General features: G+C 36.4%; 3 protein-coding genes across 3 annotated transcripts; 2 read left to right on the top strand and 1 right to left on the bottom strand.

Annotated features, from left to right (window-relative positions):
- Positions 1–4050: 4050 nt before the first annotated feature.
- Positions 4051–13301, top strand: LOC113510465 (uncharacterized). The gene is made up of 8 exons (XM_052900815.1): positions 4051–4787; positions 5443–5574; positions 8354–8442; positions 10003–10095; positions 10675–10732; positions 10969–11067; positions 12262–12444; positions 13013–13301. Exons 1-8 carry the CDS (start codon positions 4638–4640, stop codon positions 13262–13264), a joined length of 1056 nt encoding a protein of 351 aa, XP_052756775.1. The 5' UTR covers positions 4051–4637; the 3' UTR covers positions 13265–13301.
- An 8041-nt stretch (positions 13302–21342) lies between these two features.
- Positions 21343–43647, top strand: LOC113522342 (adventurous-gliding motility protein Z-like). Its single transcript, XM_052900804.1, has 17 exons — positions 21343–22394; positions 25506–25604; positions 26571–26696; positions 29007–29078; positions 31323–31409; positions 32112–32252; positions 32974–33045; positions 33561–33659; positions 36017–36082; positions 36886–36996; positions 38255–38354; positions 38858–38976; positions 39777–39928; positions 40781–40918; positions 41800–42094; positions 42424–42555; positions 43398–43647. Exons 1-17 carry the CDS (start codon positions 22326–22328, stop codon positions 43476–43478), a joined length of 1959 nt encoding a protein of 652 aa, XP_052756764.1. The 5' UTR covers positions 21343–22325; the 3' UTR covers positions 43479–43647.
- Positions 43648–44810: 1163 nt separating this feature from the next.
- LOC113519509 (beclin 1-associated autophagy-related key regulator) lies at positions 44811–56083 on the bottom strand. Its single transcript, XM_052900814.1, has 7 exons — positions 55835–56083; positions 54315–54737; positions 53328–53455; positions 51123–51270; positions 49185–49391; positions 48023–48149; positions 44811–47302 (listed from the first exon to the last, which is right to left on the bottom strand). Exons 1-7 carry the CDS (start codon positions 56011–56013, stop codon positions 47204–47206), a joined length of 1311 nt encoding a protein of 436 aa, XP_052756774.1. The 5' UTR covers positions 56014–56083; the 3' UTR covers positions 44811–47203.
- Positions 56084–63878: the final 7795 nt, after the last annotated feature.

Genomic DNA, 63878 nt, shown 5'->3' with positions numbered 1-63878 from the left:
TGATAGATGAGAATGAAAACAGGCCAGTTAGCCCATCATGATGAATCCATCAGGAATTAACCATGATAGTTTCCAGGGAGAACTGCGAAGAGGTCGACCTGGTTGGGTATATTGCTAGCAATAGGATTCTTAGTAACCAGTAGTTATGACATGAAAATTATTGATCCAACTATAAAAGTGTTGATATTCAATAATTAGTATAAGTCAAAAATAGATTATCTGATCATTTTGTTTTTACATAATTTCGAGAGTGTTTTTGTAATAAATTTGATAAATCTCGGATACCACTTCATTAAGTTTAATTGGATAAGACTGTAGATAGATAGATAGATAATTAATTTGCATTACTTACTTACAGCACACAAATTACAACATATACTAATATACAAAAAAGGCGAGATAACATAAATTATTATATATATATATATATATATATATATATATATATATATATATATATATATATATATATATATATATATACATAAAGCCTGATGAAATTAAAATAAAGGGAAAATCTATATAGTATATTATATTTTATTTAACTTTAGATTGAGAGTAACAGTAAAAAGGTAACCTATCAACGCGTGAGCTCCATAGACTAACATAACACATAAAACCTACTTCAACACCCCCACTGGAGTCCCATGCGTTGCACACAATAACTGTGTTTAATAGCACCAAGGGATTTAGTCAGAACATCAGCAGGCATAGAGCCTGTATCGCAATATTCAACTTTAATGTCCTTACCTTCGGCTAACTCTCTAACATAATGAAACTTAATATTTATGTGTTTAGACCGTTTACCAATTACCGGGGAATATGTCAATGATCTGGCACTTTGACTGTCACTAAAAATAGTATTTACCAGAGGGAGACTTTGTACAAAAGTCGATTGCTTGGGTACCTCTGTCCCATTCGTGTTTCAACCGTGAAGCAGTTGTGTTTGCATAGCTGTGTTTCGGTTTGAAGGGTGGGATATGGCGTGAATTTACTGGGTACAGAGGAATAACACCTGAGTCCTCAGGAATGGCAACGCATGGGGGGTATCATGGGCGAAACAGTATACTTTGTTATGTCCATGGTACTGCTCATGTCTATAGGCGACGGTTACCACTTTCCATCAGGTGGGCCGTCAGCTTGTTTGCCATTCTAAGTTCTATAAAAAAAAAAAAAAAAAAAAAAAAAAAAAAAAAAAAAAAAGTTACACATCCTACATGACCAGTTAACTCTCCATATAGACCTTTAATAAACATAACGTCTTTAGCTGCTTCACAGATCGCAATGTATTCAGCCTCTGCAGTACTTAGTGCTACACACCGTTGTTTACAAGCCTGCCATGAAATTGTCCCACCTGCATAAATTAACGTGTAGCCAGTAAACGAATGTCCATCAGCATTAGCATCCCAGTCAGCATCTGCATAGCCTCGCATCTATGGTACCCTTAAGATACTTTAATAGTCTCTTTACGGCAGACATGTGTGATGATCCAGCACAAGAACAAAATTTACTTAAGTAGCTCACCAAAACTAATATCTGGTCTTGTAGCACATGACAGATACATTAAAGAACCTATAATTTCTTGATAGTTGGGAATCTCGTTGGTTTCCCCTTTTTCCAACTTACAGACACAGGGTCAGCACCGTCAGACATATAAAAGTTATAGACCATATCTGGATCTCTAATCAAACGTCTATCTCTTAATGGATACCTTCTTTCTTGAGTCACTAGCTCTTGTATACCATTTCGATCATTTATACCTCTTTCAGCTGATTCTGTAGAGTCAACCATAATTTCACCTGGTTCAGTACAAATAGAATCATGAAATACTTCATCCACGTCTGTTGTGCTTGAAACATCTTGGCGTACAGGTTCTGTGTGTAGTTGTTGTGTGACCTTCGTAATATCAATAGGCACATTTATATTTTCAAGATTTCGAAGTCTTTTATTTTCACATGGAACCGCCACTACATCTGATGTTATTGAACCAAATTTAAAAGGATTATTATTTTCTCGATCTATATAACTCTCTGTTATTATTTCATTAAAAATCGCATCACGAGCAACTATAAATCGCTTTGGGTTGGCCAAGTTTACGAATTTATAACCCATATCACTATATCCAATCATTGTCATCTCTACTGTCTTTGAATCCATCTTCTTTCTACTACCATCTTTTATAAGGACTTGTGCAGATGATCCAAATACTCTAAGATGAGAGAGATCTACTTTCTTACCTGTCCAAACTTCTTCAGGAACTTTATTTGAAAGAGCCATAGTGGGTGATCTGTTCTTTAAATATATAGCACAATTCAAAGCTTCACCCCAAAATCTCTGATCAAGATTATTATCATGTAACATGCACCTAGCCTTTTCAACTATCGTCCTATTGGTTCGTTCCGCTACACCGTTCTGTTCTGGTGTGTGAGGTACAGTTCTCTCGTGTTTAATACCGCGACGTTCTAAATAATTTTGAAATTCTTTATTCGTATATTCTGTACCATTGTCGCTACGAAGTCGCTTTATTTTCTTACCAGTCTGATTCTCGACAAAAGCAACAAACGAACAAAATTTAGAAAATACTTCAGTCTTAGATGATAATAGATACCCGAATACCTTCCTACTAAAATCATCTACTAGAACTAGACAATATTTCGCTCCTCCCCAGGATGGATCAAGAGGACCGATTAGATCAGTATGTACTAATTCTAAAATATCACGTGCACGCTTATGTTTTCTTTTATTAAACTTCTTTCTCTGTCCCTTTCCTTGACAACAAGCTACACAAAAATGCTTTGATGGTTTTCCCTTTAGAGATAAGCCTGTTACCATCTTTTGTTGCATCTTCATTTGAGGATATGACAGGTGGCCTAACCTCCTATGCCACAATACTAAATTATTATCATTTATATCAGCTTCACCAAAACTAACAAAATTGCTAGCTGCAGCCGTAAATGATGTTGAAATATCACAATCCTTACGTGTCTTTATTTGCTCAGGTCCTAGAATATATAACCCCTTCTTTAAACTCGCTTGAATTAAAGGAACTCCTGATATGGAAACACTATTATTATCATAAAACGTGCAATAATTTTTGTCAAATACTACCGTATAATTATTCTCTGTCATTTTACTTACCGACAATATATTAGTAACGAGGTTGGGTACGCATAAAACGTTTTCAAAATCTACCTTAGTGTTACGATTTTCATGATTCAATTTTACCTTGATCTTTCCTTGACTTTCGGAAATTATTTTATGATCATCAGCAGTTGTTATAACCTTCGAAATATGTTTCGGTTGGTCAAGGAGAGATTTAATTGAGGTCATGTGAGATGTAGCACCAGAATCGACAACCCACATATTACTAGATTTGTTAGCTGAAAATAATCTCTCATTATTACCCATAACAATATCAGTAACTAAACCTACTTTGTTACTATCTACGTTACATTTGTTGATAAATTTTTTACATTGCCATTTAAAATGACCTTTTTTCTTACAAAAATGACAGATAATTTGTTTTTTACGAGGTTGATTACTACTATGATTATTAGAACTTGCACTACTATTAGACACTAGTACTGAGTTCTCCAAATTATCGCCCGATGACTTCGACTGCTGCCGCTGTCCTTCTTTAAAAAGAGCAGAAATAACCGCTTTTTATAGAACTAGCAGAAAAAAATTATATGATTCTTAACTGCTAATAATTATAGCGACGAATTCATCATCAAGTTTCTGGTTTATAGATTGTAGCGCCTATGACGTATTCTATTCCCGAAAAGTCATTCATTTTTGAAAAGTGTAGTGTGAGGCGTCAATAAACCACTATCAGCGTATGCTTTTCAAAAATAGGTCTCCTTGCCGTTTTAGCATTTTTCACAAGTGGATATAGATATTCAGCTATCATTAAACAAATTTTTGATATTTTTTTTTCTGCGTTATCCGGTATAAAATCTTCAAAAAAATCACAAATATCAATCAAAAACATTTGCAGAATGCCCACGATCCATAATGATGTGATGTAACTTATAGTTGGAGCCTGCATTATTTTACTATTTTAGGTTTGCTGGGCCCATAACCTGATGAAATTAAAATAAAGGGAAAATCTATATAGTATATTATATTTTATTTAACTTTAGATTGAGAGTAACAGTAAAAAGGTAACCTATCAACGCGTGAGCTCCATAGACTAACATAACACATAAAACCTACTTCAACAAAGCCAAATACAATTTTTCGTTTGTGCGTGTGCCATAGCAATACAAAATGGTCACAACTCAGTTTATTGCTCCGTCCTCGAAAGAGCAAAGCACTGATATTCTGTTGCGGCCAAAAAGTCTATGACTAGAAGAATGGTAATATAGTTCCATTTACGAAGGTTTTTTTTATTTTTTTTTTATTTTACAAGAATATTTCACGAAATTCTGAGGATTGTGTGACCTATTGTCGAGGGAACACACAACCTCACGTGAACACACCTCGCTCACCAAAGCATTTACGAAGGTTGCATGTTAGATTGACACCGAATAATGTCAGCCACATTCAATACATCAAAATAAGCACGTTCTAATATAAAAAGTGAAATGGTTTGAATATATGTACATATATTATATTGTATATAAGTTTTATTTGCGATGGATTCGAACGTAGTGGAATGCGAGGCAGGGCGGGAGGTGTGCGGGTGCAAGGGCGGCCCTTCTTTGGCTATATTGAAGGAGGTACAGAGGGCATACGAGGAGAGGATGCAGATCATAGACAGAGTCGGCGGAGCTAATAAGTTGCAGGCGAGTAAACATTTTTTAATATATATTATGTAAAATATAAAAGCCGTGTAGGTCCCGGAATAGAATAGTATAATACTATATAATAGTATAATCACCAGAGGGAGATTTTGTACAAAAGTCGATCGCTTGGGTACCTTTGTCCCATTCGTGTTTTAACCGTAAAACAGTTGTGTTTGCATGGCTGTGTTTCGGTTTGAACGATGGGATATGGCGTGAATTTACAGGGTACAGAGGAATAACACCTGAGTCTTCAGGAATGGCAACGCATGGGGGGTATCATGGGCGAAACAGTATACTCTGTTATGTCCATGGAACTGCTCATGTCTATAGGCGACGGTTACCACTTTCCATCAGGTGGGCCGTCAGCTTGTTTGCTATTTTAAGTAAATAAAAAAATACTTAAATAAAACTTAAATTATGCAAAAAATATGACTTTATTTTATTTTGAAGTGTAGTCTGTCAAATGAGCTTTTCAAAAATATATACATGTTGCATGTTATTTATATTTTTATTTTAGTAAATTGAAAAATTCAAAATATCCCTCGACGATGTTGATGTATGTATTAAGGTATCTAGGCCATGATGCTTACAAGTTAGCAAGGAGATATCTTTCTCTAAAATTATCAAAAATTACTGTATTGCTATGGATGGGTAGATGCAAGTGGAGGTGCTGAGGTCGTGGGTGAGCGACCTCGTCGGCCAGAACACGCTGCTGGTGCGTACCGTCGAGGACTTGGAGTCGGAGGCGACCACGCAACTACTGCTTGAGCGTCGTAGACATTCTGAGGTAATTTGTCTCGAATTATATGTCTGCACGAATAATAACTCCGATATCACAGTTATATGGTATATTATGCCGTCCGGACACCACTCCTGAGTTGTTGTTATTAAAGATAGAATTAATGTGTTACATTTCTTGTGTCAGAGATTATTGCTCTTTGGTATTTTGATCCTGAGGTCCCGATTTTCGGCTAGACTATTTTAGCAAATTAATTTATTTCCAATCTTTTAAATTGGCCTCCAGGCGTCCGATTTTATTTTACCAGAGGGAGACTTTGTACAAAAGTCGATTGCTTGGGTACCTCTGTCCTATTCGTGTTTCAACCGTGAAATAGTTGTGTTTGCATGGCTGTGTTTCGGTTTGAAGGGTGGGATATGGCGTGAATTTACTGGGTACAGAGGAATAACTGAGTCCTCAGGAATGGCAACGCATGGGGGGTATCATGGGCGAAGCAGTATACTCTATTATGTCCATGGTACTGCTCATGTGTATAGGCGACGGTTACCACTTTCCATCAGGTGGGCCGTCAGCTTGTTTGCCATTCTAAATTGTATAAAAGAAAAAAAATATTAATAAATTAACGTCAAAGTACTACAATAGTATGGTGTAAATAAATACTTATATAATAGTCGAGTTAATTTTGTGTACCTATTTGTCTGATTATCTTAAATGTGTTATGACATGTCTCCTTTGAATATGTAATATAATATTTAGGATTGATTACTGAAACCTTTCCAATAATAACTTTAACTACTTCCATCTTCATTCCATCATAATTCTTAAAATAAAATATTAAGGTCGAATCACACCGAACGCGTGTGCGTTGTCCGTGCGCCTTTCAGCACCTGATGATTGGTAATAAATGCAATCCGCGGGCAATGCATTTGGTATAAAATTATTCAAGAAATATAATTCATATTAATATTTTGTTCACTTAGGTTAAAAATTAAATAAATATAACTTATATAATATAAGTATATCGTTAATCAGTTTAATAATTCGACGAAAAATATCGATACAAAATTTGTCAATTATTGTAAATGGTTTATTAGGAAAAATTGAGGGCAAAAGAGAAGAGGGAAGACCGAGAAATAACTACATGGGACAGATAAAGGAAACGCTAGGTGTCATGTCGTATAGGGAAGTCAAATATATGGCTTGGGATAGAGCTGGCTGGAAGAGAATGCATGATTTATTTGCACCGACAAGAGGAAACTGTTAAATGATTTATCTCAAATATCTGATCGCAATAATGACATGTTTGCGAAAATAAAAGAATGCATAAAGTCGCTATACTCTCTTCGACTCGCATACCAACTGCCTCACGACAAATTTCAATCACTAATGAACTAAATTCTAAATTAAATTAATACTCGTGGAATAATAACGAAATTATGAATGCCGTTCGGTCAGATGTTGTGTGAGTTGCGAGCGGAGATAGCGGCGTTGTGGCGACGAATCGCACGCAAGGACTCGGATCTCAGAGGACTCGTCGAGGTGCTACGTCGACTGCGAGAGTTCGACTACTGCACACTGGATGGAATCCACTTCTTTGAAGTCACCGAGTCTGATATATTTGGAACCGTTGATTGGTGAGTTTATTTCGTCGTATATATATTAAAAATTGGGCCTATTCAAGGCATATTCCTATTATCTGTGAGTAATAATTGATTAATCAGGTCAGTTGGCCCATCGTGATGAACTCTCCTGCAATTAATAATGATGGTTTCCAGAAAGGATCACATGGAATTTAGACTGATTGCCAGCGGTATACCGTATATTCGCTGGCAATAGGCCATTAGATGCATTACTAACAATTTCTTCTCCAAAGATTTATCTACATATAAGGAAAATTTTAGCCCCGGAAAGTAAAATTTCACAACGGAGTCTTAATAAACTTGATAAAAGATTTTTTCTTTATATTGTAGTAAAGTTTACGTTGGTATTTTCATCGAAAGTTACTAAGTGTTAAATTATTTTTTGTAGGAAATATTTTATTTCTATTGTGATTGTATGTATTTATATTATAACATTTTATTATTGTTGAATTACAGGCGACAGAAGAAATCGGAACAAGGAGACCTGAAAGAAAATTCAAACAAATTCAATACATTGAACAAAGTTAAAGCTAACCGACATTTGAAGTTTTTATAATTTTGTTTTGTTCATTTGTTTACTTTTATTTTATAATTTATTATACATTTTAATATAAAAATATAAAGTGTTTTTATTTATTTTTATTGTATCGCGTGTTAAAATTATTTAAACTACTGTAAATAATTTTGGGCAACATAATCACCTAAAAGTATTATGCAGTAGGTATTTAAATAATTTTATTTATTCATTTATTTATTGCTATTATTTATTATATTTATTATTTATTATAATTAACTGTGATTTATTAAGACAGAGAATAATTCTATCAGCTTTAATTATGTTGCATAAAAATCATTTAAGGGTCGTGTCTTAACCCATAGATGTTTCTAGTTCTAAGTCTATAAATGTAATTCTTATGTTACATAATTTATCTATCAATAAATAAATATACTTATAGGATAATAATTTATGGTTTAATACTAATTATTACTGAACATATACCATAAAACAATATTTCTATGCCAATAACATCACTCCATTATTCTACGTATTAATAAACTTTAAAAATAATAGGCTTGCAATCTAAATAAAGAATAATGTACGATACAATATTCATATATGTCTATGTTTTCTAATTACTTTTTATAGCTATTTGTTATTGTATCCTGTATATGTTATTTGATTACAGCGAGACAAGAAGAGAAAGGTGTGCGCTGACTGGAGCGAACTAAAGATATTAAACGATTCCCTTCAAAAAGAAAACATAGCAAAAGACAGGTATAATTTTTATTATACAACTTAGAACAGCAAGCAAGGTGAGAGCCCACCTGATGTAAAGCTACCTCTTTCCATCAGGTGGACCGTCAGCTACTCAACAGGTACTATTCATGTCTATAGTACCGAGTTACTCCTGATACCATTCATGCGTTGCCATTTCTGAGGAATAGAAATCAAATATCATTGTAATATTATTATTGGTAAATGAAGATAATAGATTAATTTGATTTTATTGTCTCTCGAAAGGTATTCAATTAATCATTCGATCAATCAATTGACCAATCAATCGATCAATCAATCAAACAGTCAATCGATTAAACTATCAACCGATCAAACAGTCAATCGATCAATCAATCAAACAGTCAATCGATCAAACAGTCAATCGATCAATCGATCAACCAATCAAACAGTCAATCGATCAAACAGTCAATCGATCAATCGATCAATCAATCAATCAATCAATCAATCAAACAGTCAATTGATCAAACAGTCAATCGATCAAATTATCAATCGATCAAACAGTCAATCGATCAAACAGTCAATCGATCTTTCAATCAAACAGTCAATCGATCAATCAATCAAATAGTCAATCGATCAATCGATCAATCAATCAAACAGTCAATCGATCAAACAGTCAATCGATCAAATTATCAATCGATCAAACAGTCAATCGATCAAACAGTCAATCGATCAATCAATCAAACAGTCAATCGATCAATCGATCAATCAATCAAACAGTCAATAAATCAATCAACAAATGATTGTTGTTTATCAGTTTTGACCAGTTCTCGTCAGAACCTGTTGAAGACATCAGCACGTACCAGATGGTACATGCTGATGTCTTCAACAGATCGTTAAAGGATCAATTTCATATAAACAGGCTTGAATTAATTGATTTTAATTGCGAATAGTTATAAAATACAAATTTTGACGAAAGAGCCGTTACGTTGATCCACTTGAAATTTTGAAAGGTCACTCGTTCGTAGCGTATTCGATGCGGCTGAAGGAACATGAATAAATAATGCTCGTCAGAATAGAATCAAATCGCCACTATAATACCTTTCTGCGCTATCGGTATACACTGACTGAATTATTCATGCTAATTTCTAGAAGGCATCGCGTAGAAGTTGACCTTATAGAGTATATTTAACAATTCCTAATTCCCCCCAATTGGTATTTAATGGATGATAATGAAATGGTAATCCCGTCTGTGCCAATGGTATCCACTGGCGGGGCACCAGTGAGGGGTGATAGGTGAGAATGAAAAGGCAGGTCAGTTAGCCTATCGCGATAAAGGCACCTGGAATTCAGCACGATAATTTCCAGGGAGGACCACGTGGAGGTTGATCTGGCAAGGTATATTGTTATCAGTAGGTCTGGTAGTCCGCAGAACTAACACCCGTGAGTATACATTAGTAGTTAGTATGCACGATTGTACCACGTTAAAGGCCTTAGTATATAACAAATTTGGCCTAGATTCTTCTGGTATCATAGGGTGATGCCATTAGGCATGATACTTCTATCATGTCTAATGCTTTACCAGTAAGTATTTCTTTATAGGGAGATACAGAGACTAAACAAGGACATCCAGCAGTATGAACGCACTATTATCAACCTAAGGAGCGAGATGGCGCTCCGAGATGCCAGTAGTCCGTATGTATGATGACAATTAGTTGGTGATGTTTATATAATGATGTCCACCCCTTTCTTGCACTTGGAAGCACCTCTTTAAACATCTCCAAAGCCTAACTTCCAATCTGCCTGTCAAGCGTGGCAGCTTGGGGAGCTCTTTGGGGAGGCTTATGTTCAGCAGTGGACAGTTAAAGGCTTTTTTTTTTATACAACTTAGAATGGCAAACAAGCTGACGGCCCACCTGATGGAAAGTGGTAACCGTCGCCTATAGACATGAGCAGTACCATGGACATAACAGAGTACACTGTTTCGCCCATGATACTCCCCACGCGTTGCCATTCCTGAGGACTCAGGTGTTATTTCTGTGTACCCAGTAAAATCGCGCTATATACGCCCACCCTTCAACCCGAAACACAGCCATGCAAACACAACTGCTTCACGGTAAAAACACGAATGGGACAGAGGTACCCAAGCAATCGACTTTTGTACAAAGTCTCCCTCTGGTAAAGGCTGATGTGATGAAGATGAATATGAAGTACTTTAGACAACAACCATACATACAGATAGGACTATAATTTCAAAGACCTTTCATGTTTCAGAGAGGTATTAAAAAAAGACGCCGAAGTCACGGCTGCAATGTGTTGTACCGGGAATGAGGTGAGAAAATTGTGAATATAAATATTGTGTTAGAATTTACGCATTATGCAATAGTGCAAATAAGGGAATTATTAATATGTAAATTAGTATTTTTTGATTTTTTTTTTTTCTAATTATCACGTGCATTGGTCCAAACACTATAGTTTATAATTATTACAAAATTCTTGATTACTTATACCTTTCTGTTACATGTCTAATGTGTATTGTTTTACTGGTTGCGCTGGATTTGCTTGTAGTGTGGCGATTGGGAACCTGTAAAGGATTATAGTGCTAAATTAGAAGACGATCAGGCAAGCTACCAAGACCGTATAGTTAAGATGGAGGCCAAGCTGAAGGTATATGTTTGTACACTTTCAATAAGCTTATATCAATTATAAGAGTGTCTAAAGTTCGATCATATATAAACTTACCGAAAAATATATAAAGATTTACCACTGTGAAGAAATCCCCCCCGCTCCCCCCAATTTTTGTAGACTTTACTCGACTAAGATCCTTCTGCAATCTCACTGCTGAAGGTGACGAATAAATGCCGAGATTTATATACTTTTTTTAACTCAAAATCTTTTCACGTCTAGTTTTCTGTTACAACTAAAGTTTAACTTTTATGCTATAATAGAGTTATAGAATAAAAAACCGACCCCAAATAATTGCGATAAGGGCAGACAGATGATTATAATAGAATTAAAGAAAATCGAAATTTGAATAAAAATGTTACTATGCGCTCCGTTGGATCTAAAAGTGGCTTTAGACTTATTTACTTTATAATAATACTTTCGTTATTTAAAGATCTTCGTATAACGTTCTCTGTTGGGAGTGTCAGCGAGAATTGGTTATTCACTGACAAGTAGGTAATATGGATACTGATCTGATATCTAAATATCTATTTATTGGGTTTTTATGGACATTGATGCCGATAAAAGGTCATCACCTATTTCGATATCTTTCACATCGTTCGGATATCTGTTTTCGAATATGTTAAAAGTCCGTTATCTTATATTATTTTTTGGATAACATACTTTTGACATATTCGTTATTGGAAACGTATTTTTTAGATATTGTAAATAGAATAAATAGATATTACTATATCTTATCTACCCTTAGGTCTCTGTCGGCAAATAAAAGGTAGATCGGTAACAACACGTCACTGGATGGGAATGATTTTAAATTATCACAAAATGCAGTTGTCTCAGTAATTCTCAGTGCTGTTTTTTCTCTCTGATTGCGTATTTAGTTTTTAGGGCTCCGTACCTCAAAAAGAAAAATAGAACCCTTATGGGATCACTTTGTTATCAATTTGTCCGGAATGTAACTTCATTAGGTACTTCCCATTAACTTAAACCCATGAAACTTGGTAAGAAGCAATGTCGTACAGCATAAGTAAAGGTGAAAATGTAAATAAAATGTAGTTACATTATAAAAACATTTTGTTTCAATTATAATTTATACGGATCCGTCAACGCACGAGTCCAATTCGCAATTGGCCAGTTTTTTTTTTACAATCAGTAACCGCTAGGTTACAATGTTCACAGTCTAGTTGCGAGACTGTACGTACGTTACGAAAAATGAACGTGGCATTCAAGAAGGAGATGGAGTCGATGCGTGGCGTGTGCGCCGCCCTGCACGAGCAGTGTCTCGCCGTCTCCACCGAGGTGCAGTTCAAGGACGACGTCATAAAGGAGATGCGTCGCCAACTGCGAAAGGCTAAAGCTAAGGTGAGAATAGGTTGCTACTTCTTTATACAAACTACCATGAATGTCTATTAATCATAATAAAATTATTTAAAAAAATAAAATTATTTAAAAGAGCAACACGCAAGTTTATTGCTCGTTCTTCTTGTGATGAGACAGCTTTCCGAATGAGCGGTAGATTAAAAAAATGTAATGACTATTCAAAAGTGCTTCAATGTAAGTTTATTTGAATAAATGATTTTCTATTCTATTCTATGATCCAGTTCCTTGGACACTAAGTCCAGCCATTGGTTTTCCACTAATTTAAACATGAGTATGATATATTTTTTTTAATGGGTGAAAATGGTATGGTAACCCCGCCTGCGCTAACGGGATACGCTGGCGGAGCACCAGTGAAGGGTGATAGATGAGAATGAAAACAGGCCAGTTAGTCCATCATGATGAATTCAAACGAATGGGCAGAGGTGCCCAAGCAAACGACTGTTGTATAAAGTCTCCCTCTAGTGAATGGGGATGGTCAAATCTAGATTAAGTAACATTTTTTATTTGGAAATTTCGGAGAAAATTACTCAATGATATAATTTCTTTCTAGTTAAAGGAACTCTCAGATATAAATACATCAGGACCTCTGAAAGACTACGTAAGCGGTGATCATGATTTCGGCCGCAGTTCAACCTTGTCCACATATGAATCCGTGATGATAGAGTGTGTCAGTCAACAACCGCGGAGGAATTGCTGTCCGGTTGACTCGACCCTCGAATTACCCCCGATGCTGTGCCCCAGCGATGTTCATAGCCTGAAGTTAGAAGGTTCGGACGATGATATGTCCATAAAACCTGATTGAAACCTGATTTGTGAGTTATTTTGTTTAATTTGAAATATATTATGGAAGATAAAAAGTTTTAATTCGTTTTTCTTCTACCTGGGGGAATAGAGTTGGAAAAGAAAATGGAGTAGGTACCTATTTTTTTTAATGGGTGAAAATGGCATGGTAACTCCGCCTGCGCTATCGGTATACACTGGCGGGGCACCAGTGAGAGATGATAGATGAGGATGAAAAGGCAGGTCAGTTAGTCCATCGTGACGAATTCAACGATAAATTTAATTTCATTAATAATTTAATTAAATTTGCTTGATTTACTTTAATTGATGTGTTCAAATAGCCTTAAGCTTGGTAGGAGGTCGAGATGATAATATATAATATATACTTATTTAAGCATTTTTAATTAGTTTTTTACTTTTTACTTATTATTAACAATCTCTGCTTAATTGTAGCATATTGGGTGTGTCTATTAAAAGATTAGTTCATTATAATTGTGCATGTAGGGGGAAGAAGTTTTAGTGGCGGGGGCTGGCGGCGTCATTGGCAACAATTTCAGACAGATCTCTCGGTTCTAAACATCATCGTGATTCCTGGTGATTCATCACGATGAGTCGACTGACTTGATTTCATTTACACCTGTCGCCCTTAACTGGTAACACGTTATCGTTAATCAATAAAGAAGACGGGTTTACTATTCCATATTTCTAGATTTCTTCTTCGTATATACTGTGGATTTACAGGGTACAAAGGAATAACACCTGAGTCCTCAGGAATGGCAACGCATGGAGAGGTATCATGGGCGAAACAGTATACTCTGTTATGTCCATGTTACTGCTCATGTCTATAGGCGACGGTTACCACTTTCCATCAGGTGGGCCGTCAGCTTGTTTGCCATTCTAAGTTGCATAAAAAAAAAGCTCTGTCTATTAATAGTGTTTGTTTTTATAAATTTAAAATTATTATTGACTTATACGAACTTCTATTTATTTTATGTATTATATATTTAATTTATCTATTTGCTAAAAGGGTTTCTGAGTAATTTGACAGATTAAAAATGTAAAGAAGAAAGAACCGAGTGGTGGCAATAACGGTGAAAATATTTTATGATTACAAATTAAAAGTTTTTTTCGAGTAAGTTTCAAATTTTTCATATTTGTTCATAATCTAATTATTGTTTCGTGTTTGGACCAATGTCACGTTACGTTGTTAATGTAATTACTAACACAAGTACTATATTTTATAGGAACAAGGGGGGATAATGGATTGTTAAAAATGGGGATTAGTGGCCCCATTGTTAATAATACACCCTGTCAAGTCGACCTCCACGCGGTTCTCTATGGAAACTATCGTGTTATATTCCAAGTGAATTAATCACGATAGGCCAACTGACCTGCCTTTTCATTCTTACCTATCATCCTTCACTGGTGTCCCGCCAGCGTACACTGTTAGCTCAGGCGGGGATACCACTCTATTATCATCCATTTAAAAAAAAACACTAGGTTACAAATAAGATTTTTTTTATACAAATTAGAATGGCAAACAAGCTGACGGCTCACCTGATTTCCATCAGGGATCATCAGTAATGGGGACTGGCGTCCTTTTTTTTTATACAACTTAGAATTGCAAACAAGCTGACGGCCCACCTGATGGAAAGTGGTAACCGTCGACATAACATGAGCAGTACCATGGACATAACAGGTATACTGTTTCGCCCATGATAGGCCCATGCGTTGCCATTCCTGAAGACTCAGGTGTTATTCCTCTGTACCCAGTAAATTCACGCCATATCCCACCCTTCAAACCGAAACACAGCCATGCAAACACAACTGCTTCACGGTTGAAACACGAATGGGACAGAGGTACCCAAACAATCGACTTTTGTACAAAGTCTCCCTCTGGTAAGATACAGATATTAAGCTAATATTTTTAAATCGGTAAAAAGTTTAATGAGTTTAATTTTTTTTTGTAGTCAACAAGGTGGAAAGCATATTAGTAATGCGGACTACCAGTACCCATTGCTAGCAATATACCCTGTCAGGTCGACCTCCACGTGGTCCCCCCTGGAAACCATCGTGCTGAATTCCAGGTGTATTCATCACGGTGGACTAACTGACTTGCCTTCTAATCCTCACCTATCATCCTTCACTAGGGCTCCGTCAGTGTATACTGACATCGCAGGCGGGTTACCATTCCATTATCACGCATTAAAAAAGAATGTAACAGAGGGTAGATGGTAACGTTTGAATAAACGTCCACTAGTATTCTAAATTTGAGTTCTCTATTATGTTAACATTATTTTACTATTACGACAGTCAAATGGTACAGAGCTAGCAGCCACAGCACTGAACTCACCATCGAGTGACCGCGCGACGGTGGACTGCCAGCAACACCCGGATAACAGCGACGTGGCCGTCATTGAACGTGTGTGTGATTTGTCTTTTACAATTCTATTTTATTTTACAAAAAGGTTATGATGATGATGATGATGATGATGATTACATAAATAATATATTAAAGTATAACATTATAATCCTGAGGTATGGCAAAGAATAGAAGTCTGTATTAAGTACTGTGTTCTTCAAGACGCGCTATTCCCGTTTATATTTGACCCTTAATAACATTTTCTGGGGGAAAGGGGTTGTTAGCAATGCAGTTTGACAGCCCCATTGCTAGCAACATGCCCTATTAGGTCGACCTCCACGTGGTTCCCCTTGGAATCCATCGTGAACAATTCTTGTTGAATTCGTCACGATGGGCTAACTGAATTGCTTCATCCTCACCTATCATCCTTCACTGGTGCCGATGTATACCAATAGCACAGGTGGGGTTACCATTCTATTATCACATCACAAAAATAACATTTTCTCTTATCATGTATTAAAATACAAGGTGAAATTAGATTGGCATTTTTCTTACAGTGTTCTTCTAGTGAAATTGGACATTTGTTATCAAAGAAACAAATATAAAAAAAAAAAAAATTACCAAAGAAAAATTATCAAAGCTATAATGCGGAATACAATATTTGTTTTTTGAATTTTTGAATCCATGTTTCTTTAACGAATGTGCTGATTTACTGTTGTATTTGCTATATATTTCATGTATATTTGCGTGTAGTAACACAGCCTTATAATAGAAATAGTGATAGTAGAATCCACTGTAGAGTCTGCGATTTTTCGGTTTGAGATTTTGGTCTATTCCTTAGTTGTGTAGCTCGAAATTAGAAGAAGTTTCCTAAAAAAATATTAATTTTATCCAACGCAGTCTGTGTCCGCGCCGATACTTGTCCCAGACACACTGGAATTGGACCTTTCCTCTTCGAGATATACGTCGCCAGGCTCAGTTGAGAGTACCCGCGTTTGCTGCAAGCGTGCGGTGCCCAGTCAGTCTCCAGAGACGGCGAACAGGAGCCAAGAGTTCGAACAGCTGCACCTCAGTAGAGCGGCGAAAAGCGAAGGGTTTGTTGTTGGCGATTAGTTTATAGTTTTTACTGAACTAGGATTATTTTGCAGAAGTCATATGGACTTCTGCAAAATAATCCGGGTCACGGGTTATTTGTTTAGAATTATTTTGTTTAATTCCGCTACCATTAGTATGTGACTCCCAACTCTTGAAGATTGATTACTATTATTACTAGAAGAATTAGAAGTTCAACCTTCCTTCTTTCTCTTTCCTTTCCTACTAAAATAGTTCTAATAAGACAGCCATTAGTTTATAATATCGACCAATGCTAAGAAAATTAACCGTGTAGCTCCCGGCATAGAATAGGCCACCCTTTCCTTTCCCGTAGGTGTCATAAGAGGCAGTGCGGAGCTTATGGTGAAGGGATGGGCACCAGCGTCTCTTTCAAAACATCACAAAAAGCCAAACTGCGATTGCCAATCCGCCTGCTAGGCGTGGCAATTACTGGCAAAACCCCTTTAATGGGGAAGGCCTTGTTCAGCAGTGGACAGTTAACGGTTAACAGCTAAGAAAATATTGATCAGAGTGAGACTTTGGACAAAAGTCGTTTGCTTAGGCATTTCTGTCCCATTCGTGTTTCTACCGTGAAGCAGTTGTGATTGTATGGCTGTGTTTCGGTTTGAAGGGTGGGATATGGCGTGAATTTACTGGGTACAGAGAAATAACATCTGAGTCTTTAGAAATGGCAAACTATAAAATGTATCACGGGTGACACAATATACTCTGTTATGTCCATAGTAGGCGACGGTTACCACTTTCCATCAGGTGGGCCGTCAGCTTGTATGCCATTCTAAGTTGTATAAAAAAATCTTCAAAAAAAAACACATTTCTCTGTATTATTATTATTATAGTTTTTTCTCCACTTCAGTGGTCCCCAAGGGTAAAAGCCTCCTTCATATTTTCCACTTCTCCTTACCTGTAGCAATATTTGTCCAGTTTTTTTCTGCTGTCTTTATCATCTGCCCATCTCTTTCTTTGCCTTCCAACATTTCTTTTTCCTGCTGGACCTCGTCATTTTGTTGTTTGGAGAGACCACCTTTTATCTTTGTACCTCACTGTATGACTTCTCTGTATAGTCTATGTTAAAGGGAATAAGGGAGACCTCGTGTAATTGTATACAAAAATAAAAAGTATTTTTTATTCCTAGTATTTCACCATTCATAATATTAAATATGTATATATACATATATAATATAAAGTTATATTTTTCAGAGAACAAAGCCCAACGGAACCTAGTCCGGCTTCCGAGGTATGTATGCGCACGCACATTTTATTGTCGTGTTTATATGCCGCGACATAGAATTGTGGCCTACTTTCGTTGTTTTGTTCCAGGACGCCGGGAACTGCGACTGTTTTATGAAAGCGTAAGTTTACTGTACATGATTGTTGTACGACGTACATGACCTAGTCATGCATTCATTTAGTATAGAAAATATACAGTATACTAGCTGTTGATCGTGGCTTCGCGCGCGTGGTGTCGTGTTTCTCCTTTAAGTTGTAATTTTTAAAAATTCTTTCGTGGCGAATGCTTTTGTTGTAAAGTAGATATATGTTTCAAATATTAGAGTTTCACGAATCAGTAATTTTGACTATGTGTTAATAGCTAGTTAGGACAATCGATTTTGTCCGATTTTTGATAAGTACACTTTGGGGCTGGTTCTTATATACATATCTTAATATTTTAATTTATTTTGTAAAATTTCTGTTTTATGAACTATATATATTATTTATTACACTTGTATTTTTTTTATGGATGATAATGGAATGGGTACCGCGTCTGCGCTATCGTTATACACCGGCGGGGCACCAGTGAGTGAGTGATAGGTGAGGATGAAAGTAGGTCAGTTAGCCCACCGTGACGAATTCCACTAGAATTAACCAAGGTGGTGTTCAGGGAGAATCGCGTGGAGGTCGACATGATAGGGTGTATTGCTAGCAATGAGTCAGTTAGACCCCATTACCAACAATCCTTTTTCCCCCGTATTGCTATGTTTAAATGATTAAAGACGGAGTTGTAAGTACGCTCGAGCTATCGGTATATATTAGTGGAGTACAGGATAATGGTGATAGTCGAGGATTAAGTTCACTAGGAATTAACCACTATACTAGACTGCCGGCAATGGGTATACTATTCCTCTCCCAGATAGGGTATAGTAATGGGGATTGGCGTCCTTTTTTTTATACAACTTAGAATTGCAAACAAGCTGACAGCCCACCTGATGGAAAGTGGTAACCGTCGCCTATAGACATGAACAATACTATGGATATAACAGAGTATACTGTTTCACCCATGATACCCCCCCATGCGTTGCCATTCCTGAGGATTCAGGTGTTATTCCTCTGTACCCTGTAAATTCACGCCAAATCCCACCCTTCAAACCGAAACACAGGCATGCAAACACAACTGCTTTACGGTAGAAACACGAATGGGACAGACGTACCCAAGCAATCGACTTTTGTACAAAATCTCCCTCTGGTCCTGTTACTATTACTAACAAACCCTTTCATATATTTGTCTTTTATTTTTAAGTTCAATTATATAATTTGATTTCAGAGACACTAAACCAAATATAAAGAAACTGCCCCAGAAAATATTCAGAGTAAGTTATTTAACAAGCGCATGTACCTAGCTAGAACTTACAACAAAGTTGTTATTTTATTAATTTATTATTTACTACCTTCTAACCGCGGCTCCGCTCGCGTTAATATTGGTTTTGTTCAATAATTTTGGTTGTTGGTATACGTAGAAATAAAATAGTTACAAAAATAAATTCAATTCCTTTGTGAGGTAGTTTGAAAAAGATTTATGTATACTCTGAAAAAGATATATATATATTCTTGTAAGTAAATATTTATTCATTTCATTAATTCATCTAATTATGAATTAAACAATAATTCTGTAAAGTTTAAAGCAAATCGGCTGACGCAATAAAAAGTTTCATACAAAAATTACTCCTTCCCCATCCCACCCGCAGGAAATTTTTCGCAAGAAAAAGTGATCTGTAACCGTTTACAGGATCATATTTGTCTCTATACCAAAATTTATCATAATCGATCCAGTGATTTAGACATGAAATCAACAAACTTACTTTCACATTTATAGTATTTTTTTATACAACTTAGAATGGCAAACAAACTGACGGACCACCTGATGGAAAGTGGTAACCGTCGCCTATAGACATGAGCAGTACCATGGACATAACAGAGTATACTGTCTCGCCCATGATACCCCCCCCCATGCGTTGCCATTCCTGAGGACTCAGGTGTTATTCCTCTGTACCCAGTAAATTCACGCCATATCGCACCCTTTAAACCGAAACACAGCCATGCAAATACAACTGCTTCACGGTTGTAACACGAATGGGACAGAGGTAACCAAGCAATCGACTTTTGTACAAAGTCTCTCTCTGGTGAGTATTGGTTAGAGTTTACCATTTTACTAAAAAATTTTAGCTACAAAAAGCAGACTTAATATTATATACGTATTCTTTTTTATTAATTTAACTTACCTACCTGTTGAACCGCATGTCTGTCACAACCGTGTCTAATGTGCAAAACCAACAAATTAATATAAACTAAGACATCAAAGGAGGCGTTAAAACTACAAAGTATCAAAAGTTGCTATTTATTGCAGCGCAATGTACAGGTAAACAGAAAATGTATATGGTAAAACGTGCCTACAAATGTTTTAAAGGCAGGCAACCCACAGCCACTTCCCTCGTTTGGCAAATGTTCATGAGCGATGGTAGCCGCTTCCCATCAGATGGATCGTCTGCTTTTTTGCCTCCCTAACAATAAATTAATAGATATATAATTTATTTCCATTACTTACAGCTTACAAATAAATATAGATATATATGTGAAAAAAAGAGAAGACAGACTGGGTACAGAGGAATAACACCTGAGTCCTCAGGAATGGCACCGCATGAAGGGTATCATGGGCGAAACAGTATACTCTGTTATGTCCATGGTACTGCTCATGTCTAGAGGCGACGGTTACCACTTTCTATTAGGTAGGCCGTCAGCTTGTTTGCCATTCTAAGTTATATAAAAAAATTAATAAAAAAAAATACATAAGAGATTTTTCCCTTTCGTGAGTGTGCCATAGTAACACAAAACGGTCACAACTCAGTTTATTGCTTTGTCAAACTTTTTCATTTAAAAAAAAAACTATAGGATATATGAATAAAATAAAATATTTACTGGAGATGCACAGAAAGCAAAGCTGTTAGCTATTGTACCGGGGCGCTAATGTCCAGTGCCGGACTAAGCACGTCACAGGCCCGGGGCGGCAAACCTAAATAAGCCCCGAGTTTAAAAAGTTGATGTAATTTTACTAGCTTTTTATTTAGTCCATGCTTGTTATGTATAAGTGTATATGTATATTTAGTTAAAATCTTACAAGTGAAATTTAAATTAGACTTATTTACTATTTGTTGCACTGATATGACATCGTAACCTTCAAGACAAGAGCATATTTATTTATTTAACTCTTTATTGCACCAAAAACATAAAAATAAACAATGACATATAAACAATTCAAGTGAAATACAGTAGCATGAAGTACAGATTAAAATATACATATAAAGGGACAAAAGGCTGTCGTATTTCGTTCTTAAAGACCAGCAGGACATCTGTAATGTCTCTGGTGTTACATGTGTTCATGTTTGATGGTTGGTAGTCACAATTGGGTGAGCTGCATGCTTGTATATTATAAACATACAAACAGTATGGGTATGGATGAGGAGAATGGAAACATTTGAAGGTCCTCCAGGACTATGTTCCTGGCCCGGATCCGGCCGCCCCTTCCGCCCCCCCCTTAGTCCGGCACTGTTAATGTCTAACTGTGACGAAACACGGAGACGCGTCGGAAACCAACGACGACAAGCGCCGCGCCACTGCTTTGCCACTAATGAACCTATTACACAGGGTGGTATATTTTGTTGAATGAAATTGGAATGCTAGTATCGTTTGTCCTATATGCTTATATAAAAAAAAAAAAAACCAACAATAAAAAGAAAAAATACAATTCATTTTGCTGGTAATAGGAGCTGTCTCAGATAGGGTATATTGTTAGCAATGGAGCTGTTAGACTCCATTACTAACAATCCTTTCCCCTCCATATCTGCTTCCTCCCCACATAGTACGGGTTGGTGTACCAAATATTGTTAAATGAGCCAATAAAGTGCAAAGAGGTAATAAACACATTTCAAGTTTATAGGTAAGGATCAATGGGAATCCTATTCCATATGGGGCACACTCTGTAGACCGTTCGAGCACAGGTTACGAGGCACAAGTGGGCCACGGCTCGGCGCGGTGGCACTTCCGCCACTTCCAAAATGACTATATTTACGACATTACAGAAATAGCGGGCTGCATATGCAGCGGGCCCCGTCTCGAGCAGTCTCCACGCTCGACACCCGCGTCGGGTGCGCGTACGCAACCTTGTTTATTGTATTGCACGCGAACATGTTTACATATTATTATAGTAATGAATGGAGCTGATATAGTTCAGAGTTTGGAACGTGTCAATTAAAGTACACGTAAAAAATAAGTTACTTAACTTACTATTTAATAACTTAGCTTAAAGTTGTAATGTATGTTGTGTAATTTGTAAAAACCAATGAGTGAAATAATGATGTTCAATGGATTGATCATGTGCGGTGATTCGGACACGAGTGACTTTGCGAAAGTGAGTATTTTTTGGCTTCTTTTCAAAACTTTTCAAAAATAATTAGGATTAATCTCACAACATATCAAGTCTTAAAATAACATTCGAATTTCAATTTGGGCATGTTTTTTTTATTGACAATTTTTTGTTTTAATTACATAGGTCTTCCTCGTACCTAGTTGTCTATGATTTTATTCATGTTTATTTTTCACAGTTGATTATTCACAAATTACATCAAAATTATAAACAGTTATTGAGTATTTTTAATGTAACCTGATTACTAGTTACCAATAGACCTAATTAGTATTGATGTATAGTATTAAAGATGCTTTCTTTGCATCTTTTTGTATTATTATATATATTGTTCATTTTGGGTGTACAAAAGTCGATTGCTTATGTACCTCTGTCCCATTCGTGTTTCAACCGTGAAGCAGTTGTGTTTGCATGCCTGTGTTTCGGTTTGAAGGGTGGGATATGGCGTGAATTTACTGGGTACAGAGGAGTAACATCTGAGTCTTCAGGAATGGCAACGCATGGGGGGTATCATGGGTGAGACAGTATACTCTGTTATGTCCATGGTACTGCTCATGTCTATAGGCGACGGTTACCACTTTCCATCAGGCGGGCCGTCAGCTTGTTTGCCATTCTAAGTTGTATAAAAAAGAAAAAATACAAGTCTTACAACTGAATATACCTTTTTCAGTCGTATAATATTTAACAATTACATTAGACACGTGATTCTTAAGCAAAACCAAAACTGACGTAAGTAATTAATACCCGATATTGTTGTACTTATATTAATATTTCTGCGTGGGATCGAGGTCCTAAATTCAGTTCTTGATTGCGTCAATTTCGATGAACTTTTTATTTATTTATATTTTATTGCATTCCATAATGTGGTTGGTAGATAACACTTCAAGTATGAACCATTTTGAGAGAAGAGTGCAACCATGTTTTTTTACTTTTGAAATAGTTGTAATGTAAAGAGAAATTGTAATTATTTATATTTATAATAAGTTTACTATTGTAATCTTTTGGAGGAAACAATAAAGAGTATCTATCTATCTATCTGTCTAGTTAAATAGTTTGTTAATTCATATTATCAATGTTATCCAGTCATTAAAATTGTTTCACATTAGGTACGTATTTTTTGTATTATTATTATTCATTATTTAAATATTGATGTGTATATAATCTTTCATATTGTAAAAGTATTTATTAAATAGTTTAATAATAATTTTTTAAGAACGATATTCAAGTTTCAGTCAAGACTTCCAGAGTTATATCTCGTATGGTTTGTTCTTTGCTTTTTCTGTTTTGTGCTATGGGCTTTTCTATTTAGTTATACCGTTTCATCTATCCGAGAATAGTATAGTCCCGGCTGATCTATTGTCAGAAAAATGTACTTCAATTTATGACTTCCTTTTGTTAGACACAAGTCGTTATGTTTGTCTTCACCGCACCTTGTCGTTAGATTGGATAATGTTATGATTATGCATCTATATTTACTTCGATGGTATTAATGTATTATTATATTGTCGCGGGTATTTGTATCGTGCGGTCGCAACATCGATTTGGTTTAAAAATTAAAAAAATGGTTTTTTTTTATTTTACATGATAGGTATTATCATTTTTAAAATTTATATTTCTTTTTAACCATGTCTATGAATAAACAAATGAATGAATGGTTTATTTTTGCCACAACGTTAAAAGTAACTGACTCGAAGAGATCTAAAATTTGAGAGATAAGTTCAGACTTTGCTAACATTGTTATTAACTTATTGTTGTTACTGTATGTTTTAGTGCAACAAAGAATATATATATTATTTTTAAAACTTATATTAATTTTTAACCATGTCTATGAATAAACGAATGAATGAATGGTTTATTTTTCTCTTCAAAAAACGTTACAATTTGAGGTACAATAAAATATGTGAGAGCAGTTTAGTGAGAGACCGGTGCCTGCAGTTGGTTTTGAAACGACCTGTGTTACAAATCACCAGTGCCTTATCTCTGTGAATTACACAAATATAAGGCAACCAATTAGTGTAATAATACACAGGTAACAATACGGTATTATAAATTGCGAGAATAAACATCAAATTATAATTTAGGTAAAGCTATTTACAAAGTACAGACAGTACAGAATTTAGGTAAAGCTATTTACAAAGTACAGACAGTACAGACTATGTGTGTTTTTGTGTGACTGTGTGTGTGTGATTTTTTTTAATGGATGATAATGGAATGGTAACCCCGCCGGTGCTATCGGTATACACTGGCGGGGCACCAGTGAGGGATGATAGGTGAGGATGAAAGGGCAGGTCAGTTAGCCCATCGTGATGAATACACTTGGAATTCAGCACGATAGTATTTAGGGGCGACCACGAGGAGGTCGACCTGTTAGGGTATATTGTTAGCAATGGGACTGATAATACGCATTACTAACAATCCCCTTCCCCCCTTATGTTTGTGTGATGTCTATATATATATGTGTATAACGGCGATTTTACAAACTCACTATGTTTGCTATTATTTCTAGTTCATATTTGCAGTAAATGGGGTAAAAGTTTCTTAATGTAGTAATTTAAAATATAATCTAAATAATCGTTTTTCAATAATTTTTATGTCGCAACCAGATGGCGGGAGGGAGATTTTGTATAAAAGTCGTTTGCTTGGGCATCTCTGTCCCATTAGTGTTTCTACCGTGAAGCAGTTGTGTTTGCATGGCTGTGTTTTGGTTTGAAGGGTGGGATATGGCAGTGAATTTACAGGGTACGGAAGAATAACACCTGAGACCTCAGAAATGGCAACGCATAGGTTCAGGAATGGTATCATGGGAGAAACAGTATACTCTGTTATGTTCATGGTACTGCTCATGTCTAAAGGCTACGGTTACCACTTTCCATCAGGTGGGCCGTCAGCTTATTTGCCATTCTGAGTTGCATAAAAAAAGATGTTTTTTTTAACTTGCTCTAAAGGTATGAATAGTTTGTACGTCGCATGTTTGAGAAATCAGTTTTCCTTTATGGCTTTAGCTGTAGAAAAACTTGCATCAAATGGACGGCCGTTAACTTCAAAGAACGGTACTAAATGATGCACTTGACCCATCTGTTTGTTATTGTTGTACGCAAGGAGAGCGCGTGCACGTCGAGCGCGGCTGGCAGCGGCGAGTGCGAGGCGGCTGCGCGCGCGCAATATTATCACAACAAACTGCTGGCCACGCTGCAAATTGTGAGTATCGTCACACGTATAACTAACTGCTAATGGAGGTAAGACAAATTTGTTTGTGTTGATTATTTTTTGTTTAATTGTTAAAAAAAATGGTTTACAACTTACATTTCTTGCGATATAAGGGTGTGGCTGTAAAAGCTGTTTTTTTTTTCGTAAATTTATAATATAACATTAATATTTATGTTAGTGTGTATATAATAATCTGAGATACATATAAAATAATTAGCTTTTACCCGCGGCTTTATTCGTATGCGGTATTCAATTTCTTATTCTACAAAATTTCACGTGTCTAACTTCTAAATTGTAATTTCAAAAATGTTGTATGAAATTTCTTCTATTTTGATAAATTTTAAATCGAAAATGAATATATGTAAGGGATTGTATTTTCAAAATTCTTTTCTTATTTATGCAATATTGTGATTCAGTCCGCAAAATTTCCAAATTCTAGATTTAACTGTTTCAACTGTGGGTTGATATATGGGTCAGGCAGTCGATTTGCATCCCCTTTTATGTATAAAGATAATGATGTGGGAGTTTTCTTATGACACTTAGAATGACAAGCACACCGATGATTTGCAGCATCATGGCTTTTACAGAATACACTGTCTTTCCTACGGTAGACATCCCCCATGGGTTGCCTTTCCTAAGGACTATACTATTTCCTGGAAGAGATCGCTTTTCCTGATAAGATCGCCCATTGCTTTCACACTGTGATAAGTTTAATATTGTAATCTTTTGGAGGAAACTGTAAAGAGTATCTATCTATCTATGTATATATCTTAGGTTTCCATACCCTATAATTTTACTGCTGTGATCCAACTTTCAAACCTAAACATAGTAATTCAAACACCTATTTTACGATCGGTGTATCATCTGCTGATTTCTCAGTATCCTTTTGTGGTATATGTCAACGAATGTTGCACCGTTGCTTCGTCATAGCTGATGATCCCCAATGTCTGCGTACAGCTCCGCAACAAGGAGGAAACGGTGCGGGTGCAGAGCGAGAGCCTGCAGCTGGCGGAGGCGCGCATCGCTGCACTTACAGAGCGCGCCGCCGCCCTCCGCGCCGATCTCAACGCTAAAGCGCTCGAGGTGATTACGGTTTCCCGTTAACATTATAAACTAACCAGATGGAGACTTTGTACAAAAGTCGATTGCTTGGGTATCTCTGTCCCATTCGTGTTTCAACCGTAAAGCAGTTGTGTTTGCATGGCTGTGTTTCGGTTTGAAGGGCGGGATATGGCGTGAATTTACTGGGTACAGAGGTATAACACCTGAGTCCTCAGGAATGGCAACACATGGGGGGTATCATGGACGAAACAGTTAACTAAGAAACAGACTCTGTTATGTCCATGGTATTGCTCATGTCTATAGGCAACGGTTACCACTTTTTATCAGGTGGGCCGTCAGCTTGATTACCATTTTAAGTTGTATAAAAAAAAAATCTCGTGGCTTTGTCCGCGTGAATCGATACATAAGTGTGTACATCCTATGTGTTAACTAAGAATAATCTAAACTAATCTAACCGTATCAAAAATGGGGGAAACGTAATGGTAATGTGGACTACCAGTCCCGTTGCTGGCAATATACCCCGTCAGGTCAATCTCCACGTGGTCTGTAAACCATCGTGCTGAATTCCTGGTGTATTCATCACGATTGGCTAACTGACCTGCCTTTTCATTCTCACCTATCATTCCTCACTGGTGGCCCGCCAGCGTATACCGTTAGCGCAGGCGAGTATAATGTTATCATTACATTATCATCCATAAAAAAAACCGTATCAAAATTTAATTTAAATCTGTTTAGTAGTTTTTGAGTAACAAACATTTATCCATTCATTGTTACACACTTTTGCATTTATAATATACAATAGGAGGGGGGAAAGGGATTGTTAGTAATGGACACTAAGAATCCCATTGCTAGCAATATACCCAACCAGGTCGACCTCCTCGCGGTTCCCCCTGGAAACTATCATGATGAATTCATCATGATGGGCTAACTGGCCTGTTTTCATCCTCATTGATCACCCTTCACTGGTGCCCCGCCAGCGTAACCCGTTAGCGCAGGCGGGGTTACCACTCCATATTCATCTAATAAAAAAAATATACAATAGGATTTATAGAATAAGTAGGTGAGTTTGGATATTTGTTCCGGATGAGATTTGGTACATCACAGAAAGATCATAAAATTGTCGTCGATTAGCACAAGAAAGCAGAGTTTTTGGCCGTGTCTCGGCATAGAATAGGCCACCTCTTCCTTTCCCGTGGGTGTCGTAAGAGTCGACTAAGGTACAGAGAGGGAGTGGCAGTAGCATCTTTCTTAAAACATCTCTAAAGCCTGACTGCGGTTGCCAGTCTGCCTGCCAAGCGTGGTAACTACTGGCAAGCCCCTTTATTTATTTATTTAGGATCACCAAGGGGGAGGCTTATGTTCAGCAGTGGACAGTTAAAGGCTGATATGATGATGATGATGATGAATATACGTGGGCAATTCTCTTGCATATTCACTTTAAACAAAAACTTCATATTTCTAAGATGACAAAAATCATACATACACACATACATACATATCTGTCACGCCTGTCTCCCATTAGGGTAGGCAGAAACAATGGAACGCCAAATGTTTCGATTCAAACGAACCTCTTTCCTGTCTTCTACATTCATCAATCTTTTCATACACGCTCGCCAGTTACGGGTACTTTTAATTTGGCCCTTCTTCAGCACGTCGCCTATTTGGTTGACATACGTCCGTCTAGGGCGGCCCCTACCGATATCTCCATTCATTCTTGCTCAATAAATCTCTTTCGTAATTCTTCTTTCATCCATCCTCTCCAAATGACAAAACCAACGCAACATTTCTTTTTTCCATGACAAAAATCATAAAATATGGTTCATTTAAGGGTAAGCGGGTACCAAGGCCCATTCATGAGGAATGTCTGTAAACTGGGGTCGACTATCATTCGCGCTTTGCCAACCCTTGTTACATGAAGAACTTGATTCACAAAATCCAGTATTTTTATTACCATATCTCACTCTCCAATTTAAAATACAATATTCAAATTAGATTATTGTAAAAAAACTTGAAAATGAATTGTGTTTTCGATTCACTTGGTTTTTTTTTTGCATATGTTACGAGACATCTTTGCCACCATATTAATTTTGCCAAAAACGATAATCGCATTTCGAGGAAAATCTTAAATTATATGCAAAATAAATGATGTGTGAAGTGATACAGTTTAAAAACTATTTTTAGGAATAAAGCTAAACTACAAGGAAACGAAGTATTTGTTGTCGCAACAGCGCAATTTAGAATTTGGGTCGTTTCCTGCAAAAACAAAATGGATGGAACGCGTTCGGCGTGTGATGAAATCGAATGATACGCTAATGAATCGTTTGTTCCCAGCTGCGGACGTTGCGGGACGTTGTCGACGCGAAGACGGACAAGAATGACGCGTCGGTCACCACCGAGATACAGGTCTTTTTTTTGGATGATGGTAATAGAATTGTAACTCTACCTGCGCTAACGGTATACGCTGACGGGGCACCAGTAAAGAATGATAGGTGAGATGAAAAGGCAGGTCAGTTAGCCCATCGTGATGAATACGCCAGGAATTTAGCATGATGGTTTTCAGAGGGACCACGTAGAGGTCGATCTGACAGGGTTTATTGCTAGCAATGGAACTGGTAGCTCGCATTACTAGCAATGTCTTCCTCCTCGGAGATACAGGTCAGGTGGTGGCGATTCCTTTATTTATATTATTCTCCTTGAACATATTACTCACTGTCATCTAGTCGCATCAAACTAGGCGAAGCATTTTTTTTAATACGTGAAAATGAAATGTAGACCTCACCCGCGCTACTGGTGTACACTGACGGGGCGTCAGTGAGGAATGGTAGGTGAGGATGAAAGCAGGTCAATTAGCCCATCGTAACGAATTAACCATTATGATTCTCATGGGGAACCTCGTGGATATCATTAATCTTATATTCTAGCAATGGGGCAGTCAGATCCCAAATAATAATTTTTGCCCCCCCCCCCTCCCTACTAATTAGAGCTTGTACTACGAATAGTAGGCTATTGATAGATATATTTAAACTTTTTTTTTTTTTCATAAATACATATACGAAATAACTACGAATTTTAATTTACAAAAATTTGTTAAAATGTTCGAATTTAAATATTATATATTTAATATGTTTGTAGCTCAAACAGGTACAAACGATTGTTCGGATTTGAATGAAATTCGACACACTGGTAGGTTATTGACACGTAGGATAGTTTACACTGATTCACGTGGGCTAAACCATGCGATTATTTACTGCTAAACACAGCTGAACATATGCCTCCCCCCCTCGCCCCCTTAAGGGGCGTTTTGCCAGTAGTTATTATTAAGTTCCTTTAGTGGCCTCTTACGACACCCACGGGAAAGGAAGGGGAACCGTGGGACACAGCTAGTAAATTATAATATGATTTTTGAAAAATATCTGTAATTAAATATTTGACCAGTAAAACATATATTACTTATTAATTGTTAAATAAAATAAACCAAACGTCAATTGACATTCACATATGCGTCGACGTAGCAGACATAGATGGGGCAGGTGTTCGTGTCATGGGACGCTCGGCGGAAATCCTGCGTTTCATATCTACAAAAAGATTTTAAACTCGACCTGCTTTATGCCATCACAACGTCCCGTGACGGAGATTAAATTTTACAGATTGTTATATTTTGTTTAATTAGTGTTAAAAATAAATATAACTAATTAATTATCGAATCTGAGAAGATGTATTTTTTTTATATTTTAAAATTAGTGTAATAAAAATGTAAGTACTTTTTAAATTAAATACTAACATATGTATAATATCGTCATAGTCGTAGAATACCGACGGATCTGACGAATATTATATATATAGATCCGTCAGTATTCTACCACTATGACGATATAGTATGAAAAGAAAGAAACCTTTTAGATTTTTAAAACTTACAGTTTTTTTTATTATTAATTAAAAATAAACATGATTTTATTTTCAAATTTAAATTATTAAATATAACTACTAAATTACAGTCAAGATGGTTGCACGCATCTGTTTCTAGAGCAGTCCTCCCTCCTTGAAATGTTATAAAGAGTTGATTCTTATTGAGCAATTTTATTATTGAAGAGAGTGATATTTTGGTTAGTAAACGTAGTAATGTATTTAAAATATTTTTTTTATACAACTTAGAATGGCAAACAAGCTGACGGCCCACCTGATGGAAAGTGGTAACCGTCGCCTAAAGACATGAGTAGTACCATGGACATAACAGAGTATACTGTTTCGCCATGCATTGCCATTCCTGAGGACTCAGGTGTTATTTCTTTGTTCCCTGTAAATTCACTGCCATATCTCACCCTTCAAATCTAAACGCAGCCATGCAAACACAACTGCTTCACGGTAGAAACACGAATGGGATAGAGGTGCCCAAGCAAATGATTTTTGTACAGTCTTCATTTATTAGATGTATATTGATATTTTTTTTTATACAACTTAGAATGGCAAACAAGCTGACGGCCCACCTGATGGAAAGTGGTAACCGTCGCCTATAGACATGAGCAGTACCATGGACATAACAGAGTATACTGTTTCGCCCATGATACCCCCCATGCGTTGCCATTATATTGTATTATATAATATATAATCTAATAATAAGTACTGATTATAATCACCGGTTCTTTGTAGGAGGCAGAAAAACAAAAGAGCATTGTTCATACATTGCAGAACAACTTGTCTGTGATCGAGGAACTTTATCGAGAATGCTTCTATGAGGTAAGAGATTAGTACTTCATAAATCATTAATTAGATGATACTCCTATTTACAACTGTGGCTTATAATGGTTACTGATAGGGTGAAAGGGATTGTTGGTAATGGAGACTAAGAATCCCATTGCTAGCAATATACCCAACCAGATCGAGCTCCTCGCGGTTCCCCCTGGAAACTATCATGGTTAGTTCCTGATGAATTCATCATGATGTGCTAATTGGCCTGTTTTCATTCTCATCTATCACTGTTAAAGTAGCTTATTTTGGTACTTCAAGTATAAAACTTGTTTATGATAGTAAAATTACAGTAGATACAGGAGAATAGAATATTAATTCTCAATAATGGCAACGTAAGAGGTCAAATTATAAGCTTTACAATGTATTTTGATGGTGTTGGTTTGACCATCAATCTATGGTACTGTTTTTATGCAATTTAAAATGGCAAACAAGCTGACGGCCCACCTGTTGGAAAGTGGTAACCGTCGCCTATAGACATGGGACCATGGACATAACAGAATGTACTGTTTCGCCCATGATACCCCCTGTGTGTTGCATTTCCTGTTTCCATTACCCAGAAAGTAGATTGATTCATTTTGAATTCCAAGCAGGTTTATTTATTATTTAAGTCCTTTGCTCTTTACGGTGAAGCTTTTACCAAGTAAAAAAGCAGTAAAAAATATACAAAGTTTTATATTTGTACAATTGTAGACAGCAAAACAGGAGGAACTAATAGAGATGCTCCGTAAATCGTGCCTGGACGTGAGATTGATGGACCGGGAGAAAGCGGAGCAGATCGGTCGGCTGCAAAGCGTAATTTACACACAGAAGTGGTCACTAGAACGATGCCAGGTGAGACCTGAGGGCCTACCATAAAATGTTTTCCGAAATTTCGGAGGCAAACAAAACACAAATTTGTTGTCGAATGTTAAAATTTCATAATACATGCCGTTTGGAAAAATTAAAAATGTTAAAATATCGTTCCTTTGGACTTTTATGATAGGATGTATGACGAACGAAATGTTAAACTCCATTTATTGGTCCGATTTTGGTATAAACAAAAACACGAAATTGAGTCCGAAATTTCGGAATTTCATTTCATGGTAGACCCGCAGCTATTGTCAATGGATGTAATTTCTATAAATAATCAACATCACCTGTCATTATTCAGCTGTTGATTGCTCATCCTTCTGCATAGGTTTAATGATGACCATAGATGTTTAAAATTATGCTTTAAATAACGATACTATTTAAATAGTTTAATGTAATAATCTCTTTTACCATGATTGTATTTCAAAAGACTTTTAGGAAGGCAGGTGATTGAGAAAACAATTAGGAAACTGTCTTCATCAAATCACTTTATTTATTAGGTTATTTTAGTTAGGGGTGTAAAAAACGACGGATGGAAAGAAGATCAAAATGTTGAGATTTTTTTGGCAACATGGGGATAGAACGCTTCATTCCTTTATTTCCGTCGTGTCTTGTCTTTGAATATTAATCGCTCCTTGCATCCTGGATGTATTGGTCTTTATTTTACTTCTCTAACGGTATAATATTAAATTTTATTTTACAGAACATAGCAACGGAGGTGGACAGCTTAAAAGTGGAGATATCGAATTTCTTGAACAGTTCCAACAACGATTCGGTATTATGATGTACTTCTAGCTACACGAAAAGTAACAGTTTGGTGTGTTTATACTAATTTAGAAATAACAGTGTTTGCATGCTTGTATAATATGAAAAGATGAAGATGTTGTAAAATAACTTCAAGATGGTAAACGACTTTACTTGGTTTGACCATAACTTGAAGATATAGATTTCAAAAGCTGAGAAAACAGAGAATTATAGAGCGTCATCAAATCATTTCTGCAGAGTTTGTATTATGAGATTATTGATGAGTTCTTTTGTACACTGAGATTAAGCGAAAAAATTAAAAGAAAATATCTGAATTTATTTTTTTATGACAGTTACATTTAAATAGATTCGTGCCTTATATGCCTTAGATGGATCTATGGATGGATTATCCTTTATATAAAGTGTGATTCTACAACAATAAATTTTTTATCAAAAATATTTCACATAAGTTTGTCAGTTTCGTGGCTTGTAAATATTGATGAAAATAAAGTGCTGAGCATGACACGTGGCGTTTTATTGGGACAGGGGATGTGGGAGCGGTGCGAGGATTCCCTCACGACGGAGGTCAGCGAGGAGCTGCACGACATTACCGAGCAGCTGCTGCAGCTTAGAGCTATGCTCACAGTATGTCCTCAAGTAGTTGCATGTATAAATAAATAAATATAAATATATACGGACAAATCACACAGATTGAACTAGCCCCAAAGTAAGTTCGAGACTTGTGTTATGGGATACTAACTCAACGATACTATATTTATAATAGATACATATATAGATAAACATCCAAGACCCAGGACAATCAGGAAAAGATCGTTTTCCATCATGACCTGGCCGGGAATCGAACCCGGGGCCTCCACGTCGCAGGCAGGCGTGTTGACCGCTGCGCCATGGAGGACGACAAATGAATGAGTGATTGTTACATGTATGAGTGATTGTTACATGTGACATGTATGAGTGATTGTTATATCTGTAGTTACAAGTGCTGTACAATCCCATCACGCGCCTGATTCTAAAGCTAAGATACTTTGTGTTACGAAAAACCAGGCAACGAATATCTGTAGGCACAACCATAACCACGCAACCATACCCAGACCCGAATTATTTGATAAAAGTACGTTTTCCAAATTCACCCGATCGGGAATTTGAACTAGGAGCTCATTTATGCAAACGTCACGGACGTAGTCATCCTTAACCTAGTCCTTTACCTTTTTTATTGCTACTTACTGTCGGGTAGTTACAGGATATTTTAACTTATATTAATTGGCACCTCAATATTCTTTAGTATCCCGAAGATATTTCAATCTGCAGTCATTAATCTTTCACACATCGTTTTGTAGTCGCAAAAAAACATTACAACAAAGTACTTATCACCGAAGTGTATTGGGAGTGTGTATAGTAGTCTACGTATCTGTGTATAGTAGTACATAGTCTGTTTCAATAAGACGATAAAAAGATGACCAAGTTTTACCAAGTTATATATATATATATATATATATATATATATATATATATATATATATATATATATATATATATATATATATATATATATATATATATATATATCCTACACACACTTACACAATGTACATGTACATGTATTGTCATAAGTTGTAATGTAAATAAATAAATTTAATACGTAACCTTTAGTAAGTTTCCTGTGTCATCGTACGTCAGACTCAATAACCATAGTATAAATTATTCGTAAATATACTGGCCGAGAACTATCAAAAATTTATTTATTTATTTATTCATTAGTAGAAATATGTGTACATGGCGGACTTAATGCTAAAAGCATTCTCTCCCAGTCAACCATAGGCAAGTGTCAGAATACTCGAATGTGGTACTAGTAATTATTGATATACATACATACTAAAATTACATATATATATATTGGATTTTAATGTTGATTAAGCATCGGCAGATTGTTTTATGGCCGGATCAACTACTTGTTTGTTCCCAAATTCATTAAGTTTTAATGAAAAAGACTGTATGTAGCACCTGTCCTTATCTTTGTATGGACGTGTGTATATACAAATTTCTTATATTGATGAATTTTTTTCTCCCTTGAGGATATTAATGTCAATTTTTGCAGCCATATACGTATTAGAGAAACCAGGCGAAATACATATCTCAATCTGTATCACGCGCTACCCTGGAAAAGATTTATGAATTCATGTTTTCCTATGCGTGCATTTTAAGTTATCATTTCAATAATTTAAGACTTTGTTGCACAAGAAACAGTCTTCATAGCGGCAAAACCAATTTTGGTTTAAAAACAAAATTATTAAAGCGATTTCGATAAAACTTCCTTGAGATTAATTTAAAAATATATGCTTTCATATAAAAAAAGAATTTTTTTGAATCAGTTTATAAATGACGGAATTATGACGATTTAAAAAATTTCAAATTTCAAAAAGGGTACAATCGAATTAAGGATTGAAAAAAGGGAAGTTTTTTGAAGTTAGTTAAAAATAGAAATGCACCAACGTAGAAAACTCTACTCCTTAGGATAGAATCATAGTTGTATGTCGAATTCAGAAATAGAAACTTGGAAAAATACTATTCGTAAATGCTCAATTAAAACGAATCAAATTGAACAATAAATCAATAAAATTATCATGTTTAACAAAAATACGTTTCGAAGAACACCTTTCTTTTGAAATCAGTTGGGAATGGTTTCACTTTCGCATATACATATGTCCTTGTAAGTCGTAGTAAGCCTTGTTTTCCGAACATTTCGAATTCTTTTTAATTTCCAATTTTTACTAACTCATTATAAAATGTTGTGATCTTCCGCTGTTTTGCTTTATTCGTACTTATAATAATAACTACTATAGGATTATATTATCTGTTATAAAATTAATTTCAGCTAACTCCCACTAGCATGTCTCTAATGCTTTTAGTTTTGTCTTACCCACGTATAAATTAAACGGCGATAAAGTCATAAATTTAAAGCTAATTACGAATCATTATTATAGGGGGATTGTACCTGCGGATTGGAGGAAGAAAACATGAGATTGAAACGTGAGAACGAAGCAATCGAGGTTAGTACAGCTTGGATTACCGATGACCAATGTCTTACGAGCACTATTCTATTTGATCCACTGAAATTCTGTAGAGATGTTGCCTCACTATCCATCTTTTATCGAATGTATTACGGATTCTGTGTTGGAGTTTTAATACTGGCTGTTGACACAGAGGTTTTTTAGAACAATGTATAATTTTTAAGTTTGTTCTATGTCAGATTTTTATAAGACTCGTATCTCGTATCGTTTTTTTTTCACTAAACTAATTATTTTATATCTCAAATACATAATTATATGTTTTATTACTGCATCTTGCTATTTACAACATTCTGAGGGATTGTTAGGTTTGAAATTTTACATAAACTAAAGTTTTATCCCGACCAAGTCTAAGTATAGAAGGCATAAAATTATTTTTTTCTCCGAGTCATGTTACATTGGAGAAATTTTCAGTTTCACTGGTACAAAAAGGGTGGGGGACAAAGATTGTTAGTAATGGGGTCAAATAGCCCCATTACTAGCAATATACCCTGTCAGTTCGACCTCCACGTGATTCTCCCTGGAAACCATCGTGGTTAATTCTAGTTGAATTCGTCAGGATGGCTTAACTGACCAGCTTTCATCCTCATTAGTGAACTGGTGCCCCGCCATTGTATACCATAGCGCAGACAGAGTTACTATACCATTATCACCCAATAAAAAAAAAAAATTGGGTACAAAAAGGGTTGTAAGAGAATGTTAATATTTTAGATTTCATACAGGACAGAAATTCGTGATGCTCTTGTTTTATTTTTATTAAACTTACACATTTATTATTATTGCAGGCACAAAATGGAGAGCTCCGGCAACGGATATGCGACTTGGAAGCGTCGTTGTCAGACAAGGAGAAAGTAGACACACGGTACCAGATGCAGTTAGAGGAGAAGGAAAAGGAGGTACTTTCTTTTTAAAAATCACTGTTACGGCTTTTGTGTCGTGCATCTCGCTCGCACATTCCAGCGCGTTGTCTGTGACAGCTGCCACTTTTTATAGCTTTAATTGTCAGTACAGCTACGATCGTCCCACCGTATATCCAGCCAGGCAAAAATAAGTATCTTACTGTCCAACCACCATCTTGCAATATTAGTTAGATATTTTATTCTTTTTGCAAAATATTGTACCTAATAAAATTAGTCTTTTATTCTTTTTTTTTATTTTAATTACGACAACTACTTGTGACATGTAAAATTCATTCCAACCTTGATTCCAGACATATTTCTATCAAACAACAGTATATACCAGAGGGAGACTTTGTACAAAAGTCGATTGCTTGTGTACCTCTGTCCCATTCGTGTTTCAACCGTAAAGCGGTTGTGTTTGCATGGCTGTGTTTTCGGTTTGAAGGGTGGCATATGGCGTGAATTTACTGGGTACAGAGGAATAACACCTGAGTCCTCAGGAATGGCAACGCATGGGGAGTATCATGGGCGAAACAGTATACTTCTGTTATGTCCATGGTACTGCTCATGTGTATAGGCGACGGTTACCACTTTCCATCAGGTGGGCCGTCAGCTTGTTTGCCATTCTAAGTTGTATAAAAAAAAATCATTGATGTTTATTAGCGATACGAGTAGTTGGGATTTGCATTCAAGTGAACAATAATTTCGTTTGGGGGGAAAGGGATTGTTAGCAATGGAGTTTGACAGCCCCATTGCTAGCAATATGCCCTATTTGGTCGACCTTCACGTGGTTCCCCCTGGAAAGTATCGTGAATAATTCTTGTTGAATTCGTTACGATGGGCTAACTGACCTACTTTGGGGAGAAAGGGATTGTTAGTAATGGAGACTGAGAATCCCATATACCTAGCTAGCAATATACCCAACCAGGTCGACCATTTCGCGGTTCTCCCTGGACACTATCTGAGTTAATTCCTGATGAATTCATCATGATGGGCTAACTGGCCTGTTTTCATTCTCATCTATCACCCTTCGCCGGTGCTCCGCCAGCGTATCTCGTTAGCGCAGGCAGGGTTACTATACCATTTTCACTCATCAAAAAAAAACTGACCTACTTCATTCTCGCCTATCATCCTTCTCTGGTGCCCTGCCGGTGTATACCGATAGCGTGTGTGGAGCTACCATTCCATTATCATCCATTAAAAAAAATTTCGTTGTCATTTCAATTTGAGTAAAAAATGAATAACGTAATTACAGTTGGAGAATGTTCGAGACCAATTGAAGGCGTTGAATGACAGCTTGACAGAAAAGAGCACAATGTGTGACACCCTCACCAGACAGATCCTGCAGACTCAAGGTAACAATCGTTATGATTTGAACAGTTCTTTCACCCATACAAAGCTGCATTATCAGTTAGTAAAATGGATTGTATATTATTAAAAAAAAAAAAAAAAAACCGTGCGAAGCCGCTTCGGGCCGCTAGTTCTTTATATATTTGTACTAGATGTCCCATACGTGTTTCAGCCGTGAAGCAGTTGTGTTTGCATGGCTGTGTTTCGGTTTGAAAGGTGGGATATGGCAGTGAATTTACTGGGTACAGAGGAATAACACCTGAGTTCTCAGGAATGGCAACAAATGGTGAGTATCATGGGCGAAACATTATACTTCTGTTATGTCCATGGTATTGCTCATGTCTTTTAGGCGACGGTTACCATTTTTTATCAGGCCGTCAGCTTGTTTGCCATTCTAAGTTGCATAAAAAAAAACAAAAAGATGTATAAAGTAGAAGTAGCAGATGTATCTAAATTATTTAATTTAAAAACATGAGGGTATTTATTTATTTGTTGTTTTTTACTGCAGTGTTGCTAAGCGACAAAACAGCGGAGTTGCAAGAAGTTCAGCGACAGTGTAGCGCACGCGAAGAGGAACTACAGAAGGTGCAGGAGGAGTTGGACAAAGCAAATAACGTCATCAAGGAGGTATGGTTGCATATTTCTATTGAGAATTGTATCGAAAGATACTTAGACCGAACTGAGACCAAAATTGGTATTTAGATGCATTTGCATCGTTTGCCTTTTGGATTTGTGTCTGAAAATTGTATAGCAACAGTATTTGATGTGGAGAGGGAGACTTTGTACAAAAGTCGATTGCTTGGGTACCTCTGTCCCATTCGTGTTTCAACCGTGAAGCAGTTGTGTTTGCATGGCTGTGTTTCGGTTTGAAGGGCGAGATATGGCGTGAATTTACAGGGTACAGTGGAATAACATCCGAGTCCTCAGGTATGGCAACGCATGGTAGGTATCATGGGCGAAACAGTATACTCTGTTATGTCCACGGTACTGCTCATGTCTATAGGCGACGGTTACCACTTTCCATCAGGTGGGCCGTCAGCTTGTTTGCCATTCTAAGTTGTATAAAAAAAAAGTTAAAAACCTATGCAGGTTTTTGAGGGTACTGACCTTTTTGGATGCTAATCAATCGACGACAACGATTAATATTAATTCTAAAAAGTAGCGAGAGACATATATAAAAGAGATATATAAGAAATAGTGTGGCAACACATTAGCTCAGTACTGCAGGCTAAATTAGCAATTAATAAATCTTTTATATTACCTATTTTTTATTTTTTTTACTTTTTTAATTTTTTTACTGTACACACTGACATAAATATGACTTATAACCATGGCAGAAAACGAGTAGGTCAGAGTTATGCAAACGGTTCTGTATGAAGTCTTCCCATGATTTTCTCCATCTATTTACGTTGATGTGACGTCACCAGAGCGGGGAGATCCGTGGCGAGGTGACGCGGCTGTCGTGGCAGGTGCGGCGCTGGCGCGAACAGCTGGCCTGCAGCGAGCGCCGCACCGCCGCGCTCGACGCGCAGCTGCAGCACGCCAGGGACCACTGCCGCGAAGTACACGCCTGCTACAGGTACCACCGACTCGCACACACATACATAAGACCTTTGGAAGGAAATTATCTTCGATCCTTTATTAGTATATATATGTGTACATGGCGGACTTAATGCTAAAAGCGTTCTCTCCCAGTCAACCATAGGGAAGTGTCAGAATACTCGAATGCGGTACTAGTAATTATTGATATACATACATACTAAAATTACATATATAAATGAATAAATATATATAAATAACAAATATTGTTACACATATATGATATATACTATATTATACATGAAATTGAGAATAATATAAAGCACTTACTGCTCGGATAAAGTAAAAAAGTGAGCGTGAACGTTTTTTTTTAAAGACGGTTTAGTCGGTAGTCTCTTAATGGCATCAGGAAGCGCGTTCCAGAGCCGTGAAGAATGTACGAGAAAAGAATTTGAAGCGAAACCAGTTTTTTTTTGGTGGATGAAAATGGAATGGTAACCCCATCTGCGCTAACGGAATACGCTGGCGGAGCACCAGTGAAGGGTGATCGATGAGAATGAAAACAGGTCAGTTAGCCCATCATGATGAATTCATCAGGAATTAACCATGATAGTTTCCAGGGGGAACCGCGAGGAGGTCGACCTAGTTGGTTATATTGCTAGCAATGGGATTTTTAGGCTCCATTACTAACAATCCCTTTCTCCCAGCGAAACCAGTACGGTGAGTATAATATCGAGTGTATGTATTATATTAGCAAGAGTAAATTCCTTTAGGTGTCATCATCACCATACAGCCGTTACCTGTCTCCTGCTGTATATAGGCATTTAGGTGTAAGTGTCCAAATATGAATGGACCGAATAGTGAATGATGGACCTTCCAACGTTTGGCACAGGGAAAAGATGCAGTGTGCCCGCGAGCTGCAAGCGCAATTAGAAGAGGCGCACGAGCGCGGCGGGCGGCTGTGCGAGCAGGCGCGGCGCGCGCTCGCCGCCCTGCGGCCCTGGCTGCGGCGCCTGCGCGCGCGCCACAGGTCACCTCTCCGACACCTCACACTACACATTTACACCACTCGCCACGCTTGCTGACATGCGACACTGAGTGTAAGGGGGGAAAGGGATTGTTAGTAATGGAGATTAAAAATCCCATTGCTAGCAATATACCCAACCAGGTCGACCTCCTCGTGGTTCCCCCTGGAAACTATCATGGTTTGTTCCTAAAATTCAAAATTCAATTCAAAATTCAAAAATCATTTATTCATGTAGGACATTTTAGCCGCTTATGAACGTCACTATCATGGTTTACATTTTATATTTTTCTACCGATTCCTGATGAATTTTTTTTTTTTTTTTTTTTTTTTTTTTTTTTTTCATCATCATGATGGGCTAACTGGCATGTTTTCATTCTCATCGATCACCCTTCACTGGTGCTCCGTCAGCGTATCCCATTAGCGCAGGCGGGGTTACCATTCCATTTTCATCCACCAAAAAAAAAAAAAAAAGACCCTGGGTGTAATGCATGCGAGCACAGCACAGGACCGCCCCACGACACCCGCTCGACACTTGACACTTGACATTCGCACTATACGTCACGCTTGCCACCGTGTGCCACTGGGATTAGCACATGCGGGCACGGTACCATAACACCCGTTTGACACTTGATATTCTCACTACTTGTCACGCTCGCTGCCGTGTGGCACTGGCAGTGGCGCATGCGGGCACGATATAGGGCCACACCACAACACTCACTTGACATTCTCTCACTACTTGTCACGCTCGCTGCCGTGTGGCACTGGGAGTAGCGCATGCGGGCATGGCACAGGCCCCTCACCCGACACTCGACTCTCACACTACTGGTTACTGCGTTAATGATGTCTAACTAACACATTTCGTAAATTTATTTATATTTGTTTAGTGAACAAGAGGAGAAGATCCAAGAACAAGAGGCCCTGATCGATATGCTACAAAAGCGATTGCAAGAGTCACCGAACTTTCAACAGAGCAACAACCGTAGCCGGTCTTGTTGTTCAAAATGCATTTGTTGGCGAGAGAGGGCTACGTCCACCGGGACCTTTACGTGTCCTCTCAGAACGGAGGAGAGATGGTGCGATCTGGGGAGACTGAATGCGAGTGAGATAGCGAGCGGCTCGTCTGCACCCGTGCCACCAAAGAGAATGCTCAGAAAGAAAGCCCCATCGTGTCCCGACAGAGTGAGTGTGAATTAAAATAATACAGCCAAAAATTTTTATAAAATAAATAGGCAATTTTTATAGAGCAAACAACATGGTTTTTCAGTTTAGTTTCCATCAATTTAATATTTAAAATATAATTTCTGTTGTTTTATTACATGATATTTCGATGTTTGTTATTAAATCGCAAATGGTTGACAAACAGATGGGAATGAGGTATGCAACGTAGGATGGACCATATCCGAAATTTAATTAATTTAGCCAAACGAAACAATATAAATAAAGTTGTCGCAAGGTTTTGTCAGTGTAAATGATTATACAAGATTATAAGTGATGTCATGGGTACACAGCGACGTAGCCGCGGCCGCGTGCGCGAGGCGGCCGTGCAGCGGCCCGTGCGGTGCGACGTCGCTACGGATTCGGACAGCGTGCCGCCACGTTCGCCCGACTACGTGCCACGCTCGCCTTTTGACACGCTACCGGTTAGTGTGAATATGCATAGTTGGCTGATAGAAAACGTCGTAAATTGTACATCGGCACTAGCCTTTTTATATTGTTAGCATTAAAGTCACATAAATAAGTTATTTGATATAATTATTCTGATGTGCCACTCTAGAATAAAAGCAAACAAGTTCTCAATTAGGTAGAAAATTCAGTCACTTCGAAACTGATTTGGAAAATTCTATTTTTATCTGAAATGATATATTTATAAATTGGCCCCATAGAATTTTATCAAAATCCGTTCACTAGTGTAGTTTTGACTAGTTTTGTCAGAAAAGTAATCTATTTTACTCATCTTCAACGTTCTTTTAAAGTATTTTACTCATGAAATCTACTTTGACTATAAACATTCGCTTACTGGAAATTGTGGTGGGCATGATAAGATTTTGTTGCACCAAGTACCAAACGATATTATTTTGTATATATTTTACAATTCTTTCGATTTTTATTTATTACAAGTATGATCTATTTTATTAATCGAAAAAGTACATGGAGGATTATTTATCGTAATAAATTTCATTCATAATATGAAACTTATAAACTTATAAAGAGGGATTTTTTTTATTTTTTGTTTGTAATGGATGGTCTCAAAAATATTAAAGCGATTTTAAAAAGTCATTCATCTATAAAATACGTATTATCAACGAAAAATATGGGTTGAATTTTATTTAAAAATAATAGGGAACAACTCCTCTTGTCCATGCGAAGCTGGGACAGGTCGCTAGTCGTTTGTATAGAAATAAATATATTTTATTAAAATAGGTGATTTCTTATATGTGTTGATGATTATATGCAAATTAATCATTGTTTCGTATGTGGACAGCGGTCGGTGTCGCCGAGCGAGGCGGTGCTGCAGCGAGTTGAGCGGCTGCAAGCGCTGTGCGGCCATCGGCCTCACACATAACTAACACCTCGGCTAGCGATACATTTAGTGTACTTTCAGCCGCATGAATGTCTACTAACACGAACAAGCAATATGGACCAACTGTAGAAAATATGAAATGCAGTGTTGCCGATCCTCCGCCAACTGAAGATCGGGACGCGGATGATAGATAGATAATTTATTTGCATTACTTACACACAAATACACAAATAATACAATACAAACATACACAAAAGTAATACACACATATGGTTGTGTTTCACAGGCAACCGTGTGAAAGCGTTTACTGGGTACAGAGGAATAACACCCGAGAGATAAAAGAATGAAAAACAAAACAAAAAAGCAAGAACAAAAAAAAAACAGAAAGCAAGATATATAAAACAATTTCCTTCTTTCATGCGTGTGCCATAGTAACACAAAATGGTCTTAAACTCATTGAACAGGCGCTGGGCGAGAGCGTTTCGAGGTGGTACATCGACATAATGACTGACCTGCGCAGGGTGTCCATGGTACTGCTCATGTCTATAGGCGACGGTTACTTTCCACCAGGTGGGCCGTTAGCTTGTTTGTGATTCTAAGTTGAATAAAAATATATACTGGCTTTCTGTTGCGGATGATCGGCAACCGAAGACACATTGAATGTGGCGTTAGTGTAACTCTACTGACATTAACCTATTTATTTATAAAATCTTGAAGGCTGGGATATAGCAGTGAAATCGTAGGGCACAGAGGCATAACTTTGCTGCAATGGACTGCATAATATAGGGGTCAAAATGCATTCTGTGATGTGCACGGTGCTCTTGATGTTGCAGTTATTTTCATCAGGTCATCAGATGATGTCTTATTGCACTCTAAATTGTATACAAAACCCATTGACTAATTTGTTATTTTTAAAGGAACATACAATTCTTTAATAGCAAAAATAGGGATTTTAGACATTTGCAGTTTAAATGGATAAGAGGGGTCAAGGTTGGTTACAACTAGTGTGGGGTGAATCGACTAAACAAATACCATTGGATACACATCACTATCTTGCCCCGCACTAAGTAGAGATTCTAGAATACTAGCCAATTGGAAGAAGCACTGCCATTTTACTTTTACCAAAATAAACTATAAGGCTGACAGAAAGGACTACATTCTATTAGCTTTCATTTTATGCATTTACTGATCGAAATGACTTACGAGTACGACTTTTTATTTTTATTTAGTGATATATATTTTATGCATTTATTGTTAACAGTATTTTACTAGTCGTATTTAGTAGTTTTGTAACATAAAATATATTTAATTTAATTTATGAAAATTTTCGTTTTATTGGATTTAAAATAAAGGATATATAAAATAAACACACCCTGTATAAAAAGTACGTGTATTAAAAGTAAATCACAAAATTATATAAACACAAAATTAAGACACAAAACGATGTCTGTACAACCCGTATTAGGTTTTAATACATTAATACAATTAATAGCCGAATTTAAATTGGACGTGACAGTAATGTTTTGCACTATGAATAATCTCACTAATTCTAAATAGGTAAAGACATGGCCGTAGCTAGGTAAGTGGGGGGGGGGGGGGGGGGGATATTATTATTATTTTAATTTTTTTACAAAATTCACATCTCCCCTCTTAAGGAGAGGAGATGGCAAACTAACCCCCGGCAGAAGCACAGTCGGCCGCGGTTCAGGGCCCCAGCGAGAGAAACCGGCGTACAATGCGGACATAATCTAAGAGCACCGCTTTCTGCATCTTTCCCGGGAGTGAGCCGCCTCGGAATCCCAACCGTCTGAGATGTTGTTCCAGTCTGGTTGGGATAAGACTGTTCACCGACATAACGATTGGAATTTCTATTATCATTATTAGTAGAGGAGTTTATCTTATCCTACCTTAAAATAAAAGGCCCCAAGAAAATTAAGCAGATCCGCTTTTCCGAAGTCATATATGGCTTTTGCCCTACCTTAAACTTGGGTCTAGCTACGGCCCTGGGTACATAGTAATAAGTAGGTAGAGTATACTCAGGGCCGGATCTCGTTATTTTGCTGGTCCGGGCAAACGATATTTGCCCTTGACAATGATACCTTATAAATATTGTGCTACATTGACAGGGGGAAAAGAATTCCTTACAATATAGATAGGCGGATTTCTCAGACTTTTTTCTAGTCATCTTCACCTTCAGTATAAATTTCACTGCTTCGGGCAATTGCCCGGTATTGCCCGATCCTGAGTGTACTGTTAAGTTTTTTATGGTTTACGCGTCCGTATGAACGGTACGAATGCGTAGAAAATTAGGTACGAACTTAATATATTATTACTTATACATAACACATTTTTATGAAGTTCAAAGTGCCATCTAAGGCACTAAAAACGCCGAGCAGATAGACTGCCATAGTCTAGAAAACTAAACAAATCAGCTTCTATAATGTAGGACAACATTTAGAATAGGGTAAGTTCATATTTTAAAATCATATGGTCAACAAGTTTAAAATCTTAAGAATCTACTAATTTAGTAGAATTTTGCTGGCAACATTATTTTACTACTGTCAATTTCGCTATTTAGCGATAAGGCCGCCTATTGTTGCCTCTTCTTGTAATTAATATTTTTTTTCATGTACATATTAATTTACATAATCTGTATAATTCTTTGAGAGGAACAAAGAGTTTTCATTCATTCTTTCCTTATATAAAAATGTAAAATGAGTTAAAACGAAATAAAAAAAAAAATTTAAAATGTTACGTTCAAAGTATATAGACAACAAGTCTAATATTGAATATTCGTTTACAAGACATAGTTAATAAATAAAAATATTTGCTTATTTCGATACATAATATTTCACGTCATTATATTTAATTATAATAAAATATCAATAGCTAAAAATCATTGTACAAGATAAAACAACATTATTTCGATTGACATCAAAATTTATACTTTTCTAATTATCTTACAGTAACAGTTTGTTACGGATAAAATAATAGTCAAATTTAACAGTCTTAGCTGCAACTGTTTGGTATCGAGAGTGAGCAATTAAACTATAATTGTGCGTTGAAAAATTGAAACTTGCACTAAGAGAAAGTAGACGAAAGGGATACACAGAGAAAAAGTTTATTCTCTTTGAAAAGTGGCAAACGAATTGATGTTTCCGTTGGTGCACGCAGAAGAATGAGTAAGAATATGTCGTTATGTTGCTGTCTCGTTCTATTAAATGTATGAGCGACAATGTATCTATCGACGGATACATTAAAAAAAATAATTGTATGATGCTGAAGACTGGTAGTACTTTTAAAGGTACATCTTATTTGTTAATTTCTGTCTGTATTATTTCATTATCTATATCAATATAAAAAAAAAAAATATCGATATACGTATCCATAGATTGTCAATTTATTACGTCACATATATACAATATTTGTAACAAATATGACTATATTTGTAATAAATATGACAATATTTGTAACAAATATGACAATATTTGTAACAAATATGACAATATTTGTTACAAATAATTATGATTTTCGTTTACCATTTATCTAGAGAGTAGACCACCGGCTCGTGAAGTCCTATTGTTTCCAAATAACCAACCGAGCATTAGAACTCTGCCCCTGACGTATACGAGTCAAAATATTATAGCATAAGCTGCGAGTTGACAACTAAATATGTACTTTCGAGTAACTTCTCTGCGGAACGATACGGTCGAGTGTCGGATGGTGAGAAGGAGGAGATCGGGTGGTGACGGTAGCGGCGGCGGCGGTCACTTGGTCCAGCCGCGCCACATGGACGCGAGCGAGGCGGCCGCCGACGTCACCAGCGACGGCGCCGGCACCGGCGGCGTGCTGCTCAGCTCCTCCATCTGCAAACGATCACCACTTACACTCGTATCATAGCTCAATCACTATATTTGTCATTTATTTATTTATTAATTAGAATATAAAATATTAAATAATAGTCCCATTCGTGTTTCTACCGTGAAGCAGTTGTGTTTGCATGGCTGTGTTTCGGTTTGAAGGGTGGGATATGGCGTGAATTTACTGGGTACAGTGGAATAACATCTGAGTCTTCAGGAATGGCAACGCATGGGGGTCATGGGCGAAACAGTTTACTCTGTTATGTCTATGGTACTGCTCTTGTCTATAGGCGATGGTTACCACTTTCCATCAGGTGGACCGTCAGCTTGTTTGCCATTCTAAGTTGTAAAAAAAAAATTATTTTATCTATATTTCTTATTTTTTCTATGGAATTTCGCGGCTCACTTTTGGCCACAACAGAATATCAGTGTTTTGCTGTTTTTAGGGTGAAGCAATAAGCTGAGTTGTGACCATTTTGTGTTACTGTGGCATACGCGTGAAGGGAAAATTGTTACTTATTTTATGCATTTTGTTATTATTTTTTGTATATATATTTTTTTATCTTTTTTCACTGGCCATCTATGTCTATTGTTGTTTGTGTGCTGTAAGTAATGCAAATAAATTATCTATCTGTCTATCTATCTATATGGGTAGTTTATAGGATATATATGGGAGGAATACGCCTAGACAATCAGTTCCTTATACGTTGATCGGTGGGTGGGTACCTCGGCGGGCTCGGGCCAGTGCAGGTGCTCGGGCGGGTCGCAGTCTTCGCCGTCGTCGGGCGTGGCCCACGCCGCCGCCCACGCCTCGCCCGCCGCTGCCACCTCCGCGCTAGCCCATGTCTCCACTCTGAACATTACATTATATTTTATATAAAATGTTAATATTAATTTACTGATACTATAAATTGACATAATTCAACTTAAATATACGATTCTCTAATTTAATATTTTCAAACTATTTAGTGGTTTTTATTGATCCTCTAAAAAGTGCTTATTTATAAGTATTTCTTCAAGGAATAGCGAATAAAAAGTACAATTTAGATAGGCCGCCGAATAATGCAACTGTTGGACAATATGGCGTCTGTCAGTGACGTCACATGGAAGTAAACAATTATCTAGAGGTATACACGAGTTAGGTCAGTATTTATTTTTGTAAATTTTTACTGTTTCCCAAAAAAGAAAATGTACAAATGGTGTGTTGTGATTGGTTTTAACAAATACTATTATGAATATACTGGAAAAAATATTCTTTAGTGTATTTATAATATGTAAGAAGAGGTTGCAACTTGTTCATAGAAATCTTAATGCTATAGTGAATGATGTAACTGTTTTTTTTTGTGAAGACCATTTTAATGTAGGTACATAAACATATTTGTATTTATGTAAATTTACGAGAATTTAATTTTAAAGTCAATATTTCGATTTTCATTTAGACTTTAATTATTGAGGTTGGACTTCAATGTTGTAATTTAGAAGCCATACGTTTTTATTGGTTAGGCGGTCGAGTAATAAAATTAATAATTACTATTATTCGTATAACGATATCATTTGGATTTGCGCACCGCTACCAAAGGAATATCTACGATAGACTTACACTTACTTATAGATTTACTTCCTTGTTACGTCATCATGTACTTTAGATCGTTTTCAATAACGTGGTACTAGATAAAAATATGACATTTTTTTTGTGAGTAATATACATGATTACTGATATATTTCATTGCCAGATTAATGTATACTGCTTTTAAAATGTTTAGACTATGAGGATGGATAAACAAAGCATACATACATACATATCTGTCACGCCTGTCTTCTGTTAGGGTAAAAAGCGGTATTTTGTAAATAGTTAGGAGCGTATTTGGAAGTGTAGTTGGCGCGTTACCTGCCGAGGTGCGGGTGGTCGGCGGCGGCGGCGACGGCGAGCGCGTGCAGCGCGGCCAGCTCGCGGCGCGGCGCCGCCGGCGCCAGCGCGGCGCGCGTGCCCAGCGCCGCGCACGCGCCGCGCAGCCGCCGCGTGCGCAGTGCCGCGCCTGCACCACCCGCGCCTGCACTACCCGCGCCACCCGCGCCGCGCCACGTGCAGTACTCGCTGCGGACACGCGCGCGCCATCACCGTCACAGTTACACACGTCTCGGACACTGCTACGAATACTAACTTCAATCGCGGGTAGTAGTCGTTGCGTTCGGATCTATTCGTGAGCCATCGGCTGCGCTCGGCTAGCGGCGAGGCGAAATCAGGTCGTACAGAGCGAGCGTGTAGACACTTTATAATTTTACGTCAAAGTGTTTGCTCGCTCGCTTTTATCGTAAAAACCATATATCATATTTCACATTCTACAGCGAGTGCGACATTTAGTCATTGGGAGCGAAAATTACATTTTATATATTTGTCACAGTTGATATCACTTTGATTAAAAATAATAATTTCACTAAATGGATAATGAATTAAATGTTAATTAATATTTACCATGCTAGACCACTTTTTAAATGACCTCTGATAAGAACTAGTTTTTATTTGGATATACTTTTTTTATAGATAAATATGAAATCAAAATTATACCTTTAAAAGAGTATTCTACGAATGAAACTAAACATTTTTCCAAAAAAAACATTAGCCATAAAATTATAAGTTTTAATTATCAAATACATTTGGACTGTAGAAAAGTTAGTAGCAAATTTTTTTGCCATTTTTAAAGTTTATGATTAAATGATTATGGTTTATAACTATGGCTTATCAATTATAATTGTAAATAGGTGTTAGCTACAGGGACTGACCTGCTCTGATCCTTGCAACTGATTTATTTTATTAATTTGTTCTAATTATATCTTATTTTTTTTTGATCTAATAAACTACGTAGTACTTTATATTCACACAAATTAATAATTTATGTAATTCTATTTAAAAAAAATAAAGAAACAGTTTGGTTTCCTGCCAATTTTTAATGGCTGAAATTAATGCCTAAATGATTATTTAAAAATGTTTAAATTTAAGTTGATTTGAATAAAAACACTTTTTTTTGCTTTCTATCATGAAAATTAAAATCTTTTGGGGGACACTGTTTCCGAGTTCAAACTTCAAATATTTTTTATTATTTTATATAGAAAGTACTAGGAGAGCAGAAGTATGCAGCAATTAACATTGGTTATGTGGTTTCATTTACATATTCTTTGTAAGAAAAAATACTATTGAAATGACTACCTGTACGTTTCTGTTCTCCTAGTACTTCACAGCCACTACTAGGACAAAAAAATTGCTGTGACGCGTCGATCATCGACGATGACGCAGAAATTATAACTATTAAACAATTATCTTCTAGAAGGTTACTACCATAGGGAAACTGCATAAAAAACCATTTGCATGGATACATCTCCCTCACTCATGTTTATGCTGGGAAACAATTGTTTCGGTTTGAACTGTGGAATGGGAAGAATGTGTTCAAAAATAGCAAAACGTTAAAGGTATCACGGTCATAATAATGTACTCTGTTATTTCCTAACTTTCCATCAGGCGAGCCATCAGCTTGTTCGTCATTGCAAAAAACAAAGTGGAAGACCTTTTATATTTGCTAGTGGAATGTGGCCGAAATTTTAATCTGAAACATTCTGGGCGATATGCCATTATATAACGGTAATGTCAATTTAATACTGGGTCAACCTGGCAGTCGCAATGCAAGACGGCTATATCTGTGGGCAAAAAGTGTCCCTGACGGACTGACAGAATGACTTTCAGACAATTCCTATGAGGCTGGCATAGTCACTCCGGTGTACTGAAGCCTCAACAAAAATTCGATTAAAAAAACAAAATTGGAGGATGTGTTACGTGAGCACGATGGGCTGCGGCAGGCGTGCGTCGAGCGTCCAGGCGAGCAGCACGGCGAGCTGCGCGGCCAGCGCCAGCGCCGCCGCCGCGCGCCGCCCGGCCTGCGCCGCCGGCCCAGCCTCGCCAGCCGCCTCCTTGTTTTGCGACACTGCCACAACACATTTTACCAAACATAGCAACTTGAACGCTAGCGGTAGAAAGGGATTGTCAGCGATGGAGTTTGACAATCCCATTGCTAATTTGCAAAAGATGCTTTTTTTAATTACACAGCACTATCGTACCTACTTGTACAACAATTAGTCCGTTACGTTAAGGTTATCTTGAAAAGATTGCTCTCAGCAATAAGACCGCATTACTGTACTTATACAATTGTATCGTTGTGTTTGTAAATTGTCTTGCTTATTTCCTATATTGTATAATGCAAATAACGTATATTCATTCATTCATTCATACCCTATTAGGTCAACCTCCTCGCGGTTCCCCCTGGAAACTATCATGGTTAATTCATCATGATGAATTCATAAGGAAGATGGCCTGTTTTCATTTTCATCTATCACCCTTCACTGGTGCTCCGCCAGCGTATCCCGTTAGCGCAGCCGGGTTAACATACCATTTTCACCCATCAAAAAAAAAAAATCAGTTATGATAGGGCAACAAAGACGACCATTTCTTTACGACGGTCTGTCATTGTTTACAGTCATGTAAAACTTCCTTACTTTTGTACCTGTAATAAGTCAGGTATGGAAATAAAGGACGCCCTAGCCAGATATGGGCCGTCTTTGTTTAAAAAATCTTGCTTTCACTGGCCACTATTTCTACAATAAATGCTTATTGTCTACACGAATTAGGTATACTATTTTTACGAGGCAATAAGTTTGTTGGACGTTACAATATTTACAATGAATCCAAAGTATTTAAATTGTTCGCATTAACACATAGTGCATGATCTGTATGTAAGAGTCATGAAGCATTAAAAAGCATTTCTTCATCATTATTTGAAAAAGATATTATGAATAAATATTTTTTTTTATACAACTTAGAATGGCAAACAAGCTGACGGCTCACCTGATGGAACGTGGTAACCGTCGCCTATAGACATGAGCAGTACCGTGGACATAACAGAGTATACTGTTTCGCCCATGATACCCCCCATGCGTTACCATTCCTGAGGACTCAGATGTTATTCCTCTGTACCCTGTTAATTCTCGCCATATCCCACCCTTATATTGGGTTCATTAATCGGTTTTTCATACTACAGAAAAGGTTTTTTTTTTAATGGATGATAATGGAATGGTAAACTCGCCTGCGCTATCGGTATACACTGAACGATGTGACGATGAAGCAGGTCAGTTAGCCCACCGCGACGAATCTAACAATAAATCAATCACGATGGTTTCCAGGGGGAACCACGAGGAGGGCGACCAGATATTGTATATTGTTAGCAATGGGGCTACTAATCCCCATTACTAACAATCCCTTTTCTCCCCTACACGAACCCTTTATACTCCGTTCTTGTCGTGTTTGCGACATTAAAATGCTAAGATTAAATCCACTGTGGCGGCTACGGCGACACTGTTTTACTGACTCAGCCTCCTTTATAAAATAGCTAAGAAATAAATGTTTTGTTTTATTGCAAGGACTCCATTTTTGTTTTACATTACAGGTATGTCCTTGTAGCTAATATAGTGCTGCAGTTGGTTAACCATTATATATTGGGGGGAAAGGGATTGTTAGTAATGGAGACTGAGAATCCTATTGCTAGCAATATACCCAACCAGGTCGACCTCCACGCGGTTCTTCCTGGAAACAATCATGGTTAATTCCTGATGAATTCATCATGATGGGCTAACTGGCCTGTTTTCATTCTCATCTATCACCCTTCACTGGTGCTCCGCCAGCGTATCCCGTTAGCGCAGGCGGGGTTACCATACCATTTTCACCCATTAAAAAAAAAAAAAAAAACATTATATATTATTATATTATAAACATCATTGATATTTTTAGTAGTAGACTGCCAAAGATATTAGAAACAGCTCAGAAATATCTAGAATCGGGTTAAATACCTTTATTATAATTTTGTATGTTAGCACACTAGACTTATAACATCGATTCGGTTTTTGCTGTCATAATGTTATAATTATTTTAATGAATAAATAAATAAATTATAGTGACATTTTCTTGTACGAAACTATAATGTATACTAACCCCAAGACTGTATGGTTGCATGATCGCCATCTGTATTGATCCATGGTGCCACTATGTGTAGCTGTGACCTCTTCGGCTCCATCTCTTCAGCATCTTCGCCTACAAATTCCATGTCCTCTATGCTATCACTGCAAAATAATAGGAAATATGTAACTAATAGTGTTAAAAATTAGGTATAATATGTATTTAGAAGTTTTCTGAACTGAGATTTATGGACTTGTTCATATGAATTGTTGATAATTATGTCCAATTAAGGGAACTGTTACAAGAAACTCGATGTCAAAATTATTCATATCATGCATTTTACTGATTCTCAGACTGTGAGACTATTAAAAGACAGATATTTTAGTTTAGCTGTAAAAACAATTAAAGGTTTTTTTTGATGGGTGAAAATAGTATGGTAACCCTGCCTGCGCTAACGGAATACGCTGGCGGAGCACCAGTGAAGGGTGATAGATGAGAATGAAAACAGGCCAGTTAGCCCATCATGATTAATTCATCAGGAATTAACTATGATAGTTTCCAGGGGGAACCGCGAGGAGGTCGACCTGGTTGGGTATATTGCTAGCAATAGGATCCTTTCAGATATAAAAAATTCTAATTAGTTTAGAATTGACAAAGTTATAAGGTAACAAACATGGAAAATACAACAGAATTGAGAAGCTTTTTCGTTCTGTCGGTTGAAAACACTTACTATCCAGTCAACATTTTCAATCAATTAAGTATTCTGACTATAATATGTATAATAGACTGGCCATGTGGTCCCAGCATAGAGTAGGTTACTTCTCCCTTCCCTTTGGGTGTCGTAACAGGTGACTAAGTGGCCATAGGATCCCTCTTAAAACATCTTTAAAGCCTAACTGCGGTTGGCAATCCGCCTGCCAAGTGTGGTAACTACTGGCAATACCCCCCAAGGGGGAGGCTTACATTCAGCAGTGGACAGTTAAAGGCTGATATGATATATAACGGAAGTACCCAATTAGTTACCTCATATCATAGCTGACATATACAGGAAAAATATATTTGTTGAGCTGCCGTATTCGTGAGCGTCGCAGGGCAGCCAACGACTCGGCCTGTTCACTGTACAGATTTACTTTATCGTGCAGTTGTATTTGTTGAGTTTGCGCATGACTCTCCAAGCTTGCCACTCTTTTCTGATACCTCGGTAACTTCAAACTTAATTCGTTGTTAGTTTGCCTCAATTCAGTTAGCACTTTCCTCTTTTCTTCAATTTTGTTTTTCCTCTGCTCTATGGCTAATTTCAACAGGTTTATCTTGTCTTTGGCTAACTTCGCTTCTGTTATTAAAGTGTCCTTGTGTATTTTATTCGCTAGTAACTTCTCGCATCTGTCTAGCACATGTTTCCTGTTCGCTTTCAGTCTTAGAAATTTACCATATTTTTCTGAAAATCTAATACAATTGACATATTAAACATTAGCAACTTAGAATGGCAAACAAGCTGACGGTCCACCTGATGGAAAGTGGTAACCGTCTCCTATAGACATGAGCAGTATCATGGACATACTGATACATGGTATACTGTTTCGCCCATGATACCCCCCATGCATTGCCATTCCTGAGGACTCAGGTGTATTCTTCTGTATCACTCCATATCCCTTTAAACCGAAACACAGCCATGCAAACACAATTGCTTTACGGTTGAAACACGAATGTGACAGAGGTACCCAAGCAATTGACTTTTGTACAGTTTTCTTTTGGTAAAAACAAAATCAAGTAAGTACAGTCTTCTTCTGGTGTTTTGGTTTGAGCATTGAGATGTGGCAGTAAAATTACAGGGTACAGAGGTATAACACTTTACATATATTTATGTACCACAGTGTTGTTAATATTAAATTATCATTTTATATCAGGTGGGCCGTCAGCTTCTTTGTTATTTTATGTTCCATAAAAAAGATTTATTTTGTCATAGATATGGTATACAAATGGATGTCTTGTAATGATACATATGTACAGTTTTGTTTACAGTGAAAATTTGGAATATTTTCTATTTTAGAAAATGAAATTATTAATGTTAATTTTATGATATCACAACCTACATGATGATGAAAGGTAATTAACTGGATTAAAACACATTTTAACCTTATAGTTATTGATAGGCAGAGAGTACCAAGTGATGGCTGATTAACCTAAAATTATTTCTATGTGATGTTAAATGTAATCTAATAAAAATTCATATCTATTATATCATGAAAAGATAAAAATAATTTTACAATTAACTCATCAATCCAATCCATCTATAATTTATAATTTTTTCTTAATTATAATTATGTTTCACTTTATTTCATAAATTGTAGATAAATCATAATAAGCAGCATGCTGTAAACACTGCGCATATGGTGTTTTTTTCATCGCGTCATTTTGTATGACTTAAGATAAAATTTTTAGATAGTCGCTAATGTAACATCAAAGTAGTTTTGCCAATAATGATTCTGGTATCGATGTTAGTAATCGCTAAATTTTACTTCAATAATAGATAAAACAAACACCTGTCTGCATGAGGCATCGACGAGTGAACGAAGTTTCCCGTGTTAATGCAATCAGCACAGTAAAAATTTCTTTTCACGGTATAACACAGAAGGCACTTGGTGTAATGTCCATCACTCTCAGTGGATGATACACGAAAATCTCTGGGCGCCTCACCCTCTGATAAAAAACTTAACGCCATGATCTAGACTTCTTTACTTCTTCTTGTGCAATGTTTGGTTTGGATTTGTAATTTGTGAATTGTTGCAAAATGAAATATCACAAGTTGTCAATGTCAGACGCTGTCAGCTTTTGACAACTGACAGATGAAATAGACAATAATGTTGCGTTCCAGTTATACTAATTTACCATGCGATCGTAGAGGTTGGATCATTTGATTTCTAAAATCAAGTAATATATAATGCATGTGTGCTGTGATGATGATAATGATGCTGACGTCGATGAATTATAATTGTTTACAGTATTTGTTTCAAGTTAATTAACTTATTTCAATATAGTTTTTAAAGGCTTCAAGGTATAGTTTTTTTTTATCGATGATATATTGAATGTTAATTCTGCTTTTGTTATTGGTATTCGGTGAGAGTGAAAGTAGATCATGTGGCCTATTGTGATGAATTTATCAAGTTTAAAACATGACTGTTTCTAGGGGAAACTACATGGAGATAGACTTGGCAGTGTATATTGCTATCTATTACTAATAACCCTTTTCTCTCTCAAAGATTCTTAAGAGAGCCGGACATAGTTATTACATTTGGTTCAAATCAGATAATTAACACTCAGTGTGGAACATTTTTTGTGGAATGAAAATGGAACGGTAACTTCATCTATGACCTATGACATCGATATACGATGATTTTCAGAAGACGATCGCATGGAGCTCGACTAATATATATATATATATATACATATATATTGCTGGAAAAAGGGCTATTTTTATTATAATTCTCTTCCCTCAAAACAATATTTAGTTTATACATTTACCTTACATGGTTATCATCTGACGTAGGCACTTTTTTATAGCTGTATAAAACTGGGCTCGTTCGCGAAGGGTCAATGAGAATCAACCTGATTGGATTACCGTGTGCCCGGTAACGAGCTGCTTCGTTTCGCTTTTTATTTGTCCGCGCGCACATTTTTGGCGCCATCTGCTATTACATAATTATGGTAGATCTACCGAAGTAACCGTCATCGTACCGTTCTTTTTTTTTTTTAACAAAAGTAAGGCAAAGGCAAAGCCAAAAATGAGCATTATTAAGTAAAAAAATTGTATACATTTATTACAATTAAATTAAGAAAATAATAAATTTCTCACGTTATGCGATTCTATCATGTTACGACATTCTATGCATAGTTTACACGATGTGTGTATGGGTACTTAGGGACACTTAAATTAATATTAAGTACTTAATATTAAGTATTTCCATACGTTTATGGGTAGCGAAATAATTGACGATATTCAAAAGAGAGGCAATTATAAGTAGATTCCTAAAACAAACGATCCACAGAAAGATACTACGAAGGCGACGGAAGGTAATTTAGTATAAATATATAGGAATAGAAGAGTTAACCAGTATCTATGCCGATTGGCATAGATAGAGATTACTGGACATAATATCGACGGTTGAAAGGCAACCTTAACTAAGCGACATTTAATAAACTTTACAGGAGAGCGGTTTAAAGTTGAAATTTTTGAAAAAAAAATCATAACTATTTACCTGATTGACATATCGAAATAATTTTAACAGTTACGGAAAGCATATATTTTTTGTTATTTTTTGATATCAAAGAAAGTTATCCCAGACTAAAATTTGAAGTATTTTATGTCGGTTAGATAAAAAATACCTAGATTTGGTTACAGGTAAAATTATATAAATTTACCTAAAAAGTTAACAGAAACGAGTAAAAATATCGTTATCCTGATTCATCTAAATCTCCTTACAAGTACAATTATATAAAGACGTATATTAGATTGAACAAAATCAAGTAAAATTGTCTAGGTAAGTTCTTGTATGATTGTTGTGTTAGCAGAATATGTACCTTTAGTTAATAAATTTTCCTAAAATTATCCCAAACTGACATTAAACTAATTATTATTAATTATTTATAATGTAATAATGATAATAAATAATACTATAAAATTAACAAAAATATTCATAATATAAGAAGACTAATTTTGCTTTCACATAATTTATCTAAAACCTGTCTTTAATTTTCGTCTATTAAAAAGAATAAATGATTGTTAGAGTTATAATAGGTTATCTGGTTTTTTATTATAATTAATTTAATAAACTATTTTAATTAATTATTATTAAAATCACAATTTTTAATATCTGATTAGTTTAGAGTGTCTTTGATATTTATTGCACGTGGAAAGCTAACAAAGCAATTAGGAATAACATTGTCTGTGAAAAGTTTGACTAGATCATCATATTTGGCTTTTGATATTGGAAGCTGCGATCGATGACAAGATAAAAGAGATATCTTGGTTTTAAATTGAATTTCAGTATCAAAAGAAGCGTTAGTGTTCACGAATATTTTATATTTAACGTTTTGCTTATCCTTCTTTGAAAGTCAAAATACAAATCTTACTTATCTTTGCAGTTAGATTATTAATATGCAAAAATTGTAAACCATTGAGATGGTGCGTAAACAATTGTATTCTTTAATCTATTCTGTCTTTAATCTACGGGTATATAAGTATGACCAGTCAAGAGAAAATTTATTTTAATAGTATTAATATTTTCATACTCCTGTAGTGTTGAATGCAACACTCCTAATACAATACGATTACGATTTTGACCGGGACAACAGTCACAATATAAAAGTAATTGCTTGATATTTCCTCTACAGTATCTACAGATTTAATATATTTGTTCAGTATTGATACAATCTTATTTGATCTTCGTTTGCCATTAGTTTCATCCCAATAGTAACAGAAAACATTACGAGTTCCATTTTCATAAAAGCAAATATTGTATACCGCCAGTTTTCTACTATAATACAAAGGCTGGTAATTTTTGGATAAATCTCTTAACAGCATCTATAGTAGTTTTTTTTTTTTTTTTAGTTCTATTTGATAGACATATAATTTATTTGTGTTACTTACAAGCACATAAATTATAAAAAACGAGAAAAGAGAAATTATTAAAAAAATACATAAAGCCAAGTACAATTTTTCCTTTTGTGCGTGTGCCGTAACAATACAAAATGGTCACAACTCAGTTTATTGCTTTGCCCTCAAAAGAGCAAAACACTGATATTCTGTTGTGGCCAAAGGGGTTTCACATATTTCTGGGTTCAGATATCCCTCTCATATTTTCTTTCGTGCATCCAAAAGTAGAATCTTTTACAATATTGTAAATTGTTTTATCAGAAATGTTCAGAGTAGCTACTAAAAATTGTTGACAAACATACTTTTTACCTTCGCCTTTATTAATAAAATATTTAATAGTGTAGTTGCGCTTATCAGTGTCTGTACATTTACGTTTGATGAATCCTTTTTTGACATAGATACTAACCAATCACGGTGACGTGTTTGGTCAAGATCCCAAAAATCATTGAAAAATTTCCTCTTCTTACTTCAGATAGAGAACCACAGTTATTACCAGATTTTTTGCCAGAGCAAGGATTAGGCGCTGTTTTAACTATACCAGTCTTTGTAATATATTCTTTACCAGATTTTAATTTTTAGTTCGTTCTTTTCTTAGGTTTAATTTTTTAGCTTTGGACGCAGATTCTCCGATAATTTCTAGTTCTTGGTTATCAGGACTACCATCGTTAGTTTTAGTGTTATTTTTTTAGTACGTTTTACTTCTTATTATTTTTCTTCTATTTCATTGTATATTATTATCATCATCAGAGGTTACTTCTTCTCCTTCTGACCAATTATCTGAATAATTTATGCCATAAAATATGGAAAAGTCTTCTTGATCTGACATATAATCAATATAACTAACATCTTTCTTAGGTATTCTTTTATATTTAATTGGATTTAATTCATTGGATTCTTTACTCAAACCGGTCGATGTAGATGGTGCATCATGGTCTGATGTTAAAGAACGTGAGATTTTCGTAATTATATATATTTGATGCAGAGTTATCAGATTTATTTCACGTTATGATATTATAATCATGATCAATCGATACAATAGTAGTGCCAGGAAATGCCACCTGTTTAGTTGATGCCGTGTTATCTATTATAGTGCTTGCAATGTCAATGGTAATAAATACATACACATATTTCTATTTGCCAAATATAATATTTGTATTTCGCGTACTGGTAAATTTATCTAAGCGCCATTTTTACTCATTTCAACGAGTCAAATATATGCAGTAAAAATATATACCGCTAAAAGCAAACATATTTTTATACAGGTAAAAATATCTAAGGTATAATTTACTTTAATTTTATTTTTAGTTAAATTACATAAATTGCAATATAACAAAATATTACATCAGGTAAAATTACATAACCAAATTATTTATATTTTTTTTAAATAGGTACAATATACTAAAACAGATAAAAACGAAATTTCATAACAAGTAAAAATTCCTACTTGCAAATAAAAGTGAAAACAAAGATATGAAAAATTGAATAAATCCATATTTCAACTTTTAAAATGGCGTAAGTAGCAAATATTCTTTAAATGACATTTTTTTTGTCTCTAAGTAAACATAAAATTGTAAATTTAGCTAAAATCACGCAGTACTTAACCGACAAAAAAATTATCGTAGAATTTTAAAACCTAGACCAATCGACGCAGAAAAATCAGGCGATTCGAATGGTATATAAAACTCAGTTTAGGTATTTTTGTCGCTTAGTCAATTTTGCCTTTCAACCGTCGATATGAATTTAATGAATGTAGAAACTACCATACTGTTTCCTCTTCGCACGCTTTCTCATTGTACGCACACTGCCCGCTGGTAATTAATGATTCTTTCTACTCAGGATTTGCTGCAAGAGAACTCTTACAGAATTAAGCTCGCCTGTTGTACATTTTTATTCATAAATTTTTATTATATAAATTTTTGTGTACAATAAAATATAATTAAATAAGTGAACTAAATGGTCGAAGATTGGGCAGCAGAGTCTTTTTTAAAATATCACCAAAGCCTAATTGCGTTTGTCAAGTCGCCTGCCAAGCATGGCAACTTGGCATAACTCGCTTACGGATGCCTACATTTAGCAGTAGACAGTTAATGACTTTATAAATAACATGATACCATATCCAGAGGGAGACTTTGTACAAAAGTCGATTGCTTGGGTACCTCTGTCCCATTCGTGTTTCTACCGTGAAGCAGTTGTGTTTGCATGGCTGTGTTTCGGTTTGAAGGGTGGGATATGGCGTGAATTTACTGGGTACAGAGGAATAACACCTGAGTCCTCAGGAATGGCAACGCATGGGGTGTATCATGGGCGAAACAGTATGTGTGTGTACTGTTATGTCCATGGTACTGCTCATGTCTATAGGCGACGGTTATCACTTTCCATCAGGTGGGCCGTCAGCTCGTTTGCCATTCTAAGTCGTATTAAAAAAATCCACATAGTGGATGTCTGGACGATTTTTTGCTAGGTATTCGCATAATTACCCCAGCAAACACGGTCCGAGGCATTTTTTGCATATGATCTGGCTATTTCTTAATTTCATTAGGCATGCGGTGGCTGTGCGAGTGTAACCGGACTGGAGCTAACGAACGGGACAACCGCATTAGCCGACGGAAATTTTTGCCTCGTCAGCGTTAATTTTTCGCGAAATTATTCCGTTGGCTTCATTAATGCTGAACCGTAGCGTGTGACGATACTGACCAGGGCCGGATCTAGTTTCTCTGGCGCTTCGGGCAAAATAAAATATTTTTCCTTCTTTATGATAAATGGCCGTGTCAAGTGGCTGTCCATTTTGCCGCATCGGGCATTTGCCTGACTAGTAGCCCTTGACCAGGCCCTGGCACTACGGTTCATCAACGTGTTTGTGAAATATAATTTTTGAGGATCACATATCACGTAGGTATGTTGTATGTTTACTGAATGTAAGTAATAAAAGGGAGTAGGAATCAGAAACTCTGTGCTATTAACGTGGGAATATCACGAGTGAGATATAAACACGAATTTTATGCTTTAATTCTTTATTTAGCACCTCCTGTACCATAACATTTATCTGTCAGCCGTAAAAAGCAATAAAGTAAACGTACTCAACCGCTATTCAGACTGTAATTTTGTAATGTAGCATTTTTTTTAATGCACTGATATAGTTTTCCTTTATACCATTGAGGTGACAAACAAGCATACGGCCCGCCTGATGGTAAGCGGTTACTGTAGCCTATGAACGGCTGCAATACCAGAGGTATTACGCGCGCGTTGCCGACCCTGAAGAAACCTCTTTACCATCCTTTTGAAGAACCCCATGCTGTAATCTCTTGGGAAAAGCTCGGCAACGCGCTCATTCCATACATTTCTTTTTAAAAGGTCTGCAGTGCACCTGCAATGTCTCTGGTGTTGCAGGTAATCATGGACGGTGGTAATCACTTACCATCAGGTGAGCTGCATGCTCGTTTGCCCTCAGTATTATAAAAAAAAAAAAAAAAAACTGGAATGTAGGTTGGAAATGTTTTCCAACAATATATAATCACCAATATACATATAACCACCAATTTAAGGCAAATGTGAATAGGCTATTCGTGAGTCTGCGAGCTCCATCTTAGACCACATCAAACGCTTTCTATAAGGTGAGATCGTGATCAATTGGGGGGCCCTTCAGTAGTAAAAAAGTGTATGAAAGTAGCCAAAGAAAGACTTAAGCGTAAGGATAGAGGTTTTTTTTAATGGACGATAATGGAATGGTAACCCCACCTACGTTATCGGTATACACCGGCGGGACACCAGTGAAGGATGATAGGTGAGCATGAAGTAGGTCAGTTAGCCCATCGTGACGAATTCAACAAGAATTGTTCACGATGGTTTCCAGGAGGAACCACGAGGAGGTCGACCTAATAAGGCATATTGCTAGCAATGGGGTTGTCAAACTCCATTGCTAACAATCCCTTTCCCCCAAGGATAGAGGTTCATGAAATTCAGTTTTCTATGTCTATACCTATAAAGGATCTGGCACAAAGATTAATAGTTTTATAGATAGGACTATATTTATAATAATTTAGAAAACAACTGGTTTTATAAAAAGTAGTCTATTTCTTTCTTCATCCCTAATATTATGCGAAATTTTATGATAAACGATGTAACTTTTATATTTTTATCTTCTTTTTATTTCTTTATATTATCTTGTGTAGCGTACAGAATAATCCAGAGAGATTACTTTACGTTTTCATCTATATAAGTGGTTAATATGATTGTATAAGGCATCCCAACACTATTAAATCTTAAAGAAATCGGTAAAATGATTATTTATTCAAATGCAAACCGACATTGCGGTCAAATATCTGGACGGACGACTCGAAGAACCGATCGCGCCCGTCGAGCTCGGGGGAAATCAGCGGGTGGCCGCCACCGCCGCCGTCTGCAGTTCCCTTCGCCACTGAATAAATTAGCAGACGGTTTTAATTCCGTTAGCGAAAGTGTTCCTGAAACGAACCTTTCAGGGAAGAGCGATGTTGTTACTGTATAGTGCGCTGTGGAAGTTCCACAGTCAATAATCTGATTGATTTGTTTTGGCAGAGGAGAAATATAGCTTCTAAACTAAGGAAATTTTTTCCTTTACAAAAGTACACTCCTCGCAAAAATTAAGGGAACATAAAATTTTTTGAAATTTTTGGGTGATTTTCAACAGGCTGTATTTCAGTGAAAAATAATCGTACAGGAAATTTAAAAAAAAGGGTTTTGAAGCTTGAAAACTCTAGTTTTCAGATTTTTTGGTGAAAAATTTTTTGAGCTCCGGTTTTCATGCAATTCTTAAACAAAGCTGAAAATATTTTTTTTCTAAATTTTCTAGGTTTCGTTTTTCACTCTATGGGCATGGAAAAATTTTTTCGAGCTACTCCATTATATAGGTCTCTTAGCGTGTTTATTCAGCTTCAAAAATCGCTTTGGATGGCTCA

Source organism: Galleria mellonella, unplaced genomic scaffold (assembly GCF_026898425.1).
Source record: "Galleria mellonella isolate WM207_F2 unplaced genomic scaffold, CSIRO_AGI_GalMel_v1 utg654, whole genome shotgun sequence".
In the NCBI taxonomy this organism is placed as follows: domain Eukaryota; kingdom Metazoa; phylum Arthropoda; class Insecta; order Lepidoptera; family Pyralidae; genus Galleria; species Galleria mellonella.
This window is presented reverse-complemented; position numbering and strand designations above follow the sequence as displayed.

Coding starts and splice junctions, on each gene's coding strand:
- LOC113522342 (XM_052900804.1), top strand. CDS start 22,326: ATGAGTGAAATAATGATGTTCAATGGATTGATCATGTGCGGTGATTCG. Junction 25,605..26,570: donor TGCTGGCCACGCTGCAAATT/GTGAGTATCGTC, acceptor GTCTGCGTACAG/CTCCGCAACAAGGAGGAAAC. Junction 39,929..40,780: donor GAAGTACACGCCTGCTACAG/GTACCACCGACT, acceptor CGTTTGGCACAG/GGAAAAGATGCAGTGTGCCC.
- LOC113519509 (XM_052900814.1), bottom strand. CDS start 56,013: ATGGCGTTAAGTTTTTTATCAGAGGGTGAGGCGCCCAGAGATTTTCGT. Junction 51,271..53,327: donor TGCAACCATACAGTCTTGGG/GTTAGTATACAT, acceptor GTGTTGTGGCAG/TGTCGCAAAACAAGGAGGCG. Junction 48,150..49,184: donor GACCACCCGCACCTCGGCAG/GTAACGCGCCAA, acceptor TGTAATGTTCAG/AGTGGAGACATGGGCTAGCG.
- LOC113510465 (XM_052900815.1), top strand. CDS start 4,638: ATGGATTCGAACGTAGTGGAATGCGAGGCAGGGCGGGAGGTGTGCGGG. Junction 5,575..8,353: donor AGCGTCGTAGACATTCTGAG/GTAATTTGTCTC, acceptor ATTTGATTACAG/CGAGACAAGAAGAGAAAGGT. Junction 12,445..13,012: donor TGCGAAAGGCTAAAGCTAAG/GTGAGAATAGGT, acceptor ATTTCTTTCTAG/TTAAAGGAACTCTCAGATAT.